We start from the raw sequence: 72,089 nt of genomic DNA on the forward strand, positions 1-72,089 counted from the left end.
TCTCAAAGGGACCATACCGTAGAGCCTTGATTTTTTTACCAGACCCCTGCAACCTCTCCTTGTTCAATTGTAGCCATACTTTGTCTCCCACCTTGAATGATTTCTCTATTCTATGTTGATCATTCCTGGCCTTATACTTCTCCTGTAACTTTTGCAGTGTTTCCTATACTTGTAGATGGATCTGCCTGGTCTTCTCTATAAACTTTTCAGCCCTCAAAGAATCTCCTGTAAGATATTCCCTCACTCCTTCTTGTTGCCCATATGAAATATCCAAAGGTAAGGGTGGAAAATATCCAAAACAAAGTCTCAAATGGGGAATTTCCTGTAGAATTTTGGACTTCTCTATACAAGAATATTGTATATATACCATATTTTCATCTTAGGTCTTCAGATGCTTCTGGTTGTATCCCCTTAGAAGTTGTACCAAAGTCTTGTTGACTAATTTTGTCTACCCATTTGTCTGTGGATGGAATGTTGTAGATCTCTTCAACTTTGTGCCCATTTTCTCCCACAATGTAGTCCATAATGCACTGAGAAATCTTGTGTCATTGCCTGAAATGATGCTCCTTGGTATCCCAAAGTGCACCCAAACCTATCCAAAGAAGAATTTTTTTGCTTCTTGTCTGCTAATGGTCTTTTTACAGGGCATCAAAACACACATCTTGATGAACTTGTCAACTACCACGAATAGGTAGTCATGTCCCTTCGTGGTTCTCGATAAACCTCCCACAAGTCCATGGAAATGATTTCCCAAGGATGAGTAGGTACAGGTAAGGGATGATACAAACATGTTTCCTATTGCTAGGCTTGCTGGTACAACAAAGAATGCATCCTCGTATGAACCTAACTACATGCTCTTGCATCTTGGGCCAATACACATACCTCTTCAAGTTAGCCATGGTCTTCCCTACACCAAGTTCCCTGCAAACTTGGAGGTTTGAGCCTCTCTAATCAGAAAAAAAAGGCTCACGTTTAGAAACACATAGCTTATACAACTTGTAGAGTAACCCATCCTAGAGATGGTATTCAATGGTGTTGTCGCCATCGTGCACATGACTCTGACTCTACAACTGTTGATACACCTCGGATTCATAACCTTATGAATATGCCTATTTGTATGCATCATGTGTGAATGTCTCCATGTTTATAAGATTCCCCAAAGATGTATTTTTTGATGTGGGTGGAGATACACTTATTGAATTCATAACCTTACAAATATACCTATGTGTATGCATCACAGGTTAATGGCTCCATGTGCATAAGAGTCCCCAAAGATGTAATTTTTGATGTGGGTTCCCTTGAAAGAATATCAGCCAACTTGTTTGTGATTCCCTTCTTATACTTGATAACCAAATGAATCTATTATAAAACCCCATCCTAGGCCTGCAAGTACTATAATGGTTGGTGATCTGTATGGATCATTGTCTCCTTTCACATCAGATAGTGCTTCCACTTCTTCACATCTTGCACCATGGCATAGATCTCCTTATAGTAGGTAGGGAAGTTAAGAACTACCCCATCAAATACTTCAAAATGGTAGCAAATGGGCCTTCCTGCTTGCACCAAGAAAACTCCCATAGCATACCCACTCACATTGGTCTCCACTTCAAAGGGCTGCTGCAAGTTTAGTAATGCTAGAACTAGTGCTTAACTGATCTTCTTCTTTAGCTCCTCTAAAGCCTTCTACTGACATTTTTCCCACTAGAAACTCTTGCCACTTGCTGTTATGGCATGGAGTGGTGTTTCTACCACTCAAAATGAGGCTATGAATTTCCTTAGGTATTTTGCTTCCCAAATTAAACTCCTGACCTCAAAAACATTAGTAGGAACTGGCAATTTCATAAAGACCTCCATCTTGGAAGGATCTATCTTCAATTCTCCTCCATCGATCACATACACCAGATACACCAAATACTACTATGCAAACTCACACTTGTTGAGATTTTCTAGCAGCTGGTGCTTCTTTAATATTTCCTGCACCTATGTCAAATGTGAAATATTCTCCTCCTAGGTAGCACTATATACAAGTATATCATCCATATAGACAATAACAAATGAATCTATAAAATGGCACAATATATCATTCATTAATCACATAAACGTAGATGTTGCATTACATAGGAAAACTGGCATAACTAACCACTCATAGAAACCTTGCCTAGTTTTGAAGGCAATCTTCCATGTATCTTCTTCTTTGACTCAAACCTGGTGACATCCAGACTTCAAGTCTAGCTTGGTGAAATAATTTTCTTGCTACAATTGATCTAACAGATAATCTATCTTGGGTAGGGAAGTAGGCGAATTTTGAGGTCTAAAATGGGCCTTCTAAGGAAATTAAAAAATAATAGTGGAAATAGTAAAATAAAGTTAAATTACATCATCAAATTTTAGAGTGAAAAAAGAAAAAATAAATTTTCAACTCGTATTTTCAAGTTATCTCCTTATGGGTTTACTCAAATTTCGAGCGAAAACACTCGTTGAATGAAAAAATTGATTCCTTCTCCTAGGAGTACCCATGTTGCATACTTTCTATGGACCCTACTACATGAAAAATGAGAAATACATGAAAAACGTGATTGAAATAATGTTTTTTCATGTATTTCTCATTTTACGTATAGCATGGTCCATTGAAAGTATTCAACACGTGTACTCCTTGAATAAGGAATTAAATTTTTCATCCAATGAGTACTCCTTCTCGAAATTTGAGTAAAACCTTAGGGAGATAAGTTGAAAATATGATTGAAAAAATAGTTTTATTATTTTATTATTTTTTAATCTTTTTACTTTTTTACTCCGAAAATGGTGAATCCCCCGTGGTTGACATCATGATCTTCAATCATATTGGTAATTATAAATTTTATTTTGGTTGTGCATTTTTCTTAGGAGGCCCATTCTAGACCTCAAAATTCCTCTAATGGGGTATTTGGGGTATTTGTTCTTGAGCGTGATTTTATTCAACACCCTATAATCTATACACATCTGTCAAGTCCCATCCTTCTTTGGCACAATGATGATGGGTGACCCATATGGTGAGGTACTTGGTTGAATCACACTCTTTTGTAGCAACTGCTACAACTGTTTCTTCACCTCACTTGCTTCTATAACAAATTGCCTATATAGATCAATATTTGGCAATGAGGAGTCTAGAAATAGATGGATCTCATTCTCCACTTCTCTCTTAGGTGCTAACCTTTTAGGCTCTTAGAACACATCCTTGTATGCCTGTAAAAACTCAATTTTTGTTTTTTTTCTTGTTACACCCCTCCAAGTACACCTTGCCTCTTATTGACTGCTCTTCAAATTAACTTTCTCTTAAAAGCAATAAAACATACTTCTTGTTGGAACTGATCAATTTCTTGGCTTGGTTGGCACTTACTAGTGAAATTTTTGACTTGCCTTTGTGTGCATTGGTGATGAACGATTTTCCATCCTTGATAAGCCAGTACTCTTTATCTCTCCTCATGAATATTTCATCATGAATTTACAAGTATGGACTCCCAAAGACGACTCCACATACATAAAGGGTACCCACAACCATATCTACTTCATCAATAAAATCTACACTAATAGAGAATCTAATTTTTAATTGTTTTGTTACCTTCAGCTATGCATCCTTATTTACCCATCCCAGTGGATATGGGTTTGGATGATCACAAACTTCTAGCTCCAACTTCTTGGCCAACTCTGTTGCAATAAGATTCGCTTGTGATCTTGAGTCAAACAAAGCATAAATCTTTGTCTTCTTGACCCATATCTTTATATGGAATAGTTTGGTCATTTCTTTCTCTCCCTATTGTTAAAGGATACTAAAATTTACCTCCTTCTGCATTGATGTACATACAATATTCCCATTCACGTCTGAGTTTCTTTCAACTTGGTTTCTCAAATCAATGGCCATGTGATTCTTCTTCTTATTATATTTCTTATTGTTTTTTGGGTTTAGATCTAGATGCAACTTCCAACACTTCTCCTCTGTATGGCCATCAATGTTGCAGTTGTTGCAGTGATTACTAGAATCTTTGCACTGGTGTGTTGTGGCTTCTATATTTTTATCTTTTCCCCCTTTTTTCTTCTTCTATCCCTCCTTATAAGCTTCTTGTTGCTCCTTCTACTTCAATCCACTTGATTGCGCTCTTCTTAGGCCTATGTTCTCCAAGTACTTAGCATGTACACAAGCCTCATCCACCGATTTGGGCTAGAACAACATCACTTGCTCATGAAGATGGCAGTGTATATCCCCCAAATACTTAAGGATTACATCTGGGTTCTTTGGAGAGATACGCAACATTATAGCCATCTTTCTTAATTCTGTGGTGTACTCTTCGACACTTTGGCCTGACTTTTACCTAAAGTAATGCTAGCAGATCCACTGTTCCTCCACGTACCCAATGGGATAAAATTGTGACTTAATGAGGGTTTTGAAATCCTACCACTTAGTTGGAAGATATGTTGAGCCCTGAAACTACATCTCTTCTACACACTTTTCTAGACTTTTTCCCCTCACCAGTGCCTTATAAGCTGTCAAAGATCATTACATATTGATTCTGAGAGTGCATTTAAGTGGCTTTTTAACTATATTTCTGTGTTTACTATTTGACTTATATTTTGCTCATCAGCTGCGGAATGCAGCCACTTTCCGCAGCTAACTTGAGATTCCACAACTGTTTTTGTTTATCTCTAGGTTACAGGTGTCAGCAAGCAAAACAAGGCATGTGGGCAGTTCAAAAATGATCTGGACATGGGCCAGGTCCTATTGGTTTAGCCAGATTCGTAGAGAAAAGCCTTGGTCAAATGGTGGTCAAACGAGGAGTTCTACGGCAAACAAGTCTCTGTTTTCAACACGTGAATGGTTTGAGACCATTCCTAGATCCATGGATTCATTTTGACAGCTATAGATTGCCTCCATGACGCAAATCCAACAGCCACCTTTTGGTAGATTGAATGATCATGGCAACCAACATGCTAAGCTCACGAGTGTTGTCTTTTTACGTGTCCTCTGTTGAAGGTGTTCCATATTAGAAATAGTTATGTAATTTCCTTTATAAATAATGCGTTTGCAAACGCATGTAGCTAGTTTTTTTTATGTAATCCTGTTGTTAGTTCATGTACTGTGCCGTGCCATTGGTCCCGCTGTTGTAACAAGAGGATCCTTCCTCTGTTTTGAAAAATAACAAGACTCTGTTTTATATGACTGTGTGAGCGTAATTTCGGATTGACAGCGTGTTAACCAAGGCCGTGCAAAGTGCCCCTGCTGGCTAAGGTTTTGTTTCTTCATTTCTGTAAAGTTTTTATGTGTTTTTGTCTTATTTTCATTGTAGATATTTCATAGTTTGTTCACCTGTGTATATTTCATATTTTGGTTATGATGTTAACATTTCATTCCTGTACATGATTTTCCAAGCATTGTATATTATATTTTGGTTATGATGTTAACATTTCATTCCTGTACATGATTTTCCAAGCATTGTATATTTTTGCTAACACTGATCAGTGTGTTTTAGGATAGGCTAGGCTTGGGCATTTTCATACAATTTTTGGAATAACTAGTGACATGAGATTGCCTCTCTGCTAACCTTATTTTTCTTCGCTTTGCAATTTCAGTTATGCTTTGATTTCAGTCTTATTCACTTGATTTTTTAATTCGTTTAGATATCAAATCCTTCATGTCATTTAACGTTATCTCCAGAGCCATGGCTTAACCCCGAAAAGCTACTTGGCGAGCTATCAGATTATGAGTGAGGTGATTTGATTTTACTTTCATTTCTGCAATTAGATATCAGGTTCTTCATGTTATTGACATTATCTCCAGAGCCATGGCGTAACCCCAAAAAGCTATCAGACTATAAGTGAAGTGACTTGATTTTATTTTCATTTGCAAGTAGGTAATTTAGATATCAATCCCTCATGTTATTGAAGTTATCTCCAAAGCCATGGCTTAACCCCGAAAAACTACTTGGCGAGCTATCAGACTATAAGTGAAGTGAATTGGTTTTACTTTTATTAGTTTGCAGTTTTTGCTTTGTTTGAGTGCAATAGATTAACTTTTATTTCTGTATTTAGATGATCAGCAGAGATAGTGATTTCATGATCAGTATTTTATCATTTGTTTGATTTGAATAGCTGCACATTTACATTCTTGTGCAAGTAATAATTTCATCACTAGTATGTTTTGAGTTCCTCTGAAGTGTTAAGCTCTAGAAGTCATCATAAAGGACATAATTGCCTTAAAATATATATCCATACTTGCCTTCTAAAGTATTCTTAAAACTTAGGAATAGGATTTCCATTCACATTAGGAGACAAACCAAGATAAAACCCCCAAAAACAAAATAAAATTGAAAACAATAAAAAGTAAGAAAGAGGTTGTCTTACACATATAGTGCACCACACTTCATTAGTTTACGACTCTCGGATTAATAATTAATGTAGAAATTTAGGACATACTAAATTGACTAAACAAGATACATGATTTATTTCACTTTGAAGTTGGCGACGAGCGAAGAACAGCTAGGGTTGGAAGCTTGCAGGTGCTGATCTCCATGGTAGGGTGAGGAGGAGGGAGCTCTACTCCCTCCTACAAGCAAGTGGTTACCAGCCATGGTAAGAAGCCTATGGAAGAAGTTAGAAGAGATGACGAGGGGAAAGAGAGCAGGGAAGAAGACAAGGATGGAGACAAACACTATGAGAATAAAAGCACAAAAGACAAGGAAGAAAATGACAAGGAAAAGGGAGCAAAAACCAAGGCACAGAAAGGACCCTGTAAGCCCAAATATGAGGTTACACCAAGGGTGGTCCTGAATGATCTTGCGCTATAGGCACACAGGGACCACATGCGAACTTATGCTATCATTTGTAAATTCATGGGGTTATGGCCCACTAAAAAGCTTTACAGACATGGATTAAATACCATTGGAAACCAAAAGGGAGCATTGACCTACATCTGGGGTCAAAAGGATTATTTACAGTGGTCTTCACTAATATTTAGGATAAAGACGGAGTGTTTGAAGGAGGGCCCTACTTCTATGCAACTACTGGCCTCTATATGAGGCCATGGATGATGAACTTTGTCTTGGAGTGGGAGACTTTCACATCTGTTCCGGTTTGGGTAAGACTTTACTCCCTTCCTCTTTACTATTGGAAAATAAAAGCGTTAACAACTATAGGTAATAAATTAAGATGTTTTTTCAAGGCCTCAGAAGCCACTAGAAGAGGAAAATATACTTCCTTTTGCATGAATCTATGTGGAAATGGATCTCTACAAAGCTCTACCGAATGAGTTGATCTTGGAAGTTTTGGATGATGAATGGGTGCAAATAGTAGATTATTATCATATTCCATTTAGATGTCACGGATGTCATGAGCATGGACACTTGTTCAGATATTCCCCTCTTAGTAAGAATGAGAATAAGAGCATAGCTTCCACTATGATAGATTTGGAGAGCTTTCAAAAAGTGAGCCACAGAGGAAAAGGCAGCAAAAGGGGTCTTAGGCAACATCAAGTAGAAGGGCCTCAAGTTACACAGAATAGGTTCCAGGTTCTCGATGGGGAAGAAGAGGCAATAAAGTAGATTAGGGCACAGAGGTAAATCCAGAGGATAAGGAGGTAGAGGAGGAAAAAGACCAACCAAAGAAAAACAACATACAGAAAGAGGCCATGATGAGTGATGTACAACTAGATATGGACCAGGAAGTGACCCAGAGTGAAATGGAAATGGAGGATCAGAAGCTGCAGGAGATTTTAGATAGAAAGCACCTAGATTTGGAAGGGTTCTTGAAATAGGGAACCATGGGAGGGTTAGATTCGTTACCTCAAGAAGAGTTCCCTAGAGTACAGCAGCTGTACTTATGGAAAACCTAGGCTAGTGGGATGGAAAGTCTAGGCAACATGGCAAAGCATGGCAAAAAATGTATGAAACCTATAAAAATCACACCAGGATTAGCACCTCGAGGCCTAGGAAATAAAAGAGGCAGAAAAAAGAAGAATGAGCTGCTGATGGAGTGTGGAAAGCTAATGATAGATTCAGGTAAGATGAAAGACCTAACTAGTTACTCTTTCACTAATATTTAATGATGAAGTTTACTTCTTGGAGCATAAGGGGTCTAGGTAGTAAAAGGAAGCAAAGATTACTTAGTAACAAAATTAAACAAGAAGCTTTGGATATTATATCTATCTAGGAGACTAAATGTTCTATACAAAAACTTAAAGAAATTCATAGTAAATGGCTCAGTTGTTTTGAATTTCTAGAAGTCAAGGAAGAAAATATAGTAGGTGGCATTCTTACTTTTTGGAATCCCCTAAAGATTGGTATTATAGATGCTGAAGCCTCCAGAAATTATCTATCATTGGTAATGCAACCTGTGGGGGATAGGGAGATCTATCTGGTAACGAATGTTTATGGCCCTTAGAAAATGGATGACAAATTGAGACTCCTTGACTCCCTCATGGATCTGAGATAGAGATATGTTGGGATTCCATGGATTTTGAGTGGGGACTTCAACATGATAAAATCACTATCGAGAAAAGTGGGGCACCAGAGCTCTCACTAAAGATGCCTTATCTTTTCAATCTTTCTCGGACACTATGAAACTGGTTGACATTGATACAAGTAATGGTCACTTTACTTGGAACAATAGGAGAGGAGGAGGGTCTCTCGCGGCCTCAAAGTTAGATAGATTCATCATATAAGATGACCTTATACTTAGTCACACTGGAATGGAAGCAAGGATTCTGCCCTTTGGCAGCTCTAATCACTGGCCAATTCAACTAGAGATCAGGGGCATTGGTACTCCCAGGAATAGACCTTTTAGATTTGAGAATATCTGGCTCACCAATCTAGATTTTATCAACAATATTTCAAGTTGGTGGTTTGAATATTTGCATATTCAGGGTACAAATATGTTCCTTCTTCGTAAAAGACTAAAACATATAAAGCTCAAGCTTAAATAATGGAACAAGAAAGAGTTTGGGAATATTTTTGAAGGTAAAAAAGTTATTGAAAGCAAACTGTAGATACTCAACCAATCCCTTATCAAGGTTGGCTTTGATAAAATCAGCAATGATAGATCCACTATTCTTCAGCATGAGTGGGAGAACTTATGCAAACAGGAGGAAATATTTTGGAGAAAAAAATCTAGAGTGCAATGGTTAAAGGAGGGGGAAAGAAACATGAGATTTTTCCACATGTCTACCTTGGAAAACCGGGCTCATAATAGAATTTCCTTGATTAAGGATGAGGAAGGGCAACTAGTCAGTACCCATGAAGAAATTGATGCTATTTTAGTTCAACACTTTATGGGGATTGCACAAGAAAGAATTCCAAATAGAGAGCCTTTCATTAAGGATATTATAAGACATATACCAAGACTAGTGTCCAGAGAGGATAATCTTAACCTCAACAAGCTAGTAACTGAAGAGGAAATCAGTGAAGTCATCAAGGAAACACAGAATGGTGAAGCACCAGGTTTTGATGGTTTTAATGTGCACTTCATTAAAGCATGCTAGAATATCGTTAAACAAGATATTCTGAATGTGGTAGAAGATTCCAGGGGGAATAGAATGATCTTGAAGGCCCTCAACACCTCCTTCATTTCACTGATCCCTAAACAAGATAATTCTCTTACTCCTGATAAGTTTCGACCCATAGCATTGTGCAATGTGGTTTACAAGATTATATCCAAGGTTGTAGCTAATAGACTCAAACCTCTTCTCCCCACCCTAGTTTCTGGGGAGCAATCTGGCTATGTGGAAGGTAGACAAATTCTCAACAACATCATTCAAGCACAGGAGGTGGTGCACTCACTGACTAGCAACAGGAAGGCTAGAATGATCATGCAGCTGGACATAGCTAAAGCCTATGATAAGTTGAACTGGACCTATATCAGGAGGGTTCTTATTGCTTTTGGGTTTGATCATAATTGGGTTAGATGGGTCATGGCTTTGGTAACTTCTTCTAGCTTTTCAATTTTGGTAAATGGCTCTCCCTCAGAGATTTTTATTCCCTCAAGAGGCCTTAGGTAGGGAGATCCACTCTCTCCCTTTCTCTTTATACTCATGATGGAAGGTCTTGGTAGATCGATTAAGCAAGCAAAAGCAGAAGGCAAAATCAAGGGTCTTCAACTTTCTGAGAATGGACAAACTTTGACTCATCAACAATTTGTGGATGATACCATGTTGCAGGGAGTTCCTATAGTCAAAGAAGCTTTGGCATACAAACAACTTCTAAATGAATTTGGTTTGGCCACAGGTATGGAGGTTAATCTTTTTAAATCTAAAATCTTTTTCTTTAATACTGATATTGCTATACAAAGGAATATCTCCAGAATTCTAGGCTTTCAAAGAGATTCTCTTCCTTCGAAATATTTGGGAGTCCCCCTTACTGCTAAACCTCTTCATAAGAGTATCTGGGAACTAGTGATTAATAAGATGCAGGATAAAATCAGGAATTGGACCATCAGATCTTTAAACTTGGCGGGCAGGTTGGTGCTTACAAAGGTTGTTCTTCAATCTATCCTAGTTTTTATGCTTTCAGCACTCCCTGTACCAAAAGGAGTATTACAACAATTCAAAACTATTCAAAGAGACTTCCTTTGGGGAAAAGGGGAGAAAAAAAAGAAATGGGCCTTAATTTCTTGGGAAAATATTTGCAAACCCAAAATTAAAGAAGTCTGGGTCTGGATAATCTAGGAGTTCTAAGCAGGGCTTTAGGAGCTAAGTTATGGTGGAGATGGGTCAAAGAACCAAAGGCCCAGTGGGCTAGTATCTGGACAGAAAAATATGCTAGTACTTGGGACAAAAATGATCATATAAGGATGTCTGGAAATATAAAGGGCTCACACATCTGGAATATAAAGGGCTCACACATCTGGAATAAGGCCTGGGAGAACAGAGCCTTAGTTCAAAAGAATGGCTTCTATGAAATCAGAGAGGGGGATTTGGCACTTTTTTGGGAAGATAAATGGCAACAAGAACCAATACTGCTAAGTGAGCAATTTCTGGACCTCAAAAGAGAGAGAGAGATATCAAGGTGTTATCACAGGTCAAGGATTTTTGAGACCAAAATAATAATGAAAGTAAATGGACAAGGTGGAGAAATATGATTTACGAGGAAGATAACCCCTTGAAAACTAAAGCTGAGGCTCTCATGCGGATACTGGAACAAAGGAAGATCTTAGTGACTGGGGGACATGACCAATTGAGGTGGGGCAACAACAATGAGGGTACCTTTAATCTTAAGGAAGCTAAGCGCAAAATCCTCAAGATGGACTCTCTTGCTCCGAATAGAATATGGCAGAATATGTGGAGGCATCAAGGCTAGATGAAGATTAAACTCTTCATGTGGCTTGTTTATCAGAAGAGAATTTTGACTTGGGATAACATAAGAAAAAGGGGGGTGTTGGCGCCTTCCAGATGCCTGCTTTGTGAAGCCCAAGAAGAAACAATGGAACACCTCCTCAATAATTGTATCTTTACCTCCAGTTTGTGGGATTATTTTGGTAACATATTCCAAAGGAGCAATAGGGACAGAGGGTGCATCTTCAACACCCTAACCAAGTGGAGAAATAATTATTCAGATAATGAAATTCTTGGTACTGCATGGGCTCTTACCCCTAGCTTCATTATTTGGAATGTTTGGAAAGAAAGGAATAAGAGAATTTTCAGAAATTAAAAAAGATCCCTTCAGTGTCTTTTGAAGCAAACTTTGACTCAACTTAAAGAGACGGTGGGTACCATAGTGCGAAACACCCCTAAAAATCAACCCTCAGATGTTGACTTGAAGATTCTGGGACTGTTGGGTATGCAGGGGCTTATGTCGCAGGGCTTGAACAAAAGATTTTTGGCTATGGTTTCTAAGCAGGAATTCTGGCATCCTCCCCCTTTGGGCATTTTGGAATATAATATAGATGGGGCTTCTAAAGGCAACCCAGGCAGTGCAACATTTGGGGGGGTGTTAAGGGACAATACTGGTAGCATCCTTTCCATCTTCCATGGACATTTGGGTGGAACTACAAACAACATGGCAGAAGCCATGGCTATGGAGCAGTGCTTAGATCTCCTGGTGCAGGATAACTCGTAGACTATTATTATTGAAGCTGACTCTGAGATTATTATTAACATAGTCAAAAAAATTAGTTGGGGCTTGGAGCTGGAGAAGGTTTCTAAATACTGGACACTGATCCAGGTCTTTCAAAGGATCCAGATCCACCTCAGAGGCCTACGCATGGTCAATTTTAACCATGTGAGAAGGTATGCCAATAAACTTGCTGATCTATTGGCTAATCAAGATGTGAAATGTACCAGGTATAGGGTTTCGAGGAGTAGGCATAGGTTGCGTTAGGATAATTTCATGGATCAGTGTGACACCCAAGTAGACGAAGATATGATGGTGTATCACACCAAAACAATGGAAGCTCTGTCCAATAATTTGGTTGATTTATGAGGTACAAAGTTTTAGCTTTCTTGTTTATTCTTATGTTGCCAGGAGGAGTTCGCTACCAGAGTAGTGGTTTAGAGGGGATGGGTAGTACGTTGCTCAGGATCACATACGGTAGCAAAAGCAAAAGTGGTTGCTACCATAACCTAGTTTCCAACGGCAAAATTAATTTTCCTAATACACTGTCAAAAGTTGCATTTCCATTGGCAGAGTGGTTTCCGGCATATCGGGAGCCTCTCAGGTGGGAAGTGGTTTTAAAAATTTGGGTACGATCACACTCCTCGAGTGACACATGGCTGTGGGGTGGTTTTATTCTCCACCCTTATCGCGCATTAAACAATAGCTCCTTTGTTTGGAGCGATATGATCCTCCGTTGTAGGATCTGGTCCGATGGATCTACGACTGTGATCTATCGAGGTTGTCTATAGGGCCTCATGGTTAAAGGGCGGACTTCTAGATGGTGTGATATTCAACTCCACCATTGGATCAATTCGGGGGAATCGATGGTCAAGAATTTCTCGCGTTCAATGGTGCTTCCAAACAGTTTTTTGGCGGGAGCCTTGGCTCTGCGAGGTACTCCGCTACAGTTGGTGGAAGCTAGGTGTTCTGAAGGCGAAATGTATCAGGCTTTCTCCTCCTTTTTTAGATTGGTCGGGTTGCTTATGTGGCCTTTGTACTTGTTGCCTTTTTGGGTGGTGTAGATTTGTGGATTAGGGTCGGAGTTTTAACACTTAACTCGTGACCCTAGGTTTTTTTGAAAGTAGGGTTTGTTTAAAATCCATGTTACCATGTGGATGGTTGTATTTTATGTAAATACTTTTTTGTTTTAATGATGAAAAAGGTACGAATCTTGCTTCAACAAAAAAGGAAATCCTACCACTTAGTCACTGGAGGTTCTCCCTCCAATCTCAGGGTTTTTGTGTGGCTCTCATACCAAGTCAGTGCATGGCCCTCTAATTTCATCCTCTCGAATGAGATATTTTTGCCTTCCTCAATCTAATGGACACTGAAATAAACTGCCATTTTATACAACTAGTGGTTTAGCTTCAAAGTGTCGATCTCACCATGGTATGGCTTGATATCGAATTTTACTTCCATTTTAAATAGGGACTGTGATTGGTTCATGACACTCGAACTAGGTTTATCTTTTTCAGGTCCTTTCTTTGGCTGGCTCTCCGCGTCTTCCCGATCTCCTGATCCCACTTTTGATTTTTCCTCTGTATTCAAACCCCCATGTTCTCCAAATCTCCCCATCGTATTTCTTAGGGCCACCATGAAGAGGTTTACATTGTGGTTTATATGCGTGACTTGTTGTCTGAGTGACAAAATCCTCACCTTTGGAGGATCACGAGGTTCATTTACAGATTCGTCGCCCATTATTATGGTGTTACGATTTTTGGCCTCGTCGATCTAGATCCCTACAATCTCCACAAAATACCCAAAGAAACCCACTATAATACCAAATTATCTATAAAATTTCGTGGATATTCCAATGGACAGTTCGTCACAACAGATCTAATAATATTATATTAAAACTCTGAAAATTATAAACTATTACAATTGATTAAACTTTAAGATATGTGGATTTAATTGTAATTAGTGCATGTATGTGAATATAAATTATGAAAAAGTAGAGAACAACAAAATAAGTTCACACACACTTAAGACACAATATATGCTCTATGGGAAATCCTTTCAGGAGAAAACCTAAGTAGAAGGTGAGGTCACTTCACTCTCTTTCTCTGTCTTAAAATATGGATGCAGGTACAATGAAGTAATGCATGTGGCCTGTGGGCTACTATAGTGCACATATACTCTATGTGTGCTCTACCTACTATCTCTCCTAGCTATCTTTGCTCAACTATGGAACAAAATGCTCAAAAGAGCGGAATGCCTCTTCCTCCTAGTGGCCCGGTTATAACACATCCTAATAGCCTACTAGGGGTTAAGTTTGACTACATGAACTCTTAACTAGAGTTACAAAATAGACTCTTCTAGAGTATTTTACATCATAAACACGTGGTTAGCCCCTTTTCCATCAATAATGGGGGCTGACATGACATTCTCTTAAACTATAGGTGTGAAAACAAGAAGACCAACTTTTAAGTGGCATAACTTTTGCATACAGAATTCAATTGACATGCTTCTTGCACCATTGGAAAAGTATATGTGTATAATAGCATGAAAAGATGCAATGCTAACGCAACAAAGTTTTACCCCCAAAAAAATTTGTTTGATGCCTCAAAACGCTCCTTGAAGGTTTCAGACCCTGTTTCGCCAAACTGGGTCTCATCGGTAAAAACGGTCCTGTGAGCTAATTCCTCCACTTTTTCCAGTCCAAATTCATCGATATGGATGACAAACAATATAGATATCCAATTCAGATCAATAATATTCAAACTACATGCAGGAAGGCCTATGGGTGTGACTATGCACGTGGGACAAAAAAATGAAGTTTTGTGCATGAAATCAGATGTTCAGCTAAAATATGTTAGTTCGACACACATTAAGCAGACAACAGAAAGATATGTGAACATGCAAGTTTGATTGTTTACAATAATATGAATATGAAGACTAAACTTGAGTTTGCAAGTGACCAGGACATGAATATAGATGTATTATTATGTCTAAAGTTTGTGCTATAGGAGTTTGACATGATTTGGCTGTTTAATATAGTTAAGCAATATTTAGAGTTTTGACATGATGCTTGATAATTATTTAGAACTTTTACTTAACGATTGAGATATGTCTTGGGCTATAGATCCCACTATGAAATTTTTTTTTTGATTTGTCCTAATGACTCATGATTTGATTTGACGATTGATGATTTGCCTTTATGAGAATTTTATGGGCATAGTGACCTTCAGTGACTAATATTGTTGTTTGATAATGGTTTTGTATTGGTCTCATTGTTCTTAGCACAATGGTTGAAGTATTATAGTTGCGATTTAGTATGAAGTAATATCACGATAAATGGATGGAACATGCATAACTTATTCTTGGTGTATGCATTTGCATCTAGTGACTTGTATTATGAGTACACTATTTGGGAAATGACTACTTTTTGACATAGATAAAGTCATAACTTGAAATTTGGATGAAGTTTGGGTTGATATTTCTTATGAAAATTTGTTGGCATGAGAATAGATGAAGTCATGACTTGATAAGAGCTCTACCTATCTCTTGGTTTAAAGAACCTCATACTGTGATATGTTCGCATTAATAGTTATCTAGTGAAGTGAGGATGGTATGTTGATCAAAACCTCTACCTCAGAAGTGTTCGAAGGTATGACTTTGATTTTGGATTTTGTTTTATATAATGATGGTCTACTATTGATAGGTAATGTGCCTCTGATGATCTAAGTAAGCGGGAGACAACTTCTTAATCTTGAAATGATGAATCATGTCATGATGACTCGATTTCTGAAATTGGGAAAAAATAATCTATATTGAAGCTATTTGGAAATTAAAATCCTTTGAAACTTTGATTGAATTTCATGATGTTGTAAAGAAATATTGTTGAACTCATCTTGGAAACCAATAGTTGATTGAAGCATTGATGTTCCATTTTTAACACATGTTTGTATATCTATATATATATATATATATATATATATATATCTATATATCTATATATATATATATATATATATATATATATATATATATATATATATATATATATATATATATATATATATATATATATATATATATATATATATATATATATATATATATATATATATATCTATATATATATATATATATATATATATATATATATATATATATATATATGATGTTCATAGAACCTAAATGAGTTCATGATTGAGCCGCTTCACTCGCATAGAGTTTCCATTGAGCATCCTTCGAGATACTTTCATGGGATGATCAATTTTTGGTCTAAAATATTCCTTGTGTGATATGTGACTACTTGGATGCAATGATGATGATTAGGATCGTTATGGATGAGATGAGAATATTTAGATGACACCTTAGTATGAGATCTGACCATTATGTCTTGGATGAGAGGTTTGTAGCATGACTAGCTCTGTGGTAGGATGGAGAAGCTCCTTGGAGATTTGTTGAAGTAGGATATAGATATGACATGGATACATTATGATGAAAAAAAGTGGGAACCGATTGGCAGAGAATCCTGCATATAGATGGGACTGAGATACATTCATATATTGAGACAACATTGTTATATGAGACAAGATCGGGCTTGTGGTTGGCATCTCCTTAAGAGGGAGGATGAGTATGGTATCATTATATATATATATATCTATATATATATATATATATATATATATATATATATATATATATATATATATATATATATATATATATATATATATATTTCTTTTTCCATGTGGTCCACGGACACCCATGGTCAGTGGATGCCGACTACGTCCACATAAAGACTAGAGCTGATCTCTAGGATCCTACTCCTCGGCCATCACAGACCTGACCCCAAGCGCTTTCGAGGAGAATTGACCCTGTGACCTCCCGAACAGCGAGGCATTGACTTGACCAGTTGGGCTAACCCTTGGGGCTATATATATATATATATATATATATATATATATATATATATATATATATATATATATGTATATATATGTATATATATGTATATATATGTATATATATGTATATATATATATATATATGTATATATATATATATATATATATATATATATATATATATATATGATTGTTTATGTTATAATATGATATTTGATTTGATGTCCTGTATGAACATGAGACAACTATTATTGATACATGATGATTACTATATATGAGTAAGATGATATGTTGTTGATCCATAGAGAGCATTGTTGATTGATGAAACTGATTCAGCTCTTCCTCCCCTGTTTGAGCTCCTAGGGTGAGGAATTGAGATAAAGGGCTCCTAGGGTTGAGGGAACTCTTGATAGTAGGGTATCACCCCTATCTATTACCCATATGGTTGTAGTAGTAGCTCACCCTATCTTGGTCTTTGCATAGTATACCTGAGTTAGCATCATGCCCATGAGCTCGGATTATTGGGAATACCACTCCCCGTCTGGCCAACGGGTTGAGAGTGTACTTGGGGTGTACAACCCAATTCGATTATGATGCAGGTGTTCTACCACATGACTACTTAGAGTCACCAATGGGAAGATTGGAAGGAAATAGGATTGGGTTGAGATTTTATCTCCTATCTAGTTCTGGGTTGATATTGAGCTCCCTGATGTGATTCTAGGTTTAATATGTTCTCCCTTGTGTGTTTGGATATCATATTGCTCGATATGGGGTTGCAGTAGTAGCTCCCCCATGAGATTCTGGGTCAAGATGTTTTCCCAATGTGGTTACAAGTTGAGATATGATCCCTGATGATATGCTATCCGATGATGATGCGGGTCCTAGATCTGACTCCCTAAATATATTCTCGAGTAGTAGCCTGATAGAAAGAGGGTGGTAGATTGGGCTCCCCTCCAATGTCAAAATTCTTCTTCTTTTAGATTCAAGAATGTTCAACATATGAGCAGGGAAAATCAACAGATAAGCCAGAATAAGCAAGATATGAATTGAGATTAACATTGATGATTCGAAATGATAAAATACTTGATCTTGGATGGGATATGATGATAGGATGACATGATGATCGATGGTTTTATATTGACATGTAGAATTCTCCCTAGTTGAAAGGGATTGTTAAAAATATGGAACTATAGTCAAATTCCACTTTGGAAAGATCCAATGGTGGAAATAATTATTTCATTAAATTCCTCTTTTTGAGAGGACCAAAATCGACCTAAATATCACTCAGATTGGATAAGGGAAAGTGTACTTATGAAGAAAAGCCCACATGTGCATATTTGATAAGGTCAACCCTAAATCAAAGTAGGCCACCTTGGAAGGCTATAAATAAAAGTGACCTTTACCTCATTTAGACACAATGATGAGAAACTCTTCTATCTTGTTTTTGGTTTGCATAGGTCTGACGCTCATCCACAGAGGATCGGGTTCTCTCTGAGGTGAAATTGCAAGTTCTAAAGCTCAAATTTTGGATCTAGGGTTTTCAGCCATAAACGTAGACACAACATACAAGGATATTGACCACAATCTCTCTCGTAGGGGATCGTGCAACTAGAGCCTTGTAGTTACACAAACATCTCACTATGAATGTGAATGGGAGTTAGGGTTTCTGCAGTCCAGATCTGACCCCAGTCACTTACTAGCCATGCTTAAAGGAGAAAATGGGAAGCCATAGTCACAACACACACACACATATATATGTTTGCGATCTATTTTGGTTAATGTAACAACCCTAGTTAAAAAATTATGTAAAAAATATATAAGGCCATGGTCATGGGACATGTATTCCAAGCTGAATGGTGGGAAAAACATCTTAGTGGATGTTCATTTCAGTTATTATGGCTAAGGAAATTGGCAAAGGCAATGGCTAAGTCATTTGGAAAGGAAAAATGGCATTTTTTGCACATCTATTTATGAAAATAAAGGAAATTAAGAGAAAAGGAAGATGAAAAGTCACAGGTTTCATGTGAGGAGAAAAATGAAGGAAAAAAATGGAAATTAGCGAAAATAGAGACCTCATTGATAAAAGGGCTTCTGAGGATTAGTTCAAGGACTTTTGTTAGTTCAATTTTGGAGCTCTCTCATTATTCTCTCTCTCTTACTCTTGGAGACAAAGAGTTTTCTTGGAGCACTTTGGCATTGGATCAAGAAAGGAAAAGAAGGAAAGAGGAAGGAAGGAGCAAGCAAGCAAGAGTAGGATCAAACAACTACAACATGATTCTTTGCAGGTATCAATTTGCGTGTGTGCTCTCCTTGAAATATTTGGCATGCATGGTATTGTATGTGGTTACTTATTGTTACGGAATTGGTTTTCCTAGGTGTGACAGTGTTTTCAACCTAGCCTTGCCATTTTTGGATAGCCACGGTGTGATGGGGTTCTCATGTTTTTGTTGAGTTGGATTGTCAAATGGATTCAAAGATGAGTGAGGTGGATCTTTGAGAGAAAGAACGCATGGCATAGTAATCCATGAACCATATTGTAGGTTGCATTAAAGCGACTGGCATAATGACCCCTAAACTAGATTGTGGATTGCGGTAAAGCCAGGAATTGTGTGCTTTGGTGGGCTTAGGAATCCTTGAATGGTTAATTGTTGGATATATGGTAAATTATAGAGGTGGGTGCTCTCCATAAGGCCTAGTAATCCTAGGATGGGATGTATGGTAAAGCCTAGAGAGTGGAGTCTCAGCTAGGGCTTGGTGATCTAGGATGGATTGCGGTAAATCCCAAAGAGTAGTGTCTCGGTTATGGCCTAGTGACCCCTGGATTAGGTTGTGCATTGCGGTAAAGCCTAGGCCTAGACACTAGGAGATAGGAAACTTCCTCACGGTGTAGGTGGATAAATCCAGTGGTATCCATGCTTGTTTTGGCCTAGTGATCTAGTGGAGATCATGGTAAAGCCTGTTATCACATGTTTATTGTTTTCGCCTAGTGATCTGGTCTAGATTTTGGTAACGCCTGGTTTCTATTGATGAGAGTGAGGTAGTTTAGCCTCGGGATGCCCTGTTTGGTTCTTTTGGTTTGAGTCCCACATTCATGCATGGAATATCAAACGAGGGTGATTCGTTGAAGAGGGATTTGGTTAAGCCAATCTATGGTTGGGTGGAACGTGGTAGTCCCATATCAGGTTGACTTTTTCATTCATTAATAATAGCTTCTTTCCTTGACATCTTATGTGTAAATGTATTGGTTTATATGTGGATTCTATGGCTGATGTATCCTTGATATTTCTGTTTTTATTATGCTAGTTATAAGCATGTATTATGACAATTATGATGTATGGCTCTCCTCATGTTTTGATTTGTAAATGAATGAACAATGTATTTTTGACCTAATAGATGATAATGCAACTAATGATATAAGGGAAAAATTATCCTTAGCGATTTTCAGATAAGTATGAGACCCCTATGCTCAAATTTTCTGTTTAAACCTGTAGATTACTTATTTGTGACACTTTTGATGAAATGCCTGTCATGGCTAGTAGGGGTATAGTCTAGTCCTTGTCAATGTTTTTACAAACGTGTCATTGTTCTATTATGTAAATTCATTTTTGAAGGTGTCATTGAGTTTTGGGGAGTGACCTGGGCACTGGGCTTGAAAAGGTGGCACAAATTTTGGAGTCGCAAGCATAGGTCTGAGGAGAAAAATCCCCAAATGCATGCATACACATGTCATGGGAGTGTCTGGAGCATCCCAGATGCACCCTTGTCCATATCAAGGAACCGTTCGGGGGTTTAATGGAATAAAACTTTAGTTGGTCTTAGGGGTTGGTTACCTGAGTGGTTGGGATGGCTCCTGGGAGTTTTGTTGTTGATGTGGAAGGTCTATGTGATGTGTTCCACTGGTTCCACTTCCTTAACTGACACATAGGGAGTCAAATCATATCATAATAACTTCTCGTCACATGTTTACCCTGGTTGGCCAATTACTTGGGTAGATGTGGGAGGAGGGTGTTACATAGTGGTATCAGAGTGCGGTGTGCTCTCTTTGGGTAATATCTAATACAACAGAGTGATATCAGAGCATGGTTTACCCCTCGAACCGGATGAGCGGCGTGTTGGTCATGTATTCATGCCAGTTGCAAGTGTTCCTTATGCTTATAGTCCATGTGCTTATTGCATTTGCATGGTGTTGATCATGGTTATAGTGATGTCGTCATGTGAAGGTTGATGGTGTTGTGGTTGGGAAGCTTTAGTCATGAATGCATGTCAATTGTATATTAATTTGTTATGCATGTCAGTTTCCATATGTTATTATTCATGCATTGTCATGGTTATAGTTATGCATGTATAGTAGGTCAAATATGCATTGTGACGTCATTGTATGCATTTTAGGTCATCATGATATTGTTGGTTTTTATGACATTGATGTGTTGACTGAGATAGAGCAGGAGATGTAGATCACTAGAGCGATATTGCAACACTAAACTTTGGGGTAAGATCAGATCATCATACATGTTTGTATGGTGGGAATGCATGTATGTGGTTAATGGTTGTTATAAGAATTAGGGTTACTTATATACTTGTCATTCTATTGTTGTTGGGTTTACATGCATGGTAGATGCTAGTTGATCAGTGTAGTCATATGCACACATGTTTCATAGTCATGCATGGTAGTAAATTGCAGTTTTTTTATGTTAGTTAACTTGTTGATTGTTATATGATAGTTAACTTGATGACTATGTTATATGTTTTTGATGAGTATGTTATATGTTAATTTGTTGTATTTATATGCTAGTAACTTGATGATTAGGGTTATTGAAACTAAGATCTTGATGTTATATGTATCATGCTAAATTGGATTCGCCTATGCAAATGGTTAGGTTTAAGACATTAAGGTATGAGTCGAGATATTTGTGATATTGTGTTGTACTAATCTAGACTGACTTTGCATATGTGATTATTATGTATGAATGACAAGTGTTTATGAGTTTATGATGTGAGCATGTTAGCTAGTTACTGTTATGGATATCATGACCTTATTTATGTTTGAGTTGATATGTTGTGAAGTTTTATTGTGCTAATATAGATTGATTGTGTAGACAAGATAGACTCCCTTGAGATACATCAAGGTATGAGTTTGATTATGTCATCTATTTGGTGTTTTAGTGTTGGTGTCTATTATGTCATCTAGTTGATTTATCTAATATGGTAGGTTTATAGTTTGTTTGAATGTTTGATTAATTGCATGATATGATAATGTGTCTATAAGATTGCATGAAGAAATGATCTTGTTTTAAGATTGTCATACAAACACATATGTGTTGAGACAACTAATATATACTTGAGTGTAACATTATGTATTATGACTGGTGAATGTGAGTTTAATGTTGAGTATGACATGATTGTTAGACTTGGTAAAGGTTGATTCCAAATTCATAGACATGATGCCTTGACTGGTGAATGTGAGTTTAATGTTGAGTATGACATGGTTGCTAGACTTGGTAAAGGTTGATTTCAAATTCATAGACATGATGCCTTGATTTTTGGAACATATGACTAACATGTGTGAATAGTTGCAAGGCAACATGCTTGGTATTAGCATGACAAGGTAATAGTTGAATTGTTTATATAACTAACATTAGGGTGATGTGACAATACATAGTAAACCTTGATTGCAACAAGGTAAAAAGGTAGAGAAGGGAACTGGATGAGGATTCCTTTGGCTATGTTTGGAAACCAAAAATCCAAAAGAATGAATGCTTTGAATACAGGAAGTCTTCTTAACCTTGATTTTTTCAGACATTTTGTGCATATATGTTGTATTCATGAACATGTATTTGACAGGTATATTAGCTAGTTTCTAGTTATACCTAGGTCTATCAAGGGAATTGGAGTCCCTTGAGAGATGGTATGGATGTGCTCAGTTACAGGTCAATGTGCTTGGCATAACAAGGTAAGCTAACTAGTATATTGTTACATTTATCTATGCACTTGAAGTTATGTGTTATGGAAGTATGATACATGGAATTGCATGCCAAATAAATTTCCATGGAATCTTGAAGAAGGCTCAGGTTGAGCTTTCCCTTGGAAGCACTAGGAACCCATGGGGATTGAGTCATGGTATATGTTGAGAGTCTTGTGGTTTTAGTACCTTGTCATTTTCTTTCACTTGATTTTTATTTTTTTTATGTCTAGTGCACGATCATGTCACTTTGTTTGCAGTGCCATATTGTTATTGGTTTTCATGATTTTATTCTTGATTGTTTCTTATTCTTTCCTTTTATGTTTTGAGGGCCTTGGGAATTGGTTGTGGTTTTCATGATTTTCTTCTTGATTGTTTCGTATTCTTGCCTTTTATGTTTTGAGGGTCTTGGGAATTGGTTGTGAAAGAAGAAATTTGATGCAAATCTGGGAGAATTGTGTGGAACGCAATAGGTAATGAAAGACTTGGATTAAGCTAGTGCATGCGTAAGGGAATCTAAAGGTAAGAGTGATAGTCAGTAAGTTGGTTGGGTCCATTAGCGTAAATGGATGGTTGTAGGAAAGTCATGAGAAAGCTAGCAAGAAAGGTAAAGAGAATGGATGTGAAGCATCTAATTCCTTGGCTATGTTGGGAACGATTGTTCTCAATGTTATGCATGTTGTGCATGGATAAAGGGATTTCTCTCAACCTTGACCTTGTGCTATTTGTTAATTACGTTGTGATCATGTTTATGATAATGTTTATATATATACATGTATGTCATTGCCTGAAAGGGTCATGATTGTTTTATGTTGATGTTTATATGTATATATATGTATGTATATATGCATACCGTTGTCTGGCAGGGTCATCAGGAACCATTCTAGTGGAGGAATGATTGTTATGAAGGTGAATGGCATGAATAAGTTACTGGGTTATGAGGAATCAAGTGGGAAGAGTATCTTGACATATCTCTAAGGTCAATATCATGTGGATATGAATTGATATTATGTGGTTATAATATGTCTATGTCTATGTTACGAACAGGATAATGCTGAGAGATACATCAATAGAAGGAAAACAACGTGATCTGTGGCATCGTAGGATAACCATGGAGGGAAAAGAGACACTGGAAGAAAGGTTGTTTGGTAGAGGTAGTGTGGTCTTGGATGTGCAGTGTTATTGTTGTGTATATATTGTGCATATTTTATATTCATTGATTGTACTATGGTGTTGTGCGTATATTGCATATGCAAGGCTGTGTACATATGTTGCCATGTACATATTGCATATGTAGTTCTATGTATATATAGTGTTGTGTGCATGTTGTACAATTGGTATTATGTACATATGGTGTTGTGTGCATGATTGTACATGTGGTGTTGTGTGCATGTGGTGTTGTGTATGTGTTGTACATATGTTGTTGTCTGTAAGGGGTGTTGTGTACATGTCGTGCATGTGATGATGTCTACATGTCCTGTCGTGTACATGTTATGCATGTGGTACTGTGTACATATGGTATTTTGTACACGTCGTATAGGTGGCGTGGTGTACATGTGTTGTTGTGTACGTGTTGTGCATGTGGTGTCATGTACATGTGATGTTGTTCACATTTTGTGTAGGTGGTGCAGTGTACAGGTGGTGTTGCGGGCATGCGGTGTTATGTATGTGCATTGTATAGTCATGGTATCATGACATGTGAATTCATTGTGTTGTACTATGTGTATGTATATGTATTGCATTATACATTGGGTGTAGGTGTATGTATTGTGTTTTGGTGTACATCAGATGTAAGAGTATGTATTGTGTTATGTTCTACATTTGGTGTAGGTGTATGTGTGGTATGTCAGCTGTAGGTGCATGTATTGTATGATGTTGTATGTCGTGTGTGGTTGTATGTCTGTGATGCACACTATGTATATATGTACATGGTTGAGGAGAAGACATTGGGTGTTTTTCGGGTGTGGCAACTGATTGAATGTGCGTACTGAATAAGGACAAAGGTAGAAGCTAAGTATTGATCAAATGATAAGTATCAATATTTTATTTCATTTTTATTATGCATGTGATTTGTGATTCTAGTCTATGATGATGACATGTGATATATGGTTCTGGTTTATGATGGTTATATGTGATTTATGATTTTGATCCATGATGATTGTGTTTTGAGCTAACCTAATGTGATATGTTTATACATGATGATTTGGTCAAAGATGCTAGTTTGACTTGTTGTGACAAGAAGCGAATAGAATTGCAAGTGTACCTTATTTAGGAGCCACCAATGAGGTATGATTTGAAGTTCAATTTATTTTGAATGTAATGGAAATTATAAGCTTGGTACAGGAAAACATGAAAATGCCTGGTTGGATGATTGAAACTGGCTGAAATAATTAAGGAGCAGGGCCATTGTGGGACACTAGTACCCAATAGCATCCATTGATTTCCATGAGCATGCTATGACAAGTATGTTGGTTTTGAGGTAGGTATATTCCTTGGTTGTTTGACCTTCCGATGCGAGGAAGCCTTGCCAAGGGATTAATCACTTGGGATAGGGGATGTTGGGCAACTTGTAAGGTGAGTGAATGCACAAAAGGGGTGACCAGATTGACCGAGAGACTATGTAGCAGAGAAGGGAAGGCTAATGATAGATTTTATTTGGTCAGTATAATTTACAGATGGAGTTAGATGCACATTGGGAGTGCGCCTTGGAACAATGATTCGTTAACTGTTCACTGAGAGGAAAAGTGGTGTAGGATTGTAGCATTATACATTGGATGTAGCTTTGACTTTGGAAGTGGATTATGGACTTCTTGGGAAGGAAGTGAATCTTGGAATTACTTTTTAGGGTGGAGATGTAAGCCTCTAGATTCCCTTGTTGTTGATCCAAGGATCATATCCTTTTATTTGTTGTTTTATCAAATGTGCATATGTGTGTATTATTGTAAATATTGTATCGAGATTGATTTATAATACTCCATAGACAATATGATTAATATGATTATTTGTTGTGTGAAGAAAATGTGTATGTGTGTATATGTGGTTATTAGTAAATACCGTAATGAGATATGTTATAAAGCTCCAACAAACAATATGTTTTTCATGTTTTAGCATATGGCCATTTTAAATACTACAACAAGATGTGTTATAAAGATCCATGGGTAGTATTTTTTGTTTTCAATTATATTGTTGGTTATAGGTGTCATCGAACTCTGAGGAAAATGTTCCCCCAAGGGGGAGGGTTCTATAACAATCCTGGTTAAAAATTCATGTAAAAATATATATAAGGCCACGAACATTGGATACATATTCCAATCTAAATGGTGGGAGAAACGTCCTAGTGGGTGTTCATTTCGATTATTATGGCTAAGGAAATTGGCAAAGGCAATGGCTAAGGTATTTGGAAATGAAAAATGGCATTTTTGACACATTTATTTATGAAAATAAAGGAAATTATGAGAAAAGGAAGGTCAAAGGTCATATGTTGATTGTGAGGAGGAAAATGAAGGAAAATAATGGAAATTGAAGAAAATAAAGGCCTCGTTGATAAACAGGCTTCTGAGGATCAGTTCAGTGACTTTTGTTAGTGTAGTTTTGGAGCTCTCTCATTATTATCCCTATCTCTCTCACTATCCACTATTGTACACTTAGATTTTTCTTGGATAACTTTGGCTTTGGATCAAGAAAGGAAAAGAAGGAAAGAGGAAGGAAGGAGCAAGCAAGGAAGAGCAGGATCATGTAGCTACAACATGGTTTTTTGCAGGTATCGATTTTCATGTGTGTTTTACTTGCAAGATTTGGAATGCATGGTGTTGCACGAGGTTGTTTGTTGTTATGGCATGGGTTTTTCTAGGTGTAACAGTGTGTCTAGCCTAGCCTTTCCATTTATGGATAGCCAAGGTGTGATTGGGTTCTCATGTTTTGATTGAGTTGGATTGCCAAATGGATTCAAAGTTGAGCGAGGTGGATCTCCAAAAGAAAGAACACATGGCAGAGTGATCCCTGAACTAGATTGTGGATTGTGGTAAAGCCACTAACCTAGTGACCCCTGGATAAGACTGTGGGTTGCAGAAAAGCCATGTATTGTGTGCCTCGGTGGGCCTAGGAATCCTCGATCGGTTAATGGCAGGATATATGGTAAAGCCTAGAGGTGGGTGCTATCCATCAAACCTAGTAACCCCGGGATAGGATGTTGTTGATAGTGCTGAACCCACCAACATCTCAGGGGATCTCCTCAGTAAGAAGTCCCAATTAGACCTCAAACCATTTGGTGTAGGAGTACGAGTAGTGGGTCATATGATAATGCCTTGACCATGGTTTATTGAGGAAAGTAAGATGTCCCTGTTGGTAGCAAGGGTGTGACATATACAGTAAGTCAAGGAAGGTGCATGAGAGGTTTTAACACATAGAGGGTGAAGTGAGTGCGCCCCTTGGAAACCTATGATAGCACAGAGTTAAGAAGGGAAAACATGAGCAAAGATGCATCACAACATGGAAGGAAATTTAGCTAGCAATCTAAAGTGATGGTTAAACCAACAACACATTTCAGAAATATTCATACATACATATACAGAAATAGCTACACATGCATGTGTACGAAAAAAAATACATATATCATTTAGAGTACTCAAGATAGCAGAAATACAATACAACATATGCATGAAACATTCTGGATCTATTATATTAAGAAGTGTAAGTTCCTATCATACAATACATCCATGTCCAACCACTAGTTCCAATAGCGAAACGTTACAGCCACAATGGCCTAATCCTGAAAAGAGATATACTATCTCTGTACAGCGGAGAAGCCAAGGCTTGTTACAATATTGTCCAAGCTCTCTCTAAGATAGTCTTACCGGAAGCTTGGCTGACCAATAGCCTATACAATGAGCTATGAGGGACTATTTATAGAAAAGGGTGGGGTGGCCCTTGACATTCCCCTTTGTGACAGTTCATCTACCCCCATGATTCTTCATCTACTCTATGATTGTTACATCCAACTATCGAAACTTGAAATTACACTTGACAAGGCATTACATTATAATGCACATGTACCCATGTGAGACAAAATGGCTTGATAAAACCATGCAAGACATCACTATGACTCAAACAACTGTTGGAAGACCAACACTTCAACATCCTCACGGTGGTCGACAATAGTAAAATGATGCCAAGATGGGTAGTCTGTGATGGTGTCAGTGTACTCTAAGGTGACATCTTTCTAGAACCTAATTCTTGCCTCCATAGCATCTGGGTACACTGCTCGGGCTCCTCTGTCCAACTCATTTGATCGCATGTGCATCATTGTATTGAGTGTGGCCGGACCAACAACATACTTCTTCATGGTGTCTACACTAATTAACAAGTTTGGGCAGGTGGTTATGTGCATAAACTCGTCAAAGTACGAGTCAAGCTCTAGTCTGACCTGTGCCTTTGTCTTCACCTGGGTGAGTGTCCCAATAGATTGGATCACATGTGCATGCACAACAACATCCATACTCTTGAATACACATGTATGGGAAGCTTGTAGACTAGTGATGAGCTGCAGGGGATCTTCATAGTTCTGAATCTAACTCTGGAAGCGTGCCTTCAGCTCGACTGCTCTGGGCTTCATCATCTTAGGCAAGTGAAGTGGGGCTCCCTTTTATCTCATTGTCCATGTTTGCATGTAATCAACAACAACATGCACGTTCGACATGATACATGCTCTCCTAACACATCGCTGTTGCCACCCGTTGAGATGGAAGACTACCTTATGCACAGTACCAAACTTGGAATACAACACCCACATGACTGTGTCAAGAGACAATACTTCATCCAGTATTTCCTTCTTCAATTCTACTTGGGCAGATGTTGTAACCAATTTTCCTCCCTGCTTGGCCATTTGTAGCTCCTTAGCCATTCGCTCGTTCTCAGCTATCAGGAAGTGAATACTCGAGCTAGTAGCTTCAACATATGCTCTGGTAGCATCGGCCAATGCTGTTAGATGTTTGTGCACATCAAACACGATCATTCATTCCTCAAAATGCGCAGGAGATGTATGGTCCTCCGAAGTCGACACTGTACAATATTTCACAACTCTATGTTGAGACTTGTCGAATGAGATGTTGTGCATCTCTTCCTCCGAATTGTCTCCAAGGATTTCAATGTCTCCTTAGTCTCTTGGGACTTGCTTCTCTTTTGATGCGGTGAAGCTGGTGGGTTGACCTCTTGGTGGTGAGGCATGTGGTCGATGTCTTGCTCTAATTCCTATTACAACATATCCATATCCATCTATTCAAGTTCTTTCTCTATCTCCTGAGTGAAGTCCTGCTCCTGCGACGGTTCACCCTGTCTGCTTGATTCCAACTCTTCTAATGAGTATACTATTTGTTCGAGTGCAATTTCATCTGTCTGCACAAGTTGCGCCCCCTATTGTACCTGTTCCTGCTGCATGTCCTTCTCCTATCTGCATAGCTCCTGTTCTTTTCGGAGTTGCTCCTTCAACTCATGCAACTCCTTCTCTGTTTCCTCAATTCTCTCTTTCTCTCTCTGCCTTTATGCATTTCTATGGTCGTGCTATTGCCTCTTTGCTTCTATTTCCAAAGCTGCTTTCTGCACAAGTGGGTCTACTGGGAACTTGCAGTGTTTCTCTTCCTCTATGCAATTAAAAATCTTCATCTTTCCCTTGTCACACACTAGTATGTTCACCTCTACTACTGTTGCTGCTTCTGGTTCTCTCTCGGATGCCGCTTCGCACTGCTTTGCTATCCATTCCACAGTGAGGCCGACCAATTCATTGAGTCTGGAGGAGTTGTAACAATATCTCTATGGGTTTTCCTCCAACCAATGACATGCCCCGTGGATCCAGTTAAACTATACTCTCGCGCATTGATCTTTCACAAGACGATGTGGGTCATATGGGTTGTAATTTTGGAGGCCGAATGGATATTTCTTCATCTACTCTGCTTCAACATCCGCATGCTTGAAACTCTATATCTTGTATAGCCAGATCCACAACAAAAGAGCGGGCCAAGGTGCCATCTTCTTCCTGTGCAACCTAGTTGTCAATCCTACCGAGATGTGATGATATTTCCTGCATGACGAGCTTGTCCAATAAAAACTTCAGTAGAACATGCAGAGGCTTCTCCACGCTATACATCCATATGAATGTATCAGATGATGAGGCATACCAATCAGCTAGGTCAATCAATGCCTCCATTGTTTCCTTCGACATGTAGGGTGGATCTTGTTCAAATATCATCTTGTAAACTGGGGTGACAAAATGATTAGACAATTGTGTGATAACTCCTCTGAAGCTGCATTCAGATGAGATCTTATAATAAGTGTTCACAACAGTCTCTACCGATGTCCATGCCCACTTCAAGCTGAGGAACTCTTGACGGGAACATATTAGATCCAACATGTAAGCGGACATCTATATTTCTACTTGCATACCTTTGGGCTGCTCTTGAGGCCTTGTTACCCATTCCTTCAGTTGATGAGCCAACATGTTAGACCAGTTGCATGCTTTTCCTTCTCTGGCAAGTTGGTCCAAAGTGATCACCCAACTCTGTGGAAAGGTGTCCATGCTTTCTTGGCCATATAGTCGACATGCAAAGATGACCAAGTATTGATATGCCTTCTGCAGTATCTTCGTCTTGTAGACCTGGTTGGGTGTCATCATCAATTTAGCCAACTCCCTTATCCAGTTCTTCAAAATGTATCTAGAGTTGGAATTGTTGTTGGGTACGCTGAAAGGAGTCTCCATGTGATCATGGGCTTCGACATCTCATACATCTCATCATAATCATATGCCCTAAAGGTAGCAATCTCTATCCCGCTGACAATGCTCAATATCATCGTGTCAGGATCAGTGTGCGAGATGATCCAGTGTATCATGTCTGCACATGGGAGCATGAGATATCTACATGAAATCTTGTACAAGCCGGACTTGTTGATGTTCACATAGACTTGGCGGTCTTTGAGGTATTCCCCAAATGTACCTACAAATGCATCATTACCTCTTTCCATTTCAGCTTGATGTCCTTGTCTACAGTCAGCTTGGTTTCTTCATAGATCGACACACTTGTACACACTCGCTCAACTACTCCTCCAGTTGAACTTCCGTCAGTGTCCTTTGATCCTGCTCTCTTGGAAGCCATTGATAGTGAGCTGCTAAGAGGAAGATGAACACCTGCTAGACTTCGAGACAAATCGACATGCATGGCAAGAAAACTGTCATCTAAAACCAAAGCAAACTTGAGGAACAACATGTAAGAGACGTAGGGATTGATTGGAAAGTATTTCACAAATTTTCCTAGGAGGCTGGGACACTAGCTCCCACAACTATGAAAAATGCAGTTTGGGTTTTCTGGGGAGGTTGGCTGGCTACTAGAATTGCACAATGCACAATCCAAGGTGGCCTACTAGCTGCTGGAACCAACGCACAATTTTCTGGGCCAAGATTCATTGTCCCTCATAATTGCGCAATGCAAGACTAGAGGACTGTCACTGGGAAGAAATGTGCATTTCCTAAGAGGAAGATAGAACCTTCCCTCTCAAGAATATGCAATTTTGTCTTGGTGAAGCAGAGTCTAGACCAAGACTGTTAAGACCTACCGATGGGCAACTGAAAGAAAATGTGAATGCGAATGCATGGTGACTGAGTGTAAGTAGGAGTGAATGATCGTGCATGCGAACAATGAATGAAAGATTCAAAAAACACCACAGCATGCATGTGGGTGAAGGGAGTTTCTGAATTGACGACCGTTCATGCAAAACAATTTCATGCATGTGACAACATTGAGATGCTAATGAAAAATGAAACAAGGCTAGTACAAGCTAGTATTCATGTAAACGACAACAAGGGTTCACAAAAATCAAGAAAACATCACTCACATAAGCAAAAACACAAAAAGTGACATAAATGTTGCAAAAGACAAGTTAAGCCGACTTACCTATGAATAGCTGAGTTGGATGTGTCGAAGACTCCTGGATGTGTTATGGGATGTCAAAGCTCCAAGATCGATGTGAATAAGTGAGCTCTGAAGCATCAAATAAATAAGTTTGAGGCTCATGATTTGCATGCCACAAATCTAGGAAAAAATGACACTTGGAGGAAATATCCTAAACGATCTTTGCATGTAAATTCCAGCTGCTTAAAGTAGATCCCTAAAATCTAGAGATGCTTTTTGCATCTTTCTTTTTTTTATTCCGGGAAAAAGAAGCCCATGCATGCAAGTCACTTTTTCTCGGTCCCGAGTGGAACCAATTAACCCAACTTCACATGCAACAGTTTGCTCAGCTGAGGGGAAAAATGCACATTTCTGGGAGGGAGGTGGGCTGATTTCCCAGAAGGTTTGCACAATTTCTAGGCTGAGCAACTGACTGCTGCCTAGAATTACACAATTTCTAGGCTGTGCAGCCCTTCTAGGAGGAATTGCATAATTTTCTGAGTGAAGCTTGACTAACAAATTTACACAATTTTGGAGCCCAACAGGCTACCAGACATAATTGTGCAATTTTTGGAGGGAAGGTTGGCTCCCCTCCAGAATTGTGAAATTTCATGAGGGATATGCTCAGCTTGCAACTGGACCAAGTTAGGAGAAACATCTTGTGAGGGGAATACACAAGATCTCACGGATAAGTTGTCATTCTGCAAGAAAATCATTGAATCTTGTGTATTTGACATGGCAAGAAATGGTATCGTGAAAGGTTGGTAGGGAGGCTACAACACTTGGAAACACACTGGTAGAACTCCAGCTCTCTTAATGGACCTTGTTTATGAAAAGCAAGTCTAACCCCTCCAGAAGTATTTTTCAGTTCTCAGTTCATCTAAGTTTCCACACTAGCTTGAATGTAAGATGTAGAATCTGCCAAACTCTTGGTTGATTGACACACATTCCAAGACAAGGAAACATATTTGTTTTGATTGAGGTTGAGGCGTATATTAGTGCACAAGCAGTATAGTCATCAAAGTCTTAGTTTCATATCTGGTGTTGCTTCGTTGCCGACAGGCATTGACAGTACCCTAGCGGAGTCACGCAGGAACACAAACATCGCTCTGCTGCCAACAAGCCTGGTTAGTACTCCAACAGAGTTACTTGCATCAACTCTCTGCGTAGGAAGCCTTTCTCATCTTTCAACTTATTCATTTTGAAATTTTGAACTTTTCATTTTTTTCATTTTTCATAACTGTGCATAACAGTTATTCATTTCAGAGGCGAAAGAGGGATCCCAACTTACTGAGAGTAGAAGAGGTTGTTCCTTCAGAGAAGTATTTTATTATATACCTTTGACGTGCCTGTTAAGGATTTCCCCCTCACCTTACTCTACTTGACTGAGCTAACAAGGGTTAACCCAACAACAATTGACTAGACTAGGTGACACTAGTTAGTGCGAAAGCATTGTGTTTTCACCAAGGTTCACTTCGAACAATACATATTTTCCATCGATGTCTCATGGACTAAAAGTAACAAGTTATTGATACAGAGTCAGGATGACAGATAACCAAGTAGTGATAGTTGTACAAGGCCTCTTGTACATTACCCAACTTGTTTCAAGAGTCATGCATGGTTTCATGCGAAACTAACCTACTAACAAAACAAAGCAAAGTAGAAGCAAAAGTAAATGTGAAAGAAAAGTGAGTAAGCCAACAAGCAATAATAAAAACAAACATGCAAAGTAAGAAAGAAAACAAGAATGCAAGCAAACAAACTGAAAGAAAGCACTACTCCTACTCCTAAAATAACGGTGCATGGGCCTTATAACGTGAAGTGATATTTCCAATGTAGCCACCGATGCATTGGTTGACCCATGTTGGTGAAGGCTTGGTCCGCGAGCAACCTGGTTGTGTGCACCAACAAACAAGAAAGATAAAACAGTGAAGATAAATGCATACTCTTGACTGTGAGATGCAAGAAAATGAAAGAGACAAAGGAAAATTGCATCGCACGCGTGTGATTGCAATGTAAGATTCCTCCAATGCATGAGCGATGGGATCGTGCAGTTTCAGTGGAGGAAGCATGATCTGTGTGTGAGATTGATCTTCGATGCATATAAATGAGTGATGAGGAGCCTTGGGTAATTCAACAATTTCCTGATCAAAAGCGAAACCAACCTCAGGGTAGCGAGGGCCTAACATAACCATCAACTCAGGCTGAAGTGTCTCGACAACCTGGGATGTTTCGACTTCATCGTCAGATAGATCATCATAAATAGGTGGCTTCGAAAAATAAACTGCGATAGAATCATGGCCATGATTAAATACGGGAGTAAATGGATCATGATAGTCACGATCAGAAAATCAATGATTTCATCGGCATCCTCATGATCTAATAAATCAAATAGAGGGGTGGATGAGAAGTGGACAAATTCATCCTCTATGTTTTCGAAAAAGGCAGATGAAAGGTCAAGTGGATTTCCAATGAATAATTTATCCTCTCCATTGTTAAATGATGGATTGACATCTGGTGTGTCCTACGAGTGATCAACAATGGTTGCATCCATAGATGAAAATACACATGCGAGATAATGGATGGAAGGTTCACCAAATATGTCAGGAAAGAACAGAGAAGGCTTGGACAGAAGGGGGTCATCCTTTTCCAAGTGTTGATGCTCAAGCTCCCAGTCATACTCTTCATAAATGGTAGTGCATGTTGGTTGTGAAAAACCAACTTCGTTGATGGCTTGATCCTCGTTCACAACAAGTGTAGAGTCCAGAATGGAAGAACACAAGATAGTATCATCTGGAGGATCATCCAAGTATGAAGATGAAGGTTGTGGTACAAAATGCATATGAAAAATCCATGGAATCACAACCAAATATGTGCGAAAATTAAGCCAAGTGATGCTCGGAGGATGTGACAGATGAATAGATGTGTGAGCATGATCTCCCACATCAATCTACACTTGTGGAGTTGTTTGATGAGGGGATGACGAATAGTCACTTGTGATAGTGACTGTATCCATCTGTGATTGTGCAGCTCCATCACTAAAGAATGTTGAGCAAGGCTTGAGCTCCAAATTCTTCTTGGGATGGGCAGATTTCTTAAGATAGTACTCAGATATATCCCAAAGATAAAAAAAAAAAATCACCTGGCTCTTTGGAGCTTGAAACTGCAAATCACGGAAGCACTGCCAAAACTCCATAGGCGATTCATGCAGAGCCTTCCATTGTTGTAACAATTTTTGGTCAAGATGTTCTGGATCAGAATGATAGGAAGTGTCTTCAATGAGATCACAAAAGTGCTCAAGTGAGTGCATGCTATCAATCGGTAGATGGAAAAGTCACCGATGTGGGGATTCGCGAAGTGTGTATGCAAGCAAAAGATTAGCCTATTCGTCAGAACATCTGTCTTCCTGGTGAAGCATGGCAAGGAAGTCATGTAAGAACTCAGGCTAGGCCACTTCACCTTCACCATCATATGTGTATGTGGACAAGAGATCAAAAAACTCCCTTGAGATGGTGACAAATTTGGCATGTGAAAAACATCGTGGAGGGAGGAGAGTGCAAGACTCCATGATAGATATGCAAAGGTTCAAAATAGGATGAGAGGACATAGCTTATCATCTGGCCCTCCTTCTAGCACCAACAATGTTGATGGTTCTAGACCCACCAACATGTCAGGAGATCTCCCTGTTAAGAAGTCCCAATTAGACCTCAGACCGTTTGGTGTAGGAGTCCCAACAATGGGTCGTACGGTAATGCCTTGACCATGGTTTCGCACCGAGGCAAGTAAGATTTCCCTATTGGTAGAAAGGTTGTGACATATGCAGTAAGTCAAGGAAGGTGCATGAGAGGTTCTAACACATTCAAGGTGATATGAGTGCACCCCTTGGAAACTTGTGATAACACAAAGTTAAGAAGGGAACACACGAGCAAAGATACATCACAACATGGAAGACAAGTTAGCTAGCAATCCAAAGTGATGGTTAACACAACGACACATTTCAGAAAGATTCATACATACATATACATAAATAACTACACATGCATGTGTAAGAAAACATATACATATATCATTTAGAGTACTCAATATATAGCTGAAATACAATACAACATATGCATGAAACGTGTCGGCTCTATTATATTAAGAAGTGTAAGTTACAATCATACAATACATCCATGTCCAACCACTAGTTCCGACAGCGGAACATTACAACCACAACTGCCTGCTCCTCCAAAGAGATATACTAGCTCTGCGCAATGAGGAAGCCAAGGCTTGTTACAATAATGTCCAAGCTCTCTCTAAGATAGTCTTATCAGAAGCTTGGATGACCAAAAGCCTATACAATGAGCTATTAGGGACTACTTATAGCAAAGGGTGGGTGGCCCTTGACTCAGACAACTATTGGAAGACCACCTCTTCAACATCCTCATGGTGGTCAATAGTAGCGAACTGATGCCAACATCAGTAGTCCAAGATGGTGCACGTGTACTCTAAGGTGACATCTTTTTGGAACCTAAAGCTTGCCTCCATAGCATCTGTGTACATTGATCAGGCTCCTCTGTAGCATGCGCATCATTGTCGAGTGTGGCTAGACCAACAACATACTTGTGCATGGTGTCTGCATTGATTGGCAAGTCTAGGTTGGTGGTTATGTGCATCAAATCGTTAAAGTACGAGTCAAGCTCTAGTTGGACTTATGCCTTTGTCTTCGCCTAGGTAAGTGTCCTAATAGTTGGGATCACATGTGTGTGCAGAACAACATCCCTACTCTTGAATACACATGCATGGGAAGCTTGTAGACTAGTGTAGACTCCGGATGCGTGCCTTCAGCTCGACCTCTCTGGGCTTCATCATCTTAGGCAAGTGAAGTGGGGCTCCCTTGTATCTCATTGTCCATGTTTTCATGTAATCAATAATAGCATGCACGTTCGACAAGATACGTGCTCTCCTAGCACATTGTTGCAGCCACCCGTTGAGATGGAAGATTGCCCTACACATGGTACCAAACTTGGAATACAATGCCTGCATGACTGTGTCAAGAGATAGTACTTCATTCAGTATTGCCTTCTTTAATTCTGCTCGGGCAGATGCTGTAACCAATTCCCCTCCCTGATTGGCGATCTGTAGCTCCTTAGCCATTCACTCGTTCTCAGCTATCAGGAAGCGAACACTTGAGCTAGTGGCTTCAGCATATGCTTTGGTAGCATCGGCCAATACTGCTGGATGTTTTTGCACATCAAACACGATCAATCGTTCCTCAAACTGCACAGGAGATGTATGATCCTCTGGAGTAAACACTCTGCGAGATTGCAAAACACTATTTTGAGATCCGTCAAATGAGATGTTGTGAATTTCTTCCTTCGGATTATCTCCAGGGATTTTAGTGTCTCCTTGGTCACTTGGGACTTGCTCCTCTTCTGGATGTGGTGAAGCTGGTGGGTCGACATCTTGGTGGTGAGGCATGAGGTCGATGTCTTGCTCTAACTCCTATTGCTCCATATCTGTATCCATCTATTCAAGTGCTTGCTATGTCTCCTAAGCGAAGTTCTACTCCTGCCATGGTTCACCCTGTCTACCTAATGCCAGCTATTCTGATGATTTTACTATCTCTACGAGCACAGTTTCATCTGTTTGCACAAGTTGTGCCCCATGTTGTACTTGTTCCTATTGCGCCTCCTTCTCTTGTCTACGTAGCTCCTGTAACTTCCAGAGTTTCCCCTTCAACTCATGCAACTCCTTATCTGTTTCCTCCATTCTCCATTTCTCTCTCTGCCTTTGTGCATTTCTCTTGTCGCATTATTGCCTCTTTGCCTCTATTGCTAAAGCTTCTTTCTGCACAAGTGGGTCTGCTCAGAACTTACAGCTTTGCTCTTCCTCCATTTGGTCGATAATCTTCCTCTTTCCCTTGTCACGCACTGGTATGTTCACCTTTTTTGTTGATAATCTTCCTCTCTCCCTTGTCACACATTGGTATGTTCACCTTTATTGTCGTTGTTTCTTTTGGTGCTCTCCGGGATGTTGCTTCACACTGCTTCGCTATCCATTCCACAGCGAGGCTGACCAGTTCATTGAGTTTGAGGAGTTGTAACAATATCTCCATGGATCTTCCTCCGCCCAATGACATGGAACAATGTAAACTTTGAAACGGGAACTATAAACTCAAAACGGGAACTCTTGCCAAAAAAACCTCGAAAAAACATCAAAAACAGTGCTAAAAACAAAAAGTGTGTATACTAGAACGATGGTTTTTTTTAGGGTGAATTTTGAGAATGTTTTAAAAATGGCAGTGAAAACGAAATTTTCATGCAAAAAACATCTTGAAAATGAAAAAGTGATGATACTAGAATGATGATTTTTTTTAGGGTCAATTTTCAACATTTTAAAAAAATTCTAGCAAAACCGAATTTTTATGTGCCAAACAAAGTTGTTTATGAGGGAAAAAACACACTAATGTTTTTGGTAGAATAACATTTTTCTTTCCTAAGTATAAATTCAACATGTTCTCAACCATAACATGCTAGATACAAAAGAAATTGAAATTTTTTCATCCATAAAATTAAAAAACCATGAAATTATGAACAAATTACATGACTAAATGAATTCAAAGGTCATTATTTGTATATTGAATGAAACATACATTATATCTCTAATTTAATGTTGCATTGTAGATATTATAAACAACAAAAATGATCATAATTAAGACATATAATCCAACAACATAAACATGACTGATAACTTCTCATTTAACACCATATGGAAATCAAAAAATTTATTTCAAGATACGATGCAAACATCAGTTATATAAGTTGTCTTAAATAATTATTCAAAATCACTCATATTTTCTTGCACACCATTAGAATTCACATCTTTAGATGAGTGACTGGATGTTGACGAAGGTGTTCCATATTCTTCTCTTTCATCAACTAGTGCCCCATCTGAGTCCACATGCATGCCCACCATTTCAGGTTTCAAAATTCTTCTAAATCTACAACTGGTTTCAGCAGACTCCCATCTCAACACTGTTCCTTCTGGTAACAATCTCTATCGTCTTGAAGCGAAGAGTTCCTCTCTTTGTTAAATTGAAATCATAAACAAGTATGTCAACGTCCTCCAATTTTAATATGTCTGTGCAGAGGCGATTTATATTTGTACCCTTTCTTTTTCTCTTTCTTCCATTTTTTTTTGTCAACTACCATCTCTGGCTTATACACACCATTGAATGGGTGTGTATTTGTGGCATACCAATGTAATTCAACACCTGTAACATCCGCATTTTCTGTAAAGACCTTTATAACTTTAGCAACCCAGAATGGATAGCCATTGGGATCTCCATCTGCTAGCACTGCGATCATGCAACCCTCCTTAATATCCTATAATGAACCCCTATAAAGGTCTTCCATGGCTTCACATTGTGCACAAGATCTTCTGGAAGCAATATTGATCAAGAGCTCAAGTCCAAGTCATGGAAAAGGCTCAAAATTGAAAGTGTTAAAAAACACTTGCAACCTAAACGATTGGATAGATCTCCTCTTCCTGATTCTGGCACCACAAACGGTTTGAAAAACTGACACTGTATGAAGAAGATATCGCAATTTGAAAAAGCCCAATATTCTTCAAAATTTGAATTAAAAAAAAATTAAAAATAGAATATTCTAAGGAATATTCCATGGAATATTCCCTAGAATATTTGGGGAATATGCTATTTGGGAGGCCCAATCGGGCGCTGACACATGGCACCTAGACTGCAAAGTGGTTTTTATCAAAATGTTTATGGAGCTCACAGGATTCAACCCCAGGTCGGGTGGCCGCTAGCCCACAGGCCTAACCGGCCCACCTACGTTGGTTCTTAACTATCTAAGGGCTCTGTTTATATTTGTTGTTTAAGGTTTTTTTTGGGTGAAAATAAGGGCTATCCCCTTACCCATATGACCTGGCGTAGAAAACCATGGGCTAAATCAAGTAGATAACACCAAACAGTTATGTATGCGGAGTTGTCACATGGAACCGGCGGAGGTTTCGAACATATTAAATGCCACGGTTAATCTAACCGTTGGCTCCAACATCTAATGTGACAGGTGCAGACATGTGACCGTAGTTCAGCACTTAATGAGAAACATTAACCACACGGAGATTTTTGCGGAGCACGCCAAAGTTGGCGGATAGGCGAAACTTAGCATTTTAACTGGTAGTTAGCCAGTTTTGGTGAGGTTTTTCAGGGGCAAACTAGAGAAAAATTGAATCAGCCATAACTTTGGCTAGGAGAGGCCTTTTGATGCGATTTTTTTTATTTTGGATATTCTCATCATTCTGAAGCCATTGGAATAGGTTTCATAGCTAATAGAGGTTGTCTTTAGGTACTTTAGTAGTGAAGAAGTTCTAGGAGCCACTAGGGCCTAGGCAGTGTTGGAGCTGTATTGGGTTGTGTGTATCCATTGAAGGTGAAACAAGAGTCTACCTAGACTAATTTGGGCCTTATGAAGCCATTAGAGTAGTCCAAAGAAGTTGAAGAATCCATCTTCAAGGAGATTTTTGTTTAGGGATATTTTGGAGCTCAAGGCCACCAGGGGTTGGAGGCTGTTGCATGACCTATCAGTATTCATTCTCTACAAACAAACAGTCATTCCTGACTGTAATGAACCTTATGAATCCAATGAAGGTGTTTTCAGAAGCATTTTGATACTTCTAAAGGCCGAGATGCTGAAGGGAAGTTTCAGAAAACCCAGTGCCATCTGTGGAGGAAGGCCTAGATCGGGATGCAGTGCTCGTTTTGAGAAAATGAACAATCATTTGTTGATGTCATATACATTCTGGAGACAGTAACAATGGTTTCAGAGACATTCATAGCATTCTGAAGGAGTTTGTGCCATTAAGAAGTTCATGGAAGTTCAGTGCACCTGCTAAAGGAATCAAGTCTAAGAGAGCCCAGATCTATGTACACAAAGAGGACAACCATGACAGAGATGCATATCATTTTACTAAGCCCATAGGTTCAGTCAGTAACCTTCTGGAGTTGAGTGTGGAACTTGTAAAATAATTCAAGCCATAATCCCAAAGAGCCAAGTCAAGTTGATTAGAGCTCACAGGAGACGTAGCCAATGACATCGGGCTGCAATCCTTATTATTTGTTGTTATGTGTGATGTTTATTTGCTGCCTTATATGTCTGATATATGTGTTTAATATCAGCTGAAACAAATCAAGTTAAAGCACTTAAACAGATGAAAACAAATCAACACATACACCTGTTTCAAGTACCTAATTCCGCAATTGTCAACATAAGCTAGATCTTTTTTTGTTTTAGCTTTGGAGTGGGAGGTTCTTGCAAGCATGACAAGTTGTTCAACCCCTCATTTTAGATCATTAGTGTTAACTTCTATTATTTCTATAGACAGAGTCTGTAAAGGGCCAGGTAGCCTCTGGATCTCATCCTTTCATTAAAGGTGACATATCCAGTAAATTCCCCTACAGTCAATCTCTGTATTAGATCTAAGAAGTTCTCACATTTTAGATCAGATGGTATCAGAGCTAGATGCTTGATTGACAGAGCAATCTATTTGCTTGTTTGACTTGAAAGGTGTTTAAGCAAGACAGTCAAATTCTATTGATTGATTGTTTGTAAACTGACTATTGTTTGAGTTTGCAAAGTTGAAGGGAAAGCTATTTTTAGCTAAGTCCAGGAGAGGACAAGAAGGGCTGAAGGCATTCTCCTTACCCCAAGGACCTCAAGACAATCCTTGAAGCACAAGAGGTTTGATGCCAAACAGGTTGTTTGAATAAGAGATTGACTATGTAGTCATTTGATGCAGACATTTGGTTTAGAGATTTGTTAATAGATTCTGAATTTTTTTGAAGTTGTTTTGTTCATTTTTATAAGGACAACTTCCACAAGTGAGTCCTCAAAATCTTCCTCCTTCAGAAGATTCTTTGATGAAGGCTTGAAGCAAGAATTTTTCATCATGATGAATACACTGAGAGAAATGTGTGAGGATGAAAGGCAGAGCACTAGACTTCAAAAGCAGTTGAATTCCATGAGGGAAGAGAAGCAATTTCTTTCTAACCAATTGCAGGAAATGGAAAGCCAACTTCATATTGCAAACATGAATCTAGAAAGGATGCATGAGTTGGAGACACAACTCCTTGTTGCCAAAGAAGCCTTAGCCAAGTATCAACTTGAAGAAGAGGTAAACAGTTCTAGTTTGTCTTCAAATTCTTCTAAGACTGTTTATGTTGGTTCTTTTGAGAAACACACCAGAGGCATAGGGTCCAAGTTGATGTCCAAAATGGGATATGAAGGAAAAGGATTGGGCAAACATGCACAGGGTATTGTTGAGCCAATAATGGTTGAGGAAAGGCCTAAGTATTTGGGTCTTGGCTACGGACAATCTTATGGAGAAAGTTCCAAAGCAGTCATGAAGGCAAAGGAAACAGTTCCTAGAGGGAGTTTCATTTCAAGTTCCCTACCTCAAGTTGGTAAAGATTGTATTCTTGGGGAATGCAATAGTTTGAAACATACCTTGCAGGAAGAAGGTGTGCATAAGCATGCACTTGAACAAGAGATTTGTGAAAGCTCTAAAACCATTAAAGGTATTGATGGTGTTCCAAAGGGAGCTTCTTCTTCTTTCGATTCACCTCCTCATGAAGGTAATGAAGGTGAAAGAGAGAGGTATAAATCTGATTTAAATCATATTTCCTTTGATCATGTAAAGCATGGTGGATTTCCACCTAAGCATTGGAAAAGAATTGCATGTTCTTTTTGTGGTTTGTTTAACCATAGTGTTTCTAGATGTTGGAAAAGAATGGAAACATACAGGAAAATTTTGAAGGAAAGGAGGCAAGAAGCCAAAGTTCCATTGAACAATGCAAATCATGCTATCAAAAGGATGAACACGTGTCGCACTTATTTCCATAAGCAAGGACATACTACTGAAAGGTGTTGGACTCTGAATCCAACAATGCTTCCATGAAATTTTCAAAAAGTGGAGAAAGAGTATGGCAAGAATGGGAAGGAAGTTTCCATCATTGATATGTGTCAAGATGATACACATGTTGATATCGATGTGCAGTTAAAGGAAGCGTATTTGAAATGGGTTGGTAAGAAGTGGTTAGAGTTCTTATCCAATTAAAGTTGCATGTCTTTTGATTAAATGCATTTCTTTGCTAAGGGAATGCAAGTTGTAGGATGGAAAAGTTGAGGATGAGACTTACTTTATTGCAGCGAAAGTATATTCATTTCAGCTTTGAAAGTACTTGTACATGTGATCGAGGATCTTTAAATTATGATTGTACTTAAGATAAAGTTAAAGGATAAATTGCATGCATGAGAATGATATGCATGAGCACAGGGATGATGATTTCCTAGTATTTTGAACATGTATGTGTAATTAACTTGAAGGGTTGATTACTTTGTTTAAACATGCATGTAATGTAATATCGACTGGGAAAAGTTGATTTGATCTCCAAGATTGTAAAAGGGAGATCATGATGAAGTGTTCATCTTTGTAAAAGCATCGTTTAAGTCCTTTTGGTACATGCTTGACTTGAAGGGTCAAATGTTTGTAAGGCATGATTTTGTCGACTTGTGATTTAGTCGATCATTTGTAAACATGATGTATAGACCCGATGATGATTCACAGGATGTGAAAGTTGTTTCTTTTGTTGAAACAAGAATTTATTCATCAAGTTATTATCTTCTTTCGACATTGTCTACAAAAGAAGATTTGCAGCAACAAAAGTTGCCATGGTTACATTTGTGACTTTATTCATGGAAGTGGCTTGGAAGTGATGTTCAGCTACCTTCTGTAAATTCTGAATGAGTTCAAGGAAGACAGTTCTTGACAGGAGGACAAGCGCATTCAGGAAGGGAAGTGTCATCTACCTTCGAGTTTTTGTTGAAAGGCACTAGCTATGCAGGCAAGTGTTTGAAGGCTGAAGAGAAGAGGATGTTGTTATTCTCCCATTTTCTATACAGTTCAGTTTCAACACTTTAGTAAGCTTTTGGGGTCCAAAAGCTTCTCATTTGGGAGGTGTGATCAGGAGCTCAAGTCCAAGTCATGGAAAAGGCTCAAAATTGAAAGTGTTCAAAGACATATGTAACCTAAACGACCGAATAGATCTCATCTTTCTAATTCTGGCGCTGTGAACGGTTCGAAAAACTGACACCATATGAAGAAGATATTGCAATTTGAAAAAGCCCAATATTCTTCAAAATTTGAATTTAAAAAAAAAAATTAAAACAAAATATTTTGAGGAATATTCCACAAAATATTTGGGGAATATGCTATTTGGGAGGCCCAATTTGGCGCTGACATGTGGAACCTGGACTGAAAATTAGTTTTTATCAAAAATTTTATGGACCTCGCGTGATTCGACCCTAGGTCAGGTGGCCACTAGCCCATAGGCCTGACTGGCCCGCCTACGTTGGTTCTTAACTATCTAAGGGTGTCGTTTATATTTGAAGTTGTTTAAGGTTTCGTTTGGGCAAAAATAGGGGCCAGCCCCTTACAAATATGACCCGGCGCAGAAAACCATAGGCTAAATCAAGTAGATAACATCAAACAATTATGTATGTGGAGCTGTCACATGGAACTGGTAGAGGTTTCGAACATATTAAATGCCATGGTTAATCTAACCATTGGATCCAACATCCGATGCGACGAGTGCGGACATGTGACCGCAGTTCAGCACTTAATGACAACCATTAACCACACAGAGATTCTGGTAGAGCACACCAAAGTTGGTGGACAAGCCAAACTTAGCATTTTAACTGGCAGTTAGCCAATTTTGTTGAGGTTTTTCAGGGGCAAACTAGAGAAAAATTGAATGAGCCATAACTTTGGCTAGGAGAGGCCTTTTTATGTGAATTGTTTTTTGATTTTGGATATTATCATCATTATGAAGCCATTGGAACAGGTTTCATAGCTAGCAGAGGTCATCTTCAGGTACTTTTGCAGCGAAGAAGTTCCAGGAGCCACTAGGGCCTAGGCAGTGTTGGAGTTGTATTGGGTTGTGTGTATCCATTAAAGGTGAAACAAGAGTCTACCTAGACTAATTTTGGCCTTATGAAGCCATTAGAGTAGTCCAGAGAAGCTGAAGAAGCCATCTTCAAGGAGATTTTCGTCCAGGGAGATTTTGGAGCTCAGGGCCACCAGGGGTTGGAGGCTGTTGCAGGAGCTACCAGTATTCACTCTTAGCAAATAAACAGTCATTCTTGACTATAATGAACCTTATGAATCCAATGAATGTGTTTTCAGAATAATTTGGAAACTTCTAAAGGCCGAGATGTTGAAGGGAAGTTTCAGGAAACTAGTGCCATCCCTGTAGGAAGGCCTAGATCGGGGATGCAGTGCTTGTTTGAGAAAATGAACAGTCATTTGTTGATTTTAGATATGTGTTGGAGACAATAAAAGAGGTTTTAGAAACATTCGAAGAATTCTGAAGGATTTTGTGCCAGTAAGAAGCTCAGGGAAGCTCAGTGCACCTGCTGAAGGAATCAAGTCTAAGGGAGCCTAGATCTATGTACACAAAGAGGATATCCATGATAGGGATGCATATGGTTTTACTAAGCCCATAGGTTTAGTCAGGAATCTTCTGTAGTTGAGTGTGGAACTTGTAAAATAATTCAAGCCATAATCCCAAAGAGCCAAGTCAAGTTGACTGGAGCTCACAGTAGATGTAGCCCACGAGATCAGGGTGAACTCCTTATTAAATTTGTTGTTATGTGTGATGTTTATTTGCTGCCTTATATGTCTAATATACATGTTTAATATCAGCTGAAACAAATCAAGTTAAAGCGCATAAACAAATGAAAACAAATCAACACATACACCTGTTTCAAGTACCTAATTCTGCAATTGTCAACATAAGCTAGATCTTTTTTGTTTTAGCATTGGAGTGGGAGGTTCTTGGAAGAATGACAAGTTGTTCAGCCCCTTATTTCAGATTGTTAGTGTTAACTTCTATTATTTATATAGACACAGTCAGTAAAGGTCCAGGTAGCCTCTGGATCTCATCCTTTCATTAAAGGTGACATATCCAGTAAATGCCCCTACAGTCAATCTTTGTATTAGATCTAAGAAATTCTCACATTTTCATATCAAATATACATCTCTCTTTGATTTTCCTCTAAAGAATTAATAATACCTTGAGATTGTTGCTGTTCAACAATGTTTATTTCCTCATGTTCTTTCGACACATTTTGTGGCCAAATAAATGGATTTTTCAAAGGTATATCTTCATTTGTTGTTGTTGAAATCATATCACTTTGATTATTGAAAAATGACTCCCACCAGACTAAATCAACAATGTCAAAGTACTCATATGTTTATCTAATACATTTTTTAATTTCTTCTAGGCAATCAGAATAATTTATATCTCTATTTTGTCTGCATGCATTATGAACTTCACCAACTGATTGTAATAACAATATTTTTGCTGCCAATATTGGATGATCTAGAATGAACTTCAAAAATTCCAAACCTGATGACGGTGCCCATTCTGCAGTAGTTGAATACTTCTTGCCGCATATTAGTGTTTTCCCATCAATTTTTTTATTATATGAAATTGATGTTGGAAGCTAATGTCATTAATTTGTTCAATGCATTTCCCCTCACCATATGATCCCGTAATAAACCTTCTCATGTCAACAGTTTCTTCCAACACATCAAAAGTAGGCTCTGGCATGTATGATTTCTTAATACATTCAATTAATGATGTCAAGCTCCTAACTTCCTTCCTCCTCAATGTGATTGAAAAACGACTAAAAATCTGATCAATATGGTCATGAGTGTGCCCAACAAGAAGGAAACCAACCTTTACCTTCTGAAAAATTATCAATTCAACAAGCATGTTTTGATATCAAAAAACAACTTGATTTTTGTTTTCACGGCAAGTGTTGCCCAATTGTAGATACAATACTTGAGGAAGATTTCCAGAAAATGAGAAAGCACATCATGAATTATGGTTATGGTCAGATTTGGATCATTATGAATATTTGGAGCTGTGAAGTGCACCCTTGGCAACATTTTCCCATTGAAGACCATACAACTGACCAAGTGATACTAAATAAAATTTTCCTCCTGTAAGTTTTTGGGTGTGCGAACAAAATGTGGTAAAAGTGTTTTCTTCTGGCCCATACCATCAATTATCAAACCCAAATATTTATTTGGATTATCATAACACTCCTTTCTATGCTTGTACAAACTTTTTCCTTTCATTTGTTTGTTGTTCGTGATGCTCTTGAAGTTCTTTGACAATTGAATCTTTCTGACCCTTCATATTTGTCCCTTTTTTATTTAAAAGAATCACATGCACTGCAAATCCCCATCCTTGTCTTCTTAAGAATATGGACATTGTTGAATTCTTTCTTCCATATCTTCACAAAATATTAATATGTAATAAACTGGCCATGTCCCTTAGTACCTTCTACATATTCTTCGTATAAGTTGTAGATTTCTCGTCTTGAAAAATTATATGGAATATGTATTGTCTCTCTATTTGGCATACACTCTCCATGCTTTGAAAAGAAATCTTTCATCCATGACATTGCAGTATTTGATAATGGCCCAAACTGTCTCTTATGACTTACTTCTGAATAAAATATGGGATCCTTTTCCAAATTTTCTTGAATTCTCGAGAGACGAAAATTTCTAATCGAATGAAACATTTTGAAAGCCTTTCTATAGATAAATAAAGTCCTAATATGATAATCTTAACCTGACAATGTAGATTGCATGCACCCAACTAAATATGATTTTTTCATCTTTTATTCATTGACAAATATCTCTTCCTGCTCTCTAATGCAAATTTGAAATCCATATGTTTCAAACAATATTTTTGGCAACATTCACTTGAAATGAAAGCGTTGATAGAACTTCTTCCTGTCAGATATTCTACTCTACTCCTTGTATAACTAGAACATCTTGCATTGATATGAAAAGGTCTGCTCCTACTCCTCGATACAATATTTCTTGGCAACATCTCCATCATTGGATCATCATTTGTATAAGGATTTTCATCATCAATAAGAGGAATGTTATCCACACTATGATCAGTTGTGCTTTTCAAATACTGACTTGGAGGATATTCTTCATCTTCCCCTTCTTTAATGCTATTGTCATAGTCCTTAGAATTCGGACTCAATGGAAAATTTGACTCAATGTTTATTGGATATTCTTCCTCATGTGTATTGTCAATGTTGTTCTCATAGTCCATAGAATTAGGACTATGTCGAAAATCTGACTGTTTACTTACTGAAAATGCTGCATCCTATCCTTTGTCACTACTACCTTTATACTCATTAGAATTAGGACTAAGTGCATCATCACGTCCTTCATCACTGCTGCTCTCATAGCCCTTAGAATTAGGACTAAGAGAACACCATGACACTCCATTCTTTTAAAATTCATCATCACGCTCTTCATCACTGCTGCTCTCATAGTCCTTAGAATTAGGACTAAGAGGACATTGTGACACTCCATTCTTTTTAAATTCATAATCATGCTCTTCATCATTGTTTCTCTCATAGTCCTTAGAATTAGGACTAAGTGGACACCATGACACTCTATTCTTTTGAAATTCATCATCACGCTCTTCATCACTGCTGCTCTCATACTCCTTAGAATTAGGACTAAGTGGACACTGTGACACTCCATACTTTTGAAATTCATCATCATGCTCTTCATCACTACTGCTCTCATAGTCCTTAGAATTAGGACTAAGTGGACACCGTGACACTCCATTTTTTCAAACTTCGTTATCACGCTCTTCAGCACTGTTGCTCTCAGAGTCCTTAGAATTAGGACTAAGTGGACATCGTTACACTCCATTCTTTCGAAATTCGTCATCATGCTCTTTAGCACTGCTCTCATAGTCCTTAGAATTAGGATTAAGTGGACACCGTGACACTCCATTCTTTTGAACTTCACCATCATGCTCTTCATCACTGTTGATATCATAGTCCTTAGAATTAGGACTAAGTGGACACCGTGACACTCCATTCTTTTGAAATTTATCATCATGCTCTTCATCACTACTGCTTTCATAGTCCTTAGAATTAGGACTAAGTCGAATCTGTGACTCTTTATTTATTTGAAATTCTCCATCCCATCTTTCATCAGTGTTGCTCTCTTAGTCCTTAGGATCAGGACTAAGTGGAAAAATTGACTTTCTATTCATAGTGGAAGAATTCCCGCTATATTCATCAATATGAATAAAATTGTTACGCGATGAAGATGTTGACGTTGTACAAATCGAAACTTCACTATTAGTACAATCCATCCCTTTCAAATAGGAGATGTTGAATGATACAAATGGAAAGTCTCCTAAAGATATTATATAGCTTAAAGAATGAAATTTTCCCTCCAAAAAGTTTGTTAGATTTATTTCCCTTCATTATTTTATCCTACAAATTTATTGAAAAATGTAAACTAAATTTTTTTATGAAATAAATCTTTAAAGTTAAAATTTTATACTACAACTTTTACCTAAATTATTTTAATAGTTAAAGTATATAATGTTTACTAAACAATTGAATGTTTTTTTTATAATTTTTTTAATACATTCTAAAACAAATTAATCCCACATTCACCCCACTGTAAAACAATTCCATGATATTTGCTTTATCATATTTTCCTTCATCGCCATAAAAAAATTAATAGGTCAATTTTTTTTAAACAAATTGATCCCACATTAACCATATGGTAAAACATCTCCGTAATTTCACCTATATAAGAAATTCCATTATCACTATCACTCACATACATTAAGGTTTTCTGAGGTTCATTGAAAGATTTGGAGCGAATTTGTGAAGCAGCTACACTGCTATCAACAACATATTCAACGAAGAATTCTCGCAATTGAAAGGTTAGTTAATTTTTTTTCTTTGAAAATTTTAATATTAAATAAGTTTAATGAAGTAGAATTTTTTTTTTTTAAATTAAAACTTTTTGCGAGCCAAATTAACCACTACATCCACTGTGAGCATGGTGGACCCAGTAAAGCTCACAATGGCCAAACGGGCCTGTAGGTTAGGGGCGATGAGCATGGCTCTAAACGATATTTGCATGTAACCTCCAACTACTAAAAATATCTCACTAAAATCTCAGGATGCTTTTTGGATGTTTTTTTTTTCTATTTCGGGAAAAAGTAGCCCATGCATGCAAGTCATTTTTTTCCGGTCCCAGGTGGAACCGGTCAAGCCAACTGCACATGCAATAGTTTGCTCAGTTGAGGGGAAAAAGATGTGCATTTATGGGAGGTAGCTAAGCTAACTACGGAGAAGGTTTGCACAATTTTTGGGCTGAGGAGCTGATTGCTACCTAGAATTGCGCATTTTTTTGGGCTGAGCAGCCCTTGTGGGAGGAATTGCACAATTTTCTTAGTGAAGCTTGACTCACAGGTTTGTGCAATTCTGGAGCCTAGTAGGCTGCTAGACAGAATTGCGCAATTTCTCGAGGGAAGTCGGCTTCCCCTCTAGAATTGCGTAATTTCTTGAGGAAGCTGCTTAGCTTGTAGTTGGACAAGTTTGGAGAAACAACTTGTGAGGGTAATGCAGCAAGCTCTCACGAACAAGCTTACATTCTGTAAGAAAATCAATGAAGCTTGTGTACTTGACAAGGCAAGACATGTTTTTATGAAAGGTTGGTAGGGAGGCTCCAAAACAAGGCTATTGCAAAATTTTGGAGGGTGGTTGTAGCCGCTACAACAGATGTGTAGGTAAATCTTGGGGAGTGGAGTCTCGGTTAAGGCCTAGTGATCCTGGATGGATTGCGATAAAGCCTAGAGATCGGTGTCTCAGTTATGGCTTAGTGATCCCTGGATCAAACTATGGATTATCGTAAAGCCTAGAGACTAGAAGATAGGAAAATTCCTCACGGTGTAGGTGGAGAAATTCGGTGGCATCCATTCTTGTTTTGGCCTTGTGATTTGGTGGATATCGTGGTAAAGCTTGTTATTACATGTTTATTGTTTTGACGCAGTGATCTGTTGTGGATTGTGGTAAAGCAAGGTTTCTATTAATGAGGTTAAGGTGGTTTAGCCTCGGGATGCCCTGGTTGGTTCTTTTGGTTTGAGTCCCACATTCATGCTTGGAATATGGAACAAGGATAATTGGGTGAAGAGATGTTTGGCTCAACCAATCTATGGTCGAGTGGAATGTGGTAGTCCCATACAGGGTTGCCTTTTGCATTCATTAATTAGAGGTTCTTTCCTTGACATACTATGTGTAAGTGTACTAGTTTATATGTGGATTCTATGGCTGGTGCATCCTTGATATTTTTGTTGTTATTATGCTAGTTATAAGCATGTATTATGACAGTGATGATGTATGCTCTCCTCATGTTTTGATTTCTAAATGAATGAATAATGTACCTATGACCTAAATAGATGATAATGTAGCTAACGATATAAGGAAACAATGCTTCTTAGCAATTTTCAGATAAGTATGTGACCCTTATGCTCAGATTTGTTGTTTAAACCTGTAGATTACATATTTGTGACATGTTTGAAGAAATGCATGTCATGCATAGTAGGGGTCTAGTAAAGTCCTTGTTAATGTTTTTGCAAATGTATCATTGTTCTGTTGTGTAAATTCATTTCTGAAGGTGTCATTAAGTTCTTGGCAATGACCTCGGCTCTCAACCTGAAAAAGTAGCACAAATCTTGAAGTCGCGGGCATAGGTGTGAGGAGAAAAGTCTCGAGACACACCCTTGTCCATATCAAGAAAGTGTTTGGGGATTTAATGGTCTTAAACTTCAGTTAGTCTCACGGGCTGGTTACGTGAGTGGTTGGGATGGCTCGTGGGAGTTTTGTTGCTCATGTGGAAGGTCTGTATGAAGTGTTCCACTCGTTCCACTTCCTTAACTGACACATAGGTAGTAGAATCATATCATAATAACTTCTCATCACATGTTTACCCCAGTTGACCGGTTACCTGAGTAGATGTGGAAAGAAGGTGTTATATTGTTAGCATACACATGTTTGTTTTATATATGCATAAACATTTGATAAAGTCTTAAATCATTACTAAGTGAATTCCTTACCCCTATATATATATATATATATATATAGCTTTAATTGGATATAAATTAATTGAATATTAAAGATATAATATTGAATTACATCTCTAATTATTATAAGTAATAGTATGTAGTTTTCTTAAAAAATAAGAATACTCCAACTTTGTAAATGTGGAAAGTATGTTAAACCCAAGTAACGAATGAAGGTAGTTTAGAATAAAAATAAAATGGTTATAATAATAAATTAATTCTGGAAAAGAAGAAATTAATTTACTAATAATCAAGATATAAATAACATCAATATAAAAGAAACTAATTATATGAATCCTTAATAAATCCTTAATAAATAATGTGTGGAGTTATGCTTTTGAATACGCAAATATAAATAAAAGAAACTAAATACATGAATCCTTAATAAATAATATGTGTGGAGATATGCTTTTGGATACGCAAATATAAATAATATAGGATATTATTATATCTTTAAAAAATGATGAAAATAATCCAAATAATATAAAAAGAAACTAATTACATGAATCCTTAATAAATAATATGTGTGGAGATATGCTTTTGAATACGCAAATATAAATAATATAGGATATTATATCTTTTAAAAATATGAAAATAATCCAAATAATATAAAAAGTGATGGTTTTATATATGCTTTTGTGCTTTCCAATGGAACAATATAAATAATATATATTTTACCTGAAAAAATAGAAATTGTAATGTAATAAGAAAAGTAAATATAGACACAATACTATGTGAATATAAGTTGTCAATCCTATCTTATATAGCTTATTGTAAATAAACTATAACTTATCATTGTACATGTTTTATAAAATCAATAACATAGGAATAGTTAATAGCATATTAATTAAATCATAGTAGGATGAGAAGAGTAAACCATATATATTTTATTTAATACTATTAAGTAATGGTAAACCACATATAATAATGATCTGATAAATTACTAATAATGATTGGTATAACTGTTAGCACTTTTTGTGGTTGGGTGAAATAATATCACAAATATTCCTTTGAAGAAAAATAAACTCTAAAAAATATCAAAAAAATATAAAAACTTTTAAACAAAAGGTGAAGATGGAAAGATGGAAGGTTAGGGTGGAGAAAGGATAAAAATAAAAGAAAACTTTTGAATTTAAAATAAATTTAAAACAAACTTAAGGTTAGATGAAAAAAAACAACTAATTAAGAAGCTTTTACAAAGAGGATGATTATGCTTTTGGGAATCTAATAGAAAATAAAAATGAATATGATGATTCAAAATTTGAAGAAAATACAAAATTTGAGAAACTTTGAAACAAAAAGTGAAAATTGAAGATTATGGTGGAGAAAGGATAAAATTACTCAGGGAAGAACTTAAAGGAAAGCATTTGAACTTAAATTCAAATCTCTAGCTTACAGAAGGGCTCTTTGACAAAACAGATGGAGGTTGCAGAAACGGTTATGCACTGGCTCAATAGTCACTTGAAAAGAATCCTAAAAGTGACCTTATAACCCAAGAACCAATAATTTATGACATGCTTCAATACATTAGGAAAAGGACTTTCTTAGAATTTCCACAAACTCCAATTTAAGTGCATTTCACCTTGGAGATAGTACGATGACATGGACACGATCAAAAGCTAAGCCACAATATTTTCACTACATTCGCAATTATGAATTTATAAATGTAACAATGCTAACAAAGAAATTATCAATAGTAAGGTGTTGACGGTTTGACGGTGCTGGAACTGCCAACATGTAACGGGATCTCCCCAGTAAGAAGTCCGAATTAGACCTGAAACCATTTGTTGTAGGAGTCCCTCCAGTGGGTCGTAAAGAAATGCCATGACCGCGATGTCGCACAGAGGCAAATAAGATAACTCTATCAGTAGCAAGGGTGTGACCCCTGTAGTGAGTCAAGGAATGTGTATGAGAGGTTCTAACATAGGTGGGTTGAGATGAGGGTGAAGGTGAGCTCCAGGTTGAAAGGGATCAGTCTCAACTCAGCTAGGAACACACAACATACACAGCTTCTAGCGGAGCAGTGCACTCAAATGCAGTAGTCACAACATACAAGGTAAGATAACACGTACATCACTCATGGATCAGTACGAACAAGTGCAATGGTTTCTATAGCAAGGTTCATGTGAAAGGTTTGTCTGATGTCCGACAAAGAAATCGACACAGACAAGACAACATTAACAACATATACAACACATTTCCATTAATAGATTATGCATTACAACAAATGAATCAGTTCATATGTAGAACACAGGTTAAAGCAACATGCATTACAAGTGTTAAAGATCAATCTTACAACAGATACAATACATGTGTGAAAATGTGTTGGCTCTTATTATATAAAGAAGTGTAAGTTCCCATCATACAATACATCCATGTAAACCCGCTAGCCCCAACAGTGGAACGTTACATCCACATCCGCCTGCTCCTCCAAAGAGATGAACCAGCTCCGTGAAGTGGAGAATCCAAGGCGCGTTACAATACTGTCGAAACTATCTCCAAGATAGTCTTATCAGAAGCTTGGATGACCAAAAGCCTTTACAATGAGTTATGAGGGACTATTTATAGCAAAGGGTGGGGTGACCCTTGACATTCCGCTTTGTGACAGTTCAACTACCCTCATGAATCTTCACCTACTCTATGACTGTTACATCCAACTATTGACACTTGACTTACACTTGACATGACTCGACATTGCAATGCACATGTACTCATGTGAGACAACATGGCTTGAGCAGGTTGTGCACTCGATTCGCTGTGATGAGACCAATTCTTTAACATGCTCATGATGGTGAAGGTAGTGAGCTGATGCCAAGCTTGGCCGTCCGTGAGGGTGTGCCTACACCTCATGGTGACATCTTGCTGAAGCGAACTCTTGCCTCTGTTGCAACCAGTGCATTGGTTCGACCCCTTCATCCAACTCGTCTGCTAACATGTGCATGGTCTTCTTGGGTGCGGCTGAACTGGAAACACACTAATGCATAATTTCTATGTTGATCTTCAAGTGTGTGCTAGTGGTCATGCGAATCAACTCGGTGAAGTACATGTTCAGTTTCCGTTAGACTTGCTTCTTGTCTTCGCCATGGTGAGTGTGTTGAATGGGTTGGGTTGCATGCATGTGCATAATGACATGCATGCTGTTGAATCCCTTGCATGTGATCACCAACACTACTCACCATGTCTGCTCCGTGTTAGCTGCTGGGATGGATCTTTAACTTGTAGGAGTGCAGTTTCATCCGTGAGTGCACGTTGTGCCCACTGTTGTTCCTGATCCTGTTGCAACCCATTCGTATATCTATGCAGCTTCATGTTCTTCATTGAGTTGATTCTTCAACACATGCAACTCCTTATTTGTTCCATTCCCTGTCTTCGTGCAATCTTCATGTCGTGCCATCACCTCGTAGCCTGAGTCTCCAAATTTTCTTTCATCATTAGTGGATATCCTTAAGCTTGCAACTTTGTTTTTTCTTTGTGTTGTCAACAACCTTCCTCTTGCATTCATTGCATCCATTGCATTCGTTGCATTCAGTATGCTGGCTTCAGCTCCTGTTCATGATGCTTCTTGTTGTGATGTTGTTGCTATCATATCTTGATGTCCTTGCCTACAAACAAATTGATATCTTCATGAGAAGGCAAGCTCATAGACATCTAATCGATTACATCTCCAGGTGTGCTTTGGATGGTGTCTTTGACTCTGCTCTCTTGGAAACCATTATACCTACACTACTACGAGGAAAATGAACACCTACAATACCTGGAGACATGGAAACACTCATGGAAAGAAATCTGTGAGTTGAAAACAAAAATGAACTTGAGAACTGACACGCAACATACCTGTGTAAGTTATCATGAAGGTTGCGCATTTTCAACTAGGAGGTCAGGAGATCGACTACCAAGACTACACATGGCATAGTTTGGGCTGCTGGGAGACTGAGTGACCACTGGAACTGCGCAATGCACAGTGTAGTATGGCTACTGACTACTGGGATTGTGCAATGCGCAATATCAGCTGGCAATGGCTGCAGGCTCAGTGAATACATTGCACAATTTTCTTGGCCAACAGTCACTCTCCCTCAGGATTATGCAAAACAGGCCTGGGGGATAGCTGCTGTGTAGAAATACACATTTCTGGGGAGGAAGGTAGAGCTTTCCCTCTTAGGGTTGAACAATGTTGTCTTTCTTGGTGAGGTAGAGTCCGCATTGAGGTTGGCCACACTCGCGACAGGAAAGTGAAAGTGAATGTGAGTGTGAATGCATGCTGATACTGAGTGTAAGCATAATTGAATGATCATGCATGCAAATGGTGAATGACAGATTTAGAAAATGGAACAACATGCATCTGGGTGAGGCGAGTCGCTGAATTGGCGACCGTTCGCGAAAAACAGTTTCATGCATGTGACAGCAGAGAGATGTTGACAAAACTGAAACGGTGATATGACAAGGTAATATACATGTAAACAATCATAGTTGTTAAAAGAAATCAAGCAAACATTACTCATACAAGAAAAAACACAAAAATCGACATAAATGTAACACAAGGCATGGGAAGCGGGCTTACCCCAAAACAACTAAGCTGAATGTGTCAACTACTCCTAGATGTGATGTGGGATGTTAGAGCTGCAAGGTTGATGTGAGAAATGAGATCTCTAGCTTCCGGTTGATGAGTTTTGATAACATCGACGTTGTGATGCGGATGCCACAAATCTAGGGAAAGAGATACTTGATGGGAGGTTTCTGAAACGATCCTAGCATGTAACCTCTAACTGCTAAACATAGATCCCTGAAACAAGGGATGCCTTTGCATGCTCACTTGGGAGAAGCATCCCATGCATGCAAGTCTATTTTGCTTGGTCCTGGAGGGAACCAGTCAACTCAGTTGCACATGCAAGAGACTGCTCGACTGCTTGAAGGAAATGCACATTTTTTGTTGGGAGGTAGGCTGACTGCCCAGAAGGTTTGTGCAATTTCCGGGTAGAGTAGTTGACTGCTAGCCAGATTTGCGCAAAATCTCGGTTGAGCAGCCCTACTGGGAAAATTTCTCAATTCCTACTAGGAGATTGACTGGTAGAATTACGCAATCTTGGAGCCCAACAAGATGCCAGATAGGATTGCACAATTTTTGGAGGGAAGGTTGGTTTCCCTCCAGAAATGCACAATTTTCTTGAGGAAGTTGCTCAGCCTATATCTGGACCAAGTTCGGGTGAACAACCTATGAGGGGAATGGATCAAGCCATGATCGACATGCTGCCTTTGTGCAAGAAAAACACTGAAGGTTGTGAACTTGATGAAGCAAGGCAAGTTGTTGCGAAAGTTGGAAGGGAGACTCCAAAATGAAGCTAAGGAAAAATTTTGGAGGGTGGTTTTAGTCACTAGAATAGTTGGTGACACACGGGTAGAACTCCAGGTCTCTGAATGGAACTTATTCGTGAAAAGAAAGTCTAACACCTATGAAAGTATTGTTCAGCTCTCAGCTCATCTTGGTTTCACACTAGCTTGATTGTAAGATTTATAATCTGCTAAGATCTTGGTCGATTGACACACATTCCAATCCAAGGCAGCACATTTTTTCAATTGGGGTTGAGGGGTATATTGGTGCACAACTATTATAATCGTCAGAGTCTTAGTTTCATCTCTAATGTTGCTCCGCTACTAGGAGGCCTAGACACTACCCCAGTAGAGTCACATAGGAACACAAGCATGGCTCCGCTACCAACGAGCTTGGTCAGTACCCAGGTGGAGGTAGTTGCATCACCTCTCTGCGCAGGAAGCCTTTCTCTTCTTTCACCTTATTCATTTTTCATTTTTTCAAACTTTTTTCATTTTTTTCATTTTTGTAACTGTGCATAGCACTTATTTATTTTAGAGGCGGAAGAGGGATCCCGACTTATTGATATTAGAGGAGGATGTTCCAGCAAAGAAGTAGTTTATTATACCATTGATGTGCCTATTAAGGTTTCCCCCCTCACCTTACTCTACTTGACTGAGCTGACAAGGGTTAACCCAAAAACAACTGACTAGAGTAGGTGACACTAGTTAGCGCACAAGCATTGTGTTTTCACCAAGGTTCACTTCGAATAGTACATATTTTCCATCGACATATCACCAATTGAAAGTAACAAGTTCTTCATATAGAGGCAGGATGACAGATAACCAAGTAGTGATAGTAGCACAAGGCCTCTTATACTTTACCCAACTTACTTCAAGAGTCATATAGGGTTTCATGAGAAACTATCCTATGAAACGAAACAAGTGAACTAACAAACAAAAAAGCAAAGCAAAAGCAAAAGCAAAGCATGTAGAAAAACAAGCAAGAAGACAAGCAAACAAACAAAGCAAGTAAGAAAACAAGCATGCAAACAAACAACTCAAAAGAAAACACTACTCCTACTCCTAAGCTAACAGTGCATGGGTCATATCACGTGAAGTGATACTTCCAATGAAACCACTGGCACATTGGTTGACCCATGTTGGTGAAGGCATGGTTCACGAACAAGACAATTGTGCGAACCAGCAAACAAGAAATATGTAATAGTGAAGACAAACACACTCCAAGGTTACAAGTGACCACAGAACGATGATGAGTGAAATTGCATGACATGCATTCTATGGTGTAGCCATGATGTTGTGCTACACTGCGTGCAGAGGTTGAATGTAGGCATTCTCTTGACTATGACATGAAGTGAGAAAAGTAGACCACTTGTGATGTATATGTGTGCTTTCTGTGTAAGATTCCTCCAATGAATGATCGGTGGGATCGTGTAGTTCGAGTGGAGGAAGTGAAATATGGCTGTTTGGTTGATCTTCAATGCAAAGCAGAGAGTGATGAGGAGCCTTGAGTGTTTCAAAAATTTCCTAACTAGAAGCGAAACCAACCTCAAGACAGTGAGGGCCTGACATAACCATAAGCTCGGGTTGAATTGCCTCGACAGTTTGGCGGGTTTCAACCTCATGGATAGATAGATTATCGCAAACTAGTGTTTTAGATAGATTAACAACAGTTCAATCAACATTGTGATCAGATGAGGAAGTGTATAGATCACGAAAACCAAGATAAAAAAAATTCGAGATGTTCATCGACATCCTCATGATTTGATGAATTGGGCAGAGGGGTAGATGAGAAGCAAAGATGTTCACCCTCTGTGTTTTCAAGGAAAATAGATGAGAGATTGGACGAATGTTCCGAGGAAGATGTGTCCTCTCTACATTGCAATGACAGACTCACATCCAACGTTTCTTGTAAATGATCGGAAGTAGAAGCATCTAGAAATGAGTTTTCACAGGGGAAATCAATAGTTGAATAATCACAAGGGATGTCAGGATGAAGTGGATGAGGTGTGGCTGGAAGGGATTCATCCTTCACCGCAGGCTCTTCTTTAGATTCTTGCACACACTTATCATGAATGATGGCACAAGTTGGTTGTATAACACCAACTCCGTCAACAACTTGTTCCTTGTTCACAACAGTTGAGGAGTCCAGAATGGAAGAACACAAGACAATACAATCTGGAGGATCAACAAAACGTGAGGACGGTGGTCGAGGGAAAGAATCCACGTGACAACCAACACGCTTGCAAGCCAAATCTATGCAAATCTCAAAAGGAGGTGGGGTGGGAGGATGTGACAATTCAATTGAGGTGTGTGCATGATCTCCCACATCACTCTACAGTGGTGAAGTTGTTCGATGAGGTGAAGGTGGACAATTCACTTATGACAATAACTGTGCCTTTCTGTGATTGCGCAAATCCATCACCGAAGTGTGTTAAGCAGGGTTTGGATATGTGAAGAAGATACTCAAATCTTCCATAGAGAAATTCATAATCAATTTCTTCTTCAGGAAATCGGTATGCAAGATTACAAAAGCATGTGTAAAACTGATCAACGGATTCATCATGTGCTTTTCGTAATTTCATAATTTCTTGATCAAGCACTTCATAGTCAAAGTGAATGAAAGCATGGTCTATCTCTCTGACCATATGAACAAGAGAATGAATAGATTTGTCAGGCAGTGTGGCACACCAATGCATTAGGTGCCCTTGAAGTGTGTAGATGAACAACGCGCATCTCATGTAATCCTCAAAGAGTCCATGTCTTACGCATGAGCCTATAATGCCGACTGAGAGCCTAACTAAGGCTGTGTATCCTCCACCATAATATGTTTTATGATACAAGTTATATGAGATAATTTATGAGATAATGAAGTCATTTCCATAAGACATGCACTTTGAAAGAGAAACTCGGTAGGTAGTCATGATAGATGTGTAGAGATTCAAGACAGATGTGAGGACTTAGCTTGTCATTTGGCCCTCCTTCTAGAACCAAAATAATGATGGTGTTGGACTCACCAACATGTAAGCAGATCTCCACAACAAGAAGTCCCAATTAGGCCTCAAATCATTTGGTGTAGGAGTCCCAGTGGTGGGTCATAAAGCAATGCCTTGACCGCGATGTCGTGCATAGGCAAGTAAGATAAATCTGTCAGTAGCAAGGGTGTGACTACTGTAGTGAGTCAAGGAAGGTGTATGAGAGGTTCTAACATAGGTGGGTTGAGATGAGGGTAAAGGTGAGTTCCAGTTTGAAAGGGATCAGTCCCAACTTGGCTAGGAACACACAAGACATACACAGCGCCCGGTGGAGCAGTCCACTCAGATGTGGTAGTCACAACATACAAGGTAAGGTAACATGTACAACACTCACAGATAATTCTGAATGAGTGCAATGGTTGCTACAACAAGGTTCATGTGAAAGGTTTTTTTGATGTTCGGCAGAGTAGTCAACATGGACAGGACAACATTAACAATATATACAACACATTTCCATTAATAGATTATGCATTACAACAAATGAATCAGTTCAGATGTAGAACACAGGTTAAAGCAACATGCATTACAAGTGTTAAAGATTAGTCTTACAACAAATACAATACGTGTGTGAAAACATGTTGGCTCTTATTATATAAAGAAGTGTAAGTTCCGATCATACAATACATCCATGTAAACCCACTAGCCCCAATAGTGGAACATTACAAAAACATCCGCCTTCTCCTCTAAAGAGATGAATCAGCTTCGTGCAGTGGAGAAGCCAAGGCGTGTTACAATACTATCCAAGCTATTTCTGAGATAGTGTTATTAGAAGCTTAGCTGAACAAAAGCCTTTACAATGAGTTATGAGGGACTATTTATAGCAAAGGGTGGGGTGACCCTTGATATTCCATTTTGTGACATTTCAACTACCCTCATGACTCTTCACCTACTCTGTGACTATTACATCCAACTATTGACACTTGACTTACACTTGACATGACTCAACATTGCAATTCACAGTACTCATGTGAGACAACATGGCTTCAGCAAGTCATGCAAGATATCATTGACACTTGATCCGCTGTGATGAGACCAACTCTTTGACATGCTCGTGATGGTGAAGGCAGTGAGATGATGCAAAGCTTGGTCGTTCATGATGGTGTGTGTGCACCTCATGGTGACATCTTGCTGAAGTGAACTCTTGCCTCCATTGTAACCGGTACATTGGTTCAGCCCATTCATCCAGCTTGTCTACTAACACACGCATGTATTCTTGGGTGCAACTGAACTGAAAACACACTAATGCATAATGTATGTGCTGATATTCAAGTGTGTGCTAGTGGTCATGCGCATCAACTCGCCGAAGTACATGCTCGGCTTCAGTTGGACTTTCTTCTTGTATTTTCCCTGATGAGTGTGTTGAATGGGTTGGGTTGCATGTGTGCACACAATGACATGCATGCTACTGAATCACTTGCATGCGATCATCAACACTGCTCACAATGTTTGCTCCATGTTAGCTGCCCGAATGGATCTTTAACTTGTACAGGCGTAGTTTCATCCGTGAGTGCACGTTGTGCCCACTGTTGTTCCTGAGCCTACTGCAGCTCATTTGTCTATCTATTTAGCTTCATGTTCTTCATTGAGTTGTTGCTTCAACACACGCAACTCCTTCTTTGTTCCATTCTCTGCCTTCACGTGATCTTCATGTCGTGTCGTCACCTCACAGCCTCAGTCTCCAAAGTTTCTTTCATCATCAGTGAATCTGCTTGAGCTTGCAACTTTGTTTCACTTTTGTGTTGTCAACAACCTTCCTCTTACATTCATTACATCTGCTGCATTCGTTGCATTCGGTATGCTGCCTTTAGCTGTTGTTCATGATGTTGCTTGCTATGATGATGTTGATGTCATATCTTGATGTCCCTTGTCTACGAACAACTTGATATCTTCGTGAGAAGGAAAGCTCATAGACATTTGATCGATTGCATCTCGAGGTGTGATTTGGATGGTGTCTTCGACTTTGCTCTCTTGGAAACCATTGTACCTACACTTGGAGATATGGCAACACATGGCAAGCAATCTGTCAATCAAAAACCAAAATGAACTTGGGAAGTGACTGAAAACATACCTATGTGACTGATCATGAAGATTGCACAATTTCAACTAGGAGGTTGGGATACTGACTACCAAGACTATACACAGCACAATCTGGGCTACTGGGAGACTGACTCACTACTCAAACTATGCAATGCATAGTCCAGTCTGGCTATTGACTACTGGGATTGCGCAATGCGCAATCTCAACTGGCAATGGTTGCAGGCTGAGTGACTGCATTGCATAATTTTCTTGGCCAATAGTCACTCTCCCTCAAGATTGCGCAAAATAGGCCTGGGGAACAGTTTCTATGTAGAAATGTGCATTTGTATGGAGGAAGGTAGGGCCTTCCCTCGCAGGATTGCACAATGTTGTCTTGGTGAGGCTCTTCACGAGGCAGAGTCTGGGCTGAGGTTGGCCACACTCACTGATGGGCAACTAAAAGTGAATGTGAGAGCGAATGCATGCTGATACTGAGTGTAAGCATAACTGAATGATCATTCATGAAAATGGTGAATGATAGATTTAGAAAATGGAACAACATGCATGTGGGTGAGGCGAGTTGCCAAATCGGCGACCGTTCGTGAAAAATAGTTTCATGCATACGACAATAGTGAGATGTTGACGAAACTGAAACGATGTTAAGTCAAGCTAATATACATGCAAACAACGGTATTTTTTCAAAGAAATCAAGCAAACATTACTCATACAAGCAAAAACACAAAAAGCGACATAAATGTAACACAAGGCATGGGAAGTGGGCTTACCCCAAAAAAATTGAGTTGAATGTGCCAACTACTCCTAGATGTGATGTGGGATGTCACAGTTGTAAGTTTGATGTGAGAAATGAGATCTGCAACATCTGGTTGATGAGTTTCGATAACGTCGAGGTTGTGACGCACATGCCACAAATATAGGGAAAGCAACACTTGGTGGGAGGTTTCTGAAACGATCCTTGCATGTAACCTCTAACTGCTAAACATAGATCCCTGAAACAAAGGATGCCTTTGCATGCTCACTTGGGAGAAGTAGCCCATGCATGCAAGTCCGTTTTTCTCGGTCCTGGAGGGAACCAGTCAACTCAACTGCACATGCAAGAGACTACTCGACTACTTGAAGGAAATGCATATTTTTGGTTGGGAGGTGGGTTGGCTGCCGAGGAGATTTGTGCAATTTCTAGGCAAAGTAGCTAACTGCTACCTAGATTTGTGCAATTTTTGGGCTGAGCAACCCTGCTGGGAAAATTGTGCAATTCCTGCTAAGAGATTGACGGGTAGAATTGCGCAATATTGGAGCCCACCAAGATGCAAGACAAAATAGCGCAATTTTTTGAGGTAAGGTTGGTTTCCCTCGAGAAATGCACAATTTTCTTGAGGAAGCTCCTCAACGTGTCGCTGAACCAAGTTCGGGTGAACAACCTATGAGGGGAATGGATCAAGCTATGATCGGCAGGCTGCCTTTGTGCAAGAAAAAAACTTAAGATTATGAACTTCATGAAGCAAAGCAAGCTCGTGTGAAGGCTAGAAGGGAGGCTCCCAAATGAAGCTAAGGCAAAATTTTGGAGGGTGGTTGTAGCCGCTACAACATAAGGGAAGGAAAATAATGGTGTCACTTCATAATATTGATAATCTAATTAGATTTTTTTAGGAATATTATAATGTCTTTTTTTTGGAGAATACTTTTATCTAGTAGTACTTGGTGTGTTAAGGTATATCATCATATATTGTCATGTTATTGTTTCCTCAAAGGGAACATACATAACTATCTATTTATATTGAATATTCCATGAAGATGGTAGGATCAATTCCATCCTCACCAAAGTTTTTTCTATATATTTTTTTGTGATGAGCACATGTTGAGTTGTAATCAATTCTTTCAAATAAGAAGGCTACCTTCTTCCCAAAGATGATATTATTACTTTTTCATTTTCTAGTCAAACTTCTTTTCACCACAATGTTGGGACCTGAAGAGGACACTTTTTGTTGTTAATATTGAATAAAATGATTCTTTTGCTTACTTAACATTAGTGCTTAGATATTTTACTATAAATATTTGGTTATTTGGTTATGTGGTCATGGAAATTCAAACCATCCAATCCATTGAAAAGACCTTGAATCTCTTTTGATCTTAAAAGAGATGGACAATGCTCTAAGTATAACAAAGGCTTTTAGGAGATTATTAAATCCAAATATAGATAATATGAACCCAAGCTACCAAAATCCAGATTTTGAAAAGCCTCATGATTAGAAAATAGAAAATAAAACTTCCTACATGTATTGGTGGAGGAGTAAACCAACATAGATTTTGGAAACACTAAAAATAATTACAAAATAAACCCTAATAATTAATTCACTATCTTCAACATTTTCTCATAATGAGGAAAAAGTCTATTAATTAATACTTGTCCTATCAAATGTTAAATTGTAACTTTGACATCGTTCATATCCACATTTACGAGTGATTCTGTGGAAACTACGGTTCATATTTCACATCAAACATTTAACCTCCATTATTGTAAATATTAACTATTTAGTTTCTATCATGAAACCATCATTCAAAGGTATGAGAGATAAATGGGTTGTATCCTCCATTAATTACCTTTGAAACAATCGTTCAATAATAAATGACAAACATATTGTAAACCATACAGAGAAGTATAAACCATACTGTAAATCTTAATAGTTCTCTTTAGAATTTGAAAGGATTTATTTGGTCCTTTTATCGATCTTACAATCTTCATAGTTTGAAGAAAGGATTCATTTTTTCCAATCATCCATCTTACAATCTTGACGGTTTGAAGAACCAGCTGGGGAATATGTTTTCAAAGTATTAAATTAAATTTATATTACAACTTTACATATCAATATTGTTTATGACCAAACATGGAGACATCGACATGCTCGAATAGATCGAAACCTATAGCAATTCATGAATATGTATGTTAGCGATTCATCATAGTTGTGTGCGCATGACAGGACATAACGTCATGCATGGAAGCCATGCACACAGTGACGTGTTAATTGATCGTTAGTAATAAGCATCAATCTAGAGAAAGATTTGGGCGAAAATCACATGGAATCTCAATTGTTGACACTTTTCTAATCAACTAGTGTGGTTCATCTTCAGGACAAGTTGAAGAAACAGATCTAGTTCATCATGCTAAATAGTCTGAGCGGAGCCTTCAACAACTAACATCTTCAAACATCCCTCAACAACACATTCACCATCACCACCAGATTAAAGTAATGAGCATCAACCCTCCATCACCGCCATGGGAAGAGACCATTCTGGAGGGATCAATCCCTTTACGTTTAATTGATGGAATATGACCCCTTTAATTGCCAGCGTAAAAGGTGAGGACTTTGCCAGATTCTACAACTATGTAGCTTTAGTATTCTTTTAGTTGTAACTACTCTATGTAGCTGCCGTATTTGTTTTCAACTGTAACTTCAATAAATCGTCTTTTTAGTACCTGTCGTCTACTATGGGACTAAATAGTAATTGAATTTGCACTTTTACATTAGTTAGTGCGCAACTGAAATTAACTTATCCAAAGTTTTTGAGGAATATTTTATAAAACAATTTTTTTAACTTATCACGTAGATAGAATGATTTTCTCTTCTCAACGATAGAAAGGATTCAAACCATTCATATTTTTTCAAATTGAAATTATTGTTAATCTTACTTCATTAGCTCTAAATTTTTGTTTTACATAATATATACCCAAATTAACCCGAGTAAAATAATTATTATTGAGTTTCAACACCATATGGATCAACCTCAGGAGCCCAGTAAAAGCCAACAAAGGTGATAGAGAATATAGACGCATATTCATGCTATTAAAAAGGGCCATACTAGATCACTTCTATCGATAACGTGTTAAGAGTTTTTTTTTTCCACTTTGTTGAATGGGAGGAAGTATGTTGCAATATATTCACTTGTATGAGAAATCTTTACCAAATGGAATAGGAAATATCTATAGGTAAAATCAGTTTCATGAAACCAACAAGGAGCATTCAAAGACATTTCCAATACTCATAATATAAGTGCAACAATAGATGACCAACAAACATTTTTCTGTGAGTTTTTCATATGCTTTTATATATTCAAACATTTTTCTTCTTCTAAGTTCTTTAAATGTACTTATATATTCATGGTATCATTATTGTTTCTTCTAATTTCCTGAGATCCCATTCAAAAGAAAAGAAATGCATTTAGCTCATTGCTTTGTGGTTTGGTTTCTAGTAGACATAAAGAGCATTTGATGGTAAACAATTATGTACTCCAAAATAATAAAATAATAAATACCTAAATCATGAACAATGGCGCTTGTGGCCATAGGATCCAACTTATGCTCCCATTGTTGTTGCTTGAGATAATGCTTTTCCCACTCTTTGTCGTCCCTAGGCAAACATATTTCAGCTGAGAAGAATGATGCTACTCTGCAAGAGCTAAAGTGGTTGCAATTGTCTTAACATATACTTCTTCAAATAACTTTGCTTCACATAGTAACCCATAGCCTATCCAAACCATTGCGGTCTGCGGCTTCTAGGAGGTCTTGGGACATTAATGTTGAAGCAGATGTTGACACAGTGCCCATAAGTTCATGTGTTTTTGGAAGTTCATATAGATAGATGAATTGAAGCATTGCCTACAATCAACAAAGGTAACATCTGCATGTTAGTTTGCAAAATGAATTCTCTCCTAGTGAAAGTAATTCTATAAAAGATGGGGAAGAGATATGGGAGACTATGACCATAAACATTGGTGCTTCGATATCTTTAATTCTTTAATTTTTATGTTTTCTGTGGTGCGATCTCTCATTGGTCCATAAAGCTGAGCCTTAAAGACAAGTGAATGGGAGGACACCAATATATGAAAGAAATGGGTATAGGTTGGATTATGTTTCAATATATCTATGGCGAATCTAGCTGGCCTTTCAGTGGGAAATTCAGTAATAGAAGGTGGCGTTGCCAATGCTTCATTAACCAATTAACCAAATGTACTCATGCTTGTTCCTGGCCACCCAATTCTACCAAGGTTTGGGAGAGATGGAAGGTTTGGGTTCCTCACTACATGTCGCGACTGACATAGCCACTTATAGAGAATGAAACCAACAAGTGGAGCAGAGATTGCTCTTCTCAATATTCTGAATGACTAAATAGGTTACATTGTAAACATCAATAAGAAATAACTGAAGTAAAAATCGACACCTATGAAGTAGATCTCAAGTAAAACTAAACTTCCTATGACACCTAGAAGACAACAAAATCAAATCTGATGACACCTAATTAACATCTAATTGACAGTGAGATTAACATCTCAACATCCCCTCCTAATATCAATTGTTACATGTAGTGACACTTACAATGCCTAGTTATTCTCTTTGAAATTCAGATACATTCTTGCCTAATGGATTTGTGAAAATATCTACTAGTTGATCTTTGGAACCACATAAAGCAAGTACTATGTCCCCATCATTGACTAGCTCATGGATGAAATGAAAACGAGTGTCAATGTGCTTGCTTTTTTTGGTCGAAAACATGATTTTTTGGTAAATAAGTAGTTGAATTGTTATCAGAGTAGATTGGAGTTGGCTCCTTCTGAATATTTCAAATATCTTTCAATAATCTTCTCAACCACACACCTTGACAAGCTGTTGAATTTGCTACTACATATTTTCCCTTTGCAGAAGATAATGAAAAGATTGAGTGTTTCTTGGATGCCCATGAAATCAGATTGGTTCCAAGATGAAAAGCATACCTTGAGGTGCTTTTGTGATCATCTAAACTCCCTATGTAATCATTGTCTAACCTGAAAGTGAACACTTTTCAGAATGTGTATAGAACAAACCATATTCTATTGTCCATGGATTTCATAAACGTGGAGACAAAACTTGGTGCAAACGTAATATCAGGTCTAGTTGAAGTGAGATATAACAAGATGCCAACTAGACTTTTATACAGTGTGGAATCAACTCGTGGTGCTACATCTTCTTTGCTTAGTTTTGTGCCTTGAGCAATTGGTGTATTTGCAGGTTTTCAATTTGTCATTCTGAACTTTTTGATGATATCAATGGCATATTTTTTCTCACCAACAAAAAATCCATTAGCAGATTGATGAATTTCAATGCCTAAGAAGTATTTCATGACTCCTAGATCTGTCATATCAAACTATGTTTGCATTGCTGCTTTGAAATATTCTAACATCATATTTCCTCTATAAAGAAGATCATCTACATAGAGGCATACAATAAGAATTTTTCCTTTATGCATTTTGGTATACAAAGTTGGCTCATGATTGCTTCTGCAAAAACCACTTTTGATGAGATAGGTCTCAATGCGACTGTACCAAGCTCTTGGAGCTTGTTTCAAACCGTACAAGGCTTTCTTCAATGTGTATACCTTATGTTCATGTCCCAGAACTTCAAAACGAGGAGGTTGCTCTACATAAACTTCTTCCTACAATATACCATTTAGGAAAGTAGATTTTACATCAAGCTCATAGACTTTCCATTTGTGTTGAGTTGTTGTGGAAAAAATGGTTCTAATAGTGTCTAACCTTGCTATTGGAGCAAAGGTTTCACCATAGTCAACACCAAATTGTTGTGAAATCCTTTGGTAACTAGGCTTGCCTTATGTTTCTAAATTTATCCTTTTTCATTCAACTTGGTCTTATGTAACCATTTCACATCAATTCTGGTTTTGTCTCTTGGGAGATCAACTAATTCCCAAGTTTGATTCTTCTCTATGGCAGCAATTTCTTGGTTCATTGCTTCTACCCAATGATTTTATTTAACTTCTTCAAAATGAGTTCGTTGAGATGAAAGGAATGCAAATAGATTATGTTGGTCAAACTCATGTTCCTGCTCATATATTTCTCTGATGCTTCTTGTTTTCTGATTGTCTTCTAAAGATATTGAATCACTCACGGATTCATTGCTTGAAGATGTACCATTTTTAGAATGGTATGGTTCTTCTTCAACTTGCAATCTTGGTGGTTATGGTGGATAAAAAGAGTGACTTGAAGCTTCATCAACTTGTTCAGACCAAGATTTATTTTCAAAAAAAATTACATCTCTGCTTAAAACAAACTTCTTTCTAACTTGATTATAAAGTCTATAGGCCTTTGAATTCTCACTATAGCCTATGAAAATACATCTTTCACTCCTATCATCAAGCTTCTTTCTTAGCTTCTCAGGAAGATGTGAAAATTCTACTGATCCAAAAATTCTAAAGTGAGATACATTTACCTTTTTACCATCCCATTCTTCTTGAGGTATTGTATCTTGGAGAGTGGTTGTTGGAGATTTGTTAAGAACATACACTTTTGTCGAAACTATTTCAACCTAATAATTGTTTGACAACTTCTTCTCACAAAGAATACATCTAGCCATGTTCATGATTGACTGACTTTTCCTTTCTGCTACTACATTTTGTTGTGGAGTATATCTTGTTTTGTTCTGCATTATGATTCCTTGTTGTTGACAAAATGATTTGAAGTGATTGGAGTTGTAGTCTTGTGCTCTATTGGATCCGAGTACTTTCAAAGACTTTCCACTCTGTTCTTTTACTTCTTCTTTGAATTCTTTGAACCTTGAGAATGTATCTAATTTGTTTTTGAGAGAATGCACACATGTATTCCTCCTATAATCATCAATGAATGTAAAAAAAAAAGGAATACCACTAATAGACTCTATCTGCATTGGCCCACATATATCTATATGTATAAGAACATAACACAAATTTCACAATTATAGTGTTTCTCATTCATAGTAGGTAGACCGATGACGATTGAATGTTTTTGAAGCTGACTTAGACTTTTGAATGGTATGTGGCCATATCTGGAATGCCATAGCTAAGACTTGTCTATTCTTGACACATTGTGTACAAAAGACTGTGAGAGATTTCGACTTCTAAGAGTTAAAGGAAACATCCTATTCTTGGTTTTTTCAACCTTAGCTATCAATCTTCTATTTGGAGGCTTTTTATAGATATGACATGTGTTCCTTCAAAATATTACATCATAACCATGTTCCATTAGTTGTCCTACACTAATGAGGTTATGCTTTAGATTTGGAACATAATAAACATCAGAAATGTATTTCTGCTAATTTTGTTTAGTAAGAATAGGAACATTACCTTTTCCTTCAGCTTTAATGCAAGAGGGATCTCCAAGAGTAATTTCTGATGTTATGGAAGCATCAAGATAAGAAAGAAGATTTTTGTTACGTGTCATATGATTGCTGCAACCACTATCCAGTAACCAAAGATCCTTGTTGTGAGTGTCTTCAGAAAGATTGCATGAAAGAAACATTGTTTTAGAGGATTCTCCTTCATTGTTGGAGAGATGGACATTGCCTTTGTGCTGATCTAACTGTTTCTTTTTGCATTCATGTTCATAATGCCCAAATTTCTTGCAGTAATAACATTGGACATTATATTTTCTCCAAGGTCTGCTTCTTTGAGTTTGGTTTTGTGGAGGTCTCCACTGCTCTGCTGCATGATGATGTTCTGATCTGCCTCTACTTTGGCCTCTACCTCGCTTGTTTCCACCTCTATATCCTCTGCAAAAAGAAATTTGTGCTTTGAAATCTTGTTCCATGGAATCTTCTATCAAGTTGAGTCTTGTTTCGTGTGCTAGAAGTGATCCAGTCAATTGTTCTACTGAGAAAGTTGTAAGATCTTTGGATTCTAGAATGGTTGTTACAATCATGTCATATTTCTTGGGTAGACTTTGAAGGACTTTCTAAACAATTTTCTCATCTGAAATGGTTTCACCGATGAGCTTGATTTGATTGACTATTCCCATGACTCTAGTCATGAACTAATCCACATTTTATGTGCCAATCATCTTTAGGGTTTCGAAGTGTGATCTCAATGTCTGTAATTTCAATATCTTCAGTGTATCATTACCTTGATACGCAACTTTCAAGATTTCCCCAACTTGATGTGTTGTGGATGTGCGAGTTATGTTGTCGAAAATAGAGTCATCGACTTAGTGTTGACTTTCTTTCTGAGTTGAGTCGTTGCATTCCTTTGATTATTAGTCATGGCTGCCCATGCTTCTTGAGTCGTCTCTACATATGTAGTCTAAAGTGTATCTCAACACTCTTGGGCGTGCAGGAACGTCTTGATTCTCAAAAACCAAAACTCATAATTTTTGCCAAAAGGCAAAGTGTTAGAGGAAACCATTTCTTTGAAAACAAAATATGAGCCTTTCCAAATTTTCATTTAAAAAAACCTTAAAAAATTCCTTTTCCTTTCCAAGTCTTTATTAAAAAAACTAACAAACCCTCTTCTTAATAGTTCCTCTTAAAACCATACATGAAGATATATATATTTTTTTTAAATAAGCTATTTTCAAAAATTACTTTTCAACTTCACTCATACCTCATAATCTCACGAGGTTTTAAAAAAAAATCATTTAAAGGCATATCATAAGGTTTATAATAAAGTCTTTTATGAACTACTTGAACTTTTTTTGAAATGAAGCGCCTAAAAACAATAGAGATACCCCGTGACCTCGTAAAAAAAAAACTTGAATCTCGTGCCTCTTCACATAACTCGTGAAGCTCGTTTGACTTTTGTTAACGCGGTGGGAAGGGTGGTGAGACCGTGTGCTAACTCCTTTGTCGACTATGAAGGCGTGTGTCAGTGATCTAACTCACACAATACACAAGAAATTCGTGTGCTTTTGAAATTGAGCAAGTTTGTGACTTCTAACTCAGTGCTATGCTGAGATTTCCTGTGTTATAACACTCTGATCAGTATTAGCACGACGCGTTATAGCTTCAACC

This window comes from Pinus tabuliformis, chromosome X (genome assembly GCF_031772625.1).
Source record: "Pinus tabuliformis cultivar Carrire ecotype Pingquan chromosome X, CPIR1, whole genome shotgun sequence".
NCBI classification, from domain to species: domain Eukaryota; kingdom Viridiplantae; phylum Streptophyta; class Pinopsida; order Pinales; family Pinaceae; genus Pinus; species Pinus tabuliformis.